Source organism: Microchirus variegatus, assembly GCF_963457635.1.
Source record: "Microchirus variegatus genome assembly, chromosome: 13".
NCBI lineage: Eukaryota > Metazoa > Chordata > Actinopteri > Pleuronectiformes > Soleidae > Microchirus > Microchirus variegatus.
In genome coordinates this window covers 25,390,023-25,462,111 of record NC_139814.1, presented here as the reverse complement: position 1 = coordinate 25,462,111, position 72,089 = coordinate 25,390,023, and the positions used below count along the sequence as shown (strand labels likewise).

Sequence of the window (72,089 nt, the reverse complement as noted above, 5' to 3'; positions counted from 1 at the left end):
CTGCAGCTCAATCCTAACTCTTGTACATATTTTAAAACTAACTGTTATTCTGCCACTAGTATCTGTACCCTCTCCATTAAAATGCATTATGCTACATGTGTAAGCTTGCCTAAATAGGTTACTAAATCTGTCCAAAAGATGTTTTGCAGCAGTTTGTCAATAAAGCTTAGTTTGTTTTTTATGAAACTTAACTTGCTTTATTTGTTTCCTGTCCTAGTAAAATTCTGAAATGGCCTTTTTTAAACAACCTTCGGCAGTCAGATGTAGGTGTTTTCCTTTTTGTTTCCCTCATTCAAAACGCATTTTAAATCTTAAATGAATGTATTGACGTCTGAAGACTTTAACCCTACTAAATGATGTCTTGATTGATTATCAAAAGAGCACAACTTATTCTCTCTCTCTCTTTCTATACTTTTTAAAAAGGACCCAGAGGTAAGACCTCTAAAATAACCTGGATAGCTTCCTAATGTGTATAGAGTTCTAAAGCATTGAATGCCTGGGTATGTATAAGACTTTTTCAATCCTCTTACCTGTGGTCGTAACCGTTAATGAGAGTTTGCTTTTATAGCATCTGAAAATTAACTTGAGTTCAAACCACCATTCAGGTCTAGGCTTCATTGTCATGAATGACGCTGGCGCGGCGGCTACTTTAGTGCAGAGTAATGGCAGAGCAATGGAGAGGATGGTTATAACCTAGACAACTCCACTGTAAAGGTAACCTAACCCTAAATGTTTAATTTCCTATAGTGTGTTTATATCCATTGACATAAACTTGCTGGTAAATGCGTAGTTTCTTAAAAGTATCACCACCACCACCACCACCAGTCATGTGCGACAACAAAAAAAGACTCAAAAGTAAGAAAAACGTAACTTCCAATATCACACGCTAGTGGATTTCATGTATCAAAATAACTGTTCTGTGTACTAACAAAATATAGTGTTAACGCAACTCTTGCTAAAATGAACCAAATCTATGTCAATATCGTGTGTAAAGTTGAGCTGCTGTTACTTTTTTCATTTGCCGTGTACTGTAATATTTCAAAAGGTTGTGCCTGTACAAAAAAAAAAGAAAAAAGACGACAACAAAAAGCTTGAGTTGCATGAGCATTATCTTTCTCTTCTGTAGACATTGCATGATACCTGTGTCAAGTTTCTCTTCAGTGTTGTTTAGACACGATATTGATTTGGGGTTTGTCCTTCCTTCAGGCACAGCTATCGGTCACTGAGTGCCCAGAGACTGACAGTCTGCTGAAGTGAGGCCGTACAAAACGCACCTCAGGTTGGTTCTATCACTCCGCCGCACCTTCATTTGACACTATACACACTCCATGTTCTCCCCGTCCCATTATCACCGTCACCGCACAAGCTTTTTAGATTGATTTCCACCTCCCAGGCAGCCATTAGTGTCCATTCATGTTTGTCTGAAAAAAGAAAATCCACTCTCGTAACGCGGGGGAAACTTTGGACGAAAAGTGTAGAATCAATCAATCCAAGTGCTTTGTATTTGTTAAAAGCTTCATTGCTTTTGTAGCAGCAGAGATTGTTATTTTAACCGAATCACAAACGGTGCATTCATGAACACTTGTACATAGGTGGGGACTCTAGGTTGACGCACGCCGCGTTTCCATGACGACTGACCCGGAAAAAGACACGCGTGGCGCCATGTTTACGTGCCGCGACACCGGAGTCCAGCCACCGTTTACCAGTTAGCTGCATTAGCTCCTTTAGCGCCGTTAGCGTGCCTTCAGTGGAACTGGAGCGGTCTGTTTATTTAAGGCGCCATATGTAAGAATGTGGCCAAAAACGGTTATTACATCCAAATTCAAAAACACCGAGGTCTTTTAGGTTCTGTTTTCTGACGTAACTGGCAACCCGTGGTTGCTCGGCAGCTGAGACTCTACTGACTGCAATGATTGGTAGATGGCGGTAGGTTGTCCATGGCATTTACTGCAGAATATGGTTTAGACCCGAGTTCGCGTTCTCACCAGAGGGAGCGCACCAGAGTCTGACATTTGGTGCGGAGTCAAGCGGACCGAGACCACCCCTTTTTGGCGGTCTCGGTCCGCTTGATTTGGTGCGGACCCGAGTGCGATTGATGCTTTCACACCAACGAAAACGAAACGAACTGGAGTTTTTGGTTCGAACGAATCGTTTGGTGCGCACCAACTGCTGTTGGTGTGAAAGCGCCCTTAGACTTATTTTTGTCCAAGTTAAATTAAGGAAGATGTAGATGAAGGATTTGCATATATGAGCGCCTTTTTTCTGAGCGGCTGGAAGTAATCAAACGATCGCAGTGATCTCGTTGATGGAAGGATGGAACGTGACAAATCGGTTATAAAGTCTGTCCACACGACTACAGTCCATGTCGATATTATGGCCCGATGGTGCCGTTGATTGATGTTCAGCCTTTAGCGCTGTGTAGAGAGGTAGATGTGTGTGTGTGTGTTGGTCTTTCCAACAACACCAGACGAGAACAGCTGTTGGAAGTTAGCTTATTTCACCAGTCATCCTCTGCTCTGACTCGTCAGGAAAGCGAGAAGAGTGCGTTCCTCAAAATGTCAAACGATCCGTTTAATCCTCCGTTTTAAATCTTTCGATAACCTTTCGTGCATTTGTTGTCCAATCTCTCCTGTAACGCGAGTGCCTTCGCAGCTGAATTCAGGAAAGTTTTCGGTCTCTCTTTCGGAGACGAGTTCCTCTCCGTCATGAATTAACCATGCAAACACAGTGTCTACATAATGGCCTCCATCAGACAAAACCAGCAGCATTTTTCCACTCTGTAAGTCTGAGTATGCAGCAGCAGGTTGGTTGATCCTGACGATTGGCCAGCTCCTGTTTAAGTCGCTTTGCTTCTGACGGTGTCTGTGAATCTGTGTGTGTGTGTGTGTGTGTGTTCTTGTACTTGTGGCATACTGAGGACCAGTGAGGGTTTTTAACCATCAAAGTGAGGTCATTTTTACGGAGTGAGGACGTGTTGGCCGGTCCTCACTTTGTTTTCATTGAAATCACTTCCTTTGGTTGCTATAACATGCTCAATTTGTAAAAAAAAAAAAAAAAAACATTTGTACGATATAGTATAGTATAACGTTTTTGTCAAATTTTGGACCAGAAATTTTTGGTTAAAATTTTTTTTTTTAATTTTGGACGACAGAAATAACGAAGTTTTTTTTTTTTTTTTGGAACAAAAATTATGGGTACATTTAAAAAAAAAAAAAAAATTTGGACGACCTAGTATAGTAGGACGTTTTTGTCAAATTTTGGACCAAAAACTTTTGGTTAAACATTTTTTTTTTTTAATTTGGTCGACATAGTATAGTAAGACGTTGTTTTGTTTTGTTTTTATTTTGGAACAAAAATTTTGGGTTAAAATTTTGGACGACATAGTATAGTATGACGTTTTTTGTGAAATTTTGACAAGTTTTCCAGCTCTTTTTGCTCTGGGGCTCCACCTGCAAACATTTTATGGTACTGCAACCAGTAGTTCTTTATAGATGTCATTCATTAAGTAGATATTTGTAATTGTGTTGATTTATAAAGTGGAAATGCTGGTCCTCAGTATGCAGCAAGTACAAGAATGTGTGTGTGTGTGGTCACCCCATAGCCTTCAGCACTTCTGAGCGAGGGAGAAAGCATCGCCCCGGTGTCACAGAGAAAGTGACTAATGAGGATCTGTAGGCTCAATGCTCAGTTGCTCTCAGACGGGAAGAAAACGGCAGCGAGGAGCGAGGACGACTCTGGAGATTCCCAGAATGGTGTCGGAGGGATTTCTCCCGATGTCCTGATATCTGTGTCTGCGAGGCATTAAAACGTTAATTGAAGGCTCGGAAAGTAGCGCTGGACGGCGAGAACCATGTAGGGGACGTTCTTTTGACGTGTCCTCTGACAGAAAGGTCGCTCGGTCGTGTCTGGAGATTGTGTTCCAACGCAGCTGGAAAAAAACACACAAAATCCTGGTTTTCTTTGTGAGTTTTTGGCTGGTTTGCATTCATACTGAACGTAAATAATGAAAGACAGACGCTGCATCACTTCCACAGATGTTCAGGGAAACCTTAAATTCTAAATGAGACGAGTGTCTGGGTCTTTGTTGTCGTGTTCCCACCGCAGGGCGAAAAATGGATTTCTTTCTCATTTCGACCAGACTTCTTCTGCACTTTCTGAGTTACGAGTGGATTTTGTGATTCCGAGACGTAACCGAGCACATGTGCATGTAACGACGGTGGCGTAACCACGTGTGATCATCGCGGTCTCTTAAAGCGGACCTAGATCGGAAGTCCCAATTAACGCTGTTGTTTTTTTAGTGTGTATCTGAGTCATTACCTTGTTTAAGAAGCCCTGAAGGTTCTAAACAAACAGTTCAGCCACTGCTGAGAACACTGTGTTTTATTGTAATCTCGGGCTCAGCGAGATCTCTGAAAAAACCCGGTCCGGTTACGTAAACATCGGTTCTCCGGAACAGCAGCATCCTCCTGCTCCGGGCACTAGTCCGGGCACATCCGGTTGCGTACATTGAACCGCAGAAGAAGAATAACGTCCGTTGTGGAGGTGTTTCACGAGCGACAGTGTCTTCTGACTCTGGGTCTGACTCCGGGTCAAAGGTCGTCAAAGGGACTGCGGCGGGGAGTCGTGAAGAAGCTATTTTTAAACACTGTTAAAACAATGTTTTGATAATGAGTAGCAGTGCATCCACCGTTCCAGAGGGGGGAGCTGCGCTTCTGAGAGCGGGTGTGTGTGAATATGTCACTTCGGGGTTATGAGATTTGAGTCTCAAGTCTTGCGGCTGGGGAACAGCGTCAGAAAAGAGGATTTCTATCGGCTCGTTTACAGCAACTAGGAGGTTTTTGAGCATAAAAACAAGTTAATGTATGTAAGTAGACCTCCATAACTCACATATATGTGCGACAGGACCACTCTGTGTGAGCTTTAACAATCGGCCCCGAAAGTAAATCGGGCCAAAAGCTCAGCGACAGAGGAGACTGGTGTTGGATATCACAGCGTTTCTGTGTAAAGAGTTTCTGAATTCATTGTCTTGTTTATTAGCTGTAGAGTCTCTGAGTCTGCTGCTGCTGCTGCTGCTGCAAAATCCACTCAGATTGAGACTCCTGACCACATCAGCTGCTGATTGAAAAATTAACACACTAACCCACAATCATCCGTCTTGCCGGTAATGAAGTTGTTGCTTAGCTACAGTTTTGAAGAACTGCTGCTGCTGCTGCTGCTGCTTGGCAGGAAAATGACCTTTTAATTATTGCAGTCGCTGCTTACAAATCAGATTAGAAAAGAGAAAATGATAGTGGGCTCTTTGTTTTTGCTAAGCACTCCCTCTATTAGTCGGATAAGTTCAAGTTCTATGGTCCACAGCTCTCTACGGAAGTGGATTAGGGAGACAGGAAAAAAATATTTGAGTTCTGGCTTTAAACTCAGAACTCTGGGCACCCGTAGTTCTCAGTTTAAAGTCAGAATTCTCAGTTTAAAGTCAGAATTCTGAGAATTAAGTCAGAATTCTGTGTTAAAATCAGAATTCTCAGTTTAAAGTCAGAATTTTGCATTTTAAATTCATAATTCTCATTTTAAAGTCAGAATTCTGAGAATAAAGTCAGAATAGAATGTTTAAATTCAGAATTCTGTGTTTTAAAGTTAGAATTTTCAGTTTAAATTCAGAATTCTGTGTTAAGAGACAGAAATTCTCAGAACAAAGTAAGTCAGAATTCTCAGTTTAAAGTCAGAAATCTGAGAATTAAGTCAGAATTCTGTGATAAAATCAGAATTCTCATTTTAAAGTCAGAATTCTGAGAATAATGTCAGAATAGCATGTTTAAAGTGAGAATTTTGACTTTAAAACAGAAATCTGACGAACCTCAGAACTACACGTGTCCAGAATTGAGAATAAAGTCAGAATAAAATGTTTAAAGTCAGAATTCTGAGTTTAAAGCCAGAACCCAAATATTTTTTTCCTGTGTGGCCCTAATCCTCTTCCGTAGCTCTCTCTTATGTGAGAGTAAGCTGAAAAAAAACTCCGCTGATTCGTCATTAAATGTCAGTAAAGCTCAGGAGGATTTAGTGACTTTAGTGAGAACCCAGCGTTCACCGCTCACCGTCAATGTCTCTCTCTCTCTCTCTCTCTCCTGCAGTGAGGACAAGAACGGGAACAGCTCACAGAGATGAAGGTGCTCGGAACGACTCTCTCGGGGCACTCTCTCCAAAAAGTAGTGGCCCGATGCCCATTTTCTGTGCTCGGCAGTGGGGCGATGGCTGCGGGGGGAAGGGGAGGGCAGGGGGTTGTGGTGGCCGGCTGCCAGTTGACCCACAGAGGGCGACAGGAGGAGGAAGAGGAGGAGGAGGAGGAAGAGGAAGTGGACATGACTGAGGCTGCAGCTGCTCAGCGAAGACATCAGAACAACCACAGACTGAAAAAACACCTCTGCTTTTTTTTTTTTTTTTTTTTTTTTTTTTAATCACGACGACGACATATCACGTTGATATTGAATTACTGTGCGTTATCGTTGTGTAATTATTTTTCTAACACGTCCGTCGCACACAATTTTCTCACAGATCGTCGTCTCCCTCCTCATCCTACAAATGCAATTGTCGCAGCCTTAACTCGCCATAAAATGAGCGCACTCCTGTTATAGTGAGCTGTGAAATTGTGTTTAATTTTCCAGTAACCCTGTTGAAACGGAACTATTAAAGGAGATGTTTTATGCAAAATCAACTTCTTTTTTAATCATTTTAATACTTATATTTGGGAGTCTGGAGGCCCTATGAGTCTGCGCAGTTTGGGGAATGGTGACTCGCGTCATGTTTTTGTGGTCCGCCTCAGTCTAAGTACAGGAGATAAAACATGCGATGTTGACTTCCGCACTCTGCACTTTGTGCAGCACAGAGTTCTCCACAAACCTCCAGCCTCAGAGGATTTACATGTTATATATGACGACAATGTGCCTGCAAATGATCACTTTTCCAAATGCTAACTGCTGTTAGCTCCCGGTAGCCTCTGTGGCTGCTGTCATTTCCTGTCCCTTAAGTTTCATTTAACTTTTTTTTTAAGGTGGACCTAAAGAGATACCATTAACAGAGCGGTCTGAACAGGGCTATTTTGTCAGGGTGATTGAACTGCTGTGGCGCTTCATCCTTAAGGTTCCATATTATGCAAAATCGACTTTTTATTCATTTAAAGATGTTTTTGTGGTCCTCCTCAGTCTAAGTACAGTAGATGGAACACGCGATGTTGACTTCCGCGCTCATTGCAACGTCACAATGCGATAAATTCCTGGAATTGTCGCCTCGCGGAGCTCTGCTTTGTCCGTAAAGTATGCAAAAGTACTAACGAGGGCAACGGCATCCGAAAACTGGAACTCCTTGAAAAGTTCTATTCTTGTGTCCACAGTGCAGCACAGAGTTCTACACAAACTTCCAGCCTCAGAGGATTTATCTGTCCAGTGGATACATATTATATATGACGGCAATGTGCCTGCAAATGATCGCTTTTCCAAATGCTAATTGCTGTTAGCTGCCAGTAGCCTCTGTGGCTGATGTCATTTCCTGTCCCTTAAGTTTCGTTTTGCCTTTTTTTTTAAGGTGGACCTAAAGAGATACTACTAAACAGAGCGTTCTGAACAGGGCTGATTTGGCAGGGTGATTGAACTGCTACGGCGCTTCATCCTTGAAGGTCCCATTTTATGCAAAATCAACTTTTTAATAATTTTAATCCTTATATTTGGGACTCTGGAGGCCCTATCAGTCGCTAAAATGTGAATAAAGAGGACTCATGTTTTTGTGGTCCTCCTCAGTCTAAATACAGTAGATGGAACACACGGCGTTGACTTCCACGTTCATTGCGACGTCACAATGTGCTAAATTCCTGGAATTGTCGTCTCTTGGCTCCACAGTGCAGCACAGAGTTCTACACAAACCTCCAGCCTCAGAGGATTTATCTGTCCAGTGGATAAATGTTATAATATGACGGCAATGTGTCTGTGCTAGAGCCTGCAAATGATCACTTTTTCCAAATGCTAACTGCTGTTAGCGCCCAGTAGCCTCTGTGGCTGACCCTTAAGTTTCGTTTTACTTTTTTTTTAAGGTGGACTTTTAAGGTGGACCTAAAGAGATACTACTAAACCGAGCGCTCTGAACAGGGCTGTTTTGTCAGGGTGATTGAACTGCTGTGATGCAGTTTGTGATTTTTTTTTCCTGCGTTCAGGAGGAAGTATTCAGTCGTCGGTGCTTTATTGCCGCGTTGAGATCCTAGTCTACGACGCCCCGCAGAGCGTGGATCACTATCTGGCACGCGGCAGGCCGAGTTCGCCGCCGCCATATCTTGGCATCTTGCCGCGGATATCAAATGCTAATGCACCGACGGCACACATTTGCATGTACTCGCATGTTCTCGTCCTCCTCCTCACACAACACTTTCACAACCCGACGCTCGCCTGTTCTGTTCTGTTCCGTTCTGTTCTTGCCTCGATAATTCATGTGAGAAAAGGGACAGAGGGTGAAGACGAGACATGACCATCTATCCATCCATCCCATCATGCCTCTGTTGATTCGATTCCGCCGCCTGTGCTGCACAGTTACATTTAGAGGTCGAAACTCCACTTTTTTTTTTTTATGTGCGGAGAACAAATGTCTCTCTGCTCAGAGGCAGCATTAGCCCAGACAGAGGCTTCATTTAGCTTTATTGAAAAAGCTGGCAGCTTCACAGGATGGAACATTACATATTAGGGAATTGGCCATAACCAAAACAATTCATTTTCGTTCCCCCTTCCTGTGTCTGGAAAAATAATGATTTCTTTGTCTCTGGTAATTTAATGAAAGATAAATGACGGTGTGGGAATATCGCGTCCCCTTTGTTTTCCGATTGATGGAACTGTCGAGAGCGCACGAGAGGTGGAAAAGAAGGAAAATGTTCGGCCCTGCAATGATCAATAAAAGCAAAAGCGTTGAATCCGATGAGCAGAGTACATATCCGCGTATCATCTGTCATCTGTGATGTTTTCCTGTCGGGGCCGCGGCTGCCTCTGCCCACCTCCGCGCGGTCGACAGGAACGACGGTGGCATAACGTGGGAGATTAGACGGCGAGAGACGGGAGGAGGCCAGGCCATCTCGTCTTTATGAGACGTGGGGGTTAGAGATGCTGCGGAGGAGGAGGAGGAGGAGGAGGTGGTGGAGGAGGACGTGTTAAAAATGATAATGTGGGCCCACAGATACGGCTGCGAAAGCTGGACGGCATCTTTCGCACCATCGGAGGAACATCGCACGCTGTCGACTGTGAAGACGGCGACAATCGGCCTCAACCGCAGCTGCTGCTGCTGCAGCATCGAGACCGACAATAATCCGAGCGACTTAAAGGGAAGAGGAGTGAGCTGTGACCCCCGTGTGTGTCCTTGATCTCCTGAGGGGGAATCGCTAAAGGGACAGTGAAGGGATGTCTGCTATAATCAGAGGTCTGTGCACTCTGGAGGTTACACGGCAGAGATGGAAAACTGCAACTCAAATGACACAAGAACGAATGTCAATGAGTTTAAGCCTTTTTTGGAATTCTAACGGAAGCAATTTATTAACAAAACATAAGTCGATAGTTGTTCAGTATTGACCAAAAACAGCAAGTAAAACAAATTATTAATCCATGAAATTAGGTGATTTTTACCTGAGGATCCGTAAAAATGTGCAATATGTCTTAATTTTTATCAAAACCTATGAAAATCTTATGTAACTACATACTGTAGAGCAAGAGAAAACTGTTTTAGTAGATCCACCCTGACCCAGGTTATGGTTTTTTGTCACGGTTGCCAGTTTGTCTGAGCAGCACACTTTCAAAAAGTGAAAGACGTACTTTCTGCGACATAATGGCTGAGGGCTGAGCATCATTTGGGTAAAATGATAGATATAGTATATCGCAAGGGAAATTTGAGTTGCAATACAAAACCTGTACAAAACTTCACAGACTTTTTAAATTGCCATAAGAGCATAGAATCTAAAATAGTCAGCTTAGACTGCAGCTTTTGCAATTGCTCATTGCGTTGTTTCAAAACAAACTTTGCAAGACACAAAAAACAACTACTACTAACTACTACAACTACAACAACAGCCAACAACATATTACTGCAAAAATACACAAATCATTTCAGAGATGCAAAATGAGAAAAAAGACCAAATAACTACGAAGAAGCAAAAAACTACGGCTGTTCTATGTATGTACATGTTATTTTTGATACCGTGACGATTTCTGCGGGCCATTGGTCCTATTTTTCCCTTTTTGTTAACCATTGCATTTACATATAAATGCACCGTTTTATAAAAATGTAGTTTTCATTGTCACCATTACCATTTTTAAATGGAAATGTAACCAAATCAAAATGGAAAAAATGGATTGAAAACATGAAAAGAAAAATTGCCTGGAGTCAAATGACATAATACGAGATGAGTGACAAACCCAAGACTCTGGTTTCAAAGCTTCTTACCGGCTGAGATAATGACAATAAATAATACATTATAAAACCTAAACTGCGTGGTTTGGATAGCCTTGATGTAGAGATTGAAAACAAGAGAAAAACTAACTGACTCCAAACTCCAAATTAGCTACGACGAGACAGACGAGGCCACGTCTTTTACAGTTTGGCCATCTTTGAGCCAAAGAGCTGCAGAGACTTTTATATCTTTATATCCAGGGGTCACATTTTCCCTTCAGAATTCAGATTCCCATGCACAATTCTCTTCTTCTTATTAATAAAGCATCCGTTCTTTACAGGTGTTGCTATTTTAAGAGTCTGTATTAAAATGTCAGCTCTCTCTCTCTCTCTCTCTCTTGTATGTAGGTCTTCTCCAGGCTTCTCCAGGTAGAACACCAAACTCTCTCAGACTCACAGCGTTGGTGCCATGCAGTCAGACTCAGCACTAGGGCCCAGCCATCACCATGGATGGCAGTGTGTGTGTGTGCTCTGTGGGGGCTGAGGGAGACCACAAACTAGGCCAGCTATATTAAGTGGATGAATCTTACTTTTGGATTGGTTGCCATGGAAGACTCGACTAGATGTTGCAGTGCAATGTGGGAATATATATATATATATATATATATATATATAAAAAACAACCTAGTGTCTGCAGATGTGCCAGCCAGGCAGAGTCTGGAAGCACAGCGCTGGTTATTTATTAATGAAATGTGTAACAAAAGGAGCAAAGCAAGGGCTGATTCAGTGTGAGAGACAGGAAATGTTGGGAGGAAATGTCACACCTGTCAGTGCCTCCTGCTTAACATTTATCAAAATTGCGAGATCACGTTTCAAAAGAGCAAACACGGCTCGGTCTTTCAGTCGGCGAGCTTCAGAATCTGGAAACTCCAGAATCGTCAGACCTTTCAGACGACGGGGAATCTACACCTGCACGTTCACGTGTCGGATTCTCAGGCACGCAGAGATCAACGAGATTGATCAGATTGGTAAATATCTCAAAACGCCGCCCTCGTGTTTCCCGCGTAGACAGAGAATACGGTACTTTAGGAAAAACGATGAGGTCACATTCCCAGGCGCTCATTCATTTGTCTTTGTATTCGTTGACTAACTAACTACTGTCAATGAAAAGTAACTAAAGTCAGCCCCGAAAAAGACGCTAGCTAACGCGAGAACACGTCCTGTCTTTTAGAGATTTCGTAAAAAGAAAGAGAGGAGAAACCAAAACTTGTATTTTTACTTAAAGGAACAAAACAGATCAGTGAGTGTTCCACACACAGTCGATTGTTCCACGCAAAGTATTTAGGTTTATGAGAGAAAGTCCTCATGCTTATTGTACGTGGCTGATTTTACATCAAAAGTAATTAAGAGCGCTCCCACATTGGGAAAAATCTCAAAACGCCGGCCTCGCATTTCCGTGTAGACAGAGAATACGGTACTTTAGGAAATCGATGATGTCGCCACATTCCCAGCTCTCATTCATTTGTCTTTGTGTTTGGAGATTGTTCGACCAAAGAGTTCTGAGAACGCGTCCTGTCTTTTAGAGATTTCGTAAAAAGAAAGAGAGGAGAAACCAAAACTTGTATTTTTACTTGAAGGAACAGGTCGGCTGCACTGAACAACCACAGCTCATTGTTGTGCATTTCCTTCTCGTAAAGTATTTCGGTTTATGACGGAAAGTCGGTAGTTTTGTCGCTATTCGCTTTCTTAAAAAAGACAAAAGTTGCCGGGGGTCTACAAAAAAATTCAAAAATTTTAGGGCGACATAGTAGAGTATGTCGTTTTCTTGGCAAATTTTGGACCCAAAAAAATATTTCAAATTTTTTTGGACGACATTGTATGGTATGTCGTTTTTGTCAAATTTTGAACGACATAGTATAGTATGTTGTTTTTGTCATGTTCTGGACTTAAACAATGTTTTCAAAAAAATTGTCAGATTTTGGACATAATAGTATAGTATGAATTTTTTTTCAAATTTTGGACCCAAATTTTTTTTTCAAAAAAATTTGTCAGATTTAGGACAAAATAGTATAGTATGACGTTTTGGACTAAACATTTTTTTTCCGCTAAATATGCACACTTAAATGTAGATAAACCCCTGACTCTACCCTGGTTCGTCAAACGTCTTCTCCTCTGTTTTTGGTGTAAGCGTTACAGCGCCACTCACAGTCCTGGCATATGTACTACAGCGTTTCCAGAGATGTTTCCCGAAACGACGCAGAACCTTTTGAAAAAGATCGTTTTCCGTCTGGACGCGGCCTCACTTTACAACCTTTAAATGAAGCTGAAGTATTAATCCTGAGATGCAGCCATTGTTTGGATCGGCGGGTGTCGTATCACGCCGTGTTTGGACAGAAACCTGCTCGCTTCCCTCTTTGATCTCCTCTGAAGACTGTGGGATTCGTTTCTTTCGCCCACTTCAGGCAGCTCTTTAAAAATAGACTGAAACATGACGCTAAAATCCCGGCAAAGAGCAAGCTAATGCATCCATCCATCACCGGGCAGGTTTGACACAATGACAGGCTGCTCTATTTTCATCAACACCTGACATGGCTGCTGCTGCTGCTGCTGCTGCTGCTGCTGCTGCTGATGTTGACAGGTTTCTGGGAAAACGATGTTGGTTTACAGCAGGGGTTCCCGGTTCCAAGCAGTGGGTTGGGCTAAACCCATTTTTATCCGGGAAATGTCAAACTTAAAAGTCATAGTTATTTTAAAGTATTAATCCAAAAAAAAAAACCCCAACAACAGCGAAATAGATGTGAAAAACTGTGTCTTTTGTTTCCGTCTAAAGAAAACAGACACTTTGACGGTGACTAAAGAAGTCTGAATGGTTACAGTTATTTCTCTACAGTAAGAAAAGTTGCATGTGAAGCATTTGTTGATGCTTTGATTGAACGTAATTCTCTTCAATTGCATCCATTTGAGTTTATCACAATTTTGACCTCCCATATTCAGGTTTCTTAACAAGGTAGGCAGTCGTAGCTGATGCTCTTTACTCTGCAGAACAACCAATCGGAGCGCCGTCTCTTTCCGAACTGTCCTGTGATTGGTCAAAGTCTCACCGATTACTGAAAAGCCAAAAAATGGAGGTCTATTTCAGAGTTTCAGCATGCTACGATGTTATTATGGAACTATTTATCAATAATGCTAAAACAGAGGTGTCCAGGTTTGAAAATGTGAAGATTCCCGGGGGTCCAATGGTCGAAAGGAGTGAACGAATGACACAATTCTGCCTTCTTTTCACATCTGGAATCAGAGAAAAATCATAATCCTTAGCCAACTTTAATTACTCACATATTCGTATAACCAGGCTCATCACCGACTCCACAGGTAACATAATAGGAAATGGATGCATGTATTAGCATCTGTCACAGCTGGGTTTACGAACCCCGGATTCTGGTGTCAAAGAGCAATTCCTTACCAGCTGAAGATGACATGTGACTTCATCCCTGGCTTAAATAATCCTTGATAAAACTGGGGGGGGGGGGGGGGCGCTGTTGCGAGATTCTACCGTTGACGCCGGGAAAGCGTCAATAATACGTCAATCTTCGTCTCGTTCTGAAATGTCTTCGTTTCTCCGCTTCGATGACGTTATTGCTGATGACTTTGAACGCACTGAAGCGGGATTTATGGATATGTTTGAAGACGAGGACGATAACAACGATGAGTTTGAAGGTTTTGAAAGTGACTTGAAGACGGAGAATTACCACCGTAATCGACGCAGTGTTTTCAACCGCGCACCATGGCTGAAAGTGGATTTACCTGCAGGTGCCACAGCGCTGTAAGCACCATCGCCGTCACATGTGAAGCAGACTGTAAAGGCCACATTATACTTCTCTGTGTGTGTTAAGCTATGACGTATTTATAGTTTGGCAGCGACGTTGTCGGCGGTTGATCAGCTCCGCCTCTGTGGACGCTCTGCGCAACCTACGCATAGCACTTTACGCAGGAGTATAAATTGGGCTTTACAGTCATTACATGCTGTTCATCAGGTTCCCAGTTCCAGGCCTTGATGGGTTAATGCATACAGGTCTAAAAAGATCTTTACATCAGAACGTTTACGTCAGGACAGGAAGTTAAATTCCACAAATGAGTGCAGTTTTTCGCACACGCGCAGAAGCTCACACACAAACTCCTGCTCTGCATAAGCAATTACCGAACACTCTCACTGGATATTACGGCACAAACTTCCACTTCCACTTGGGCGAAATATGAACGGACAGTTCTTTCCGCCTGAATGGAATATTATGCTAACCCACAGACTGTAATTCCACACACACACACACACAGGGACTCACTTTTCGCACCCGTTCATTTCTTTATTTATTTTCCCTCGTCTCTGGAGCTGGAGTCGCGCGGAAAATGATAACGTTTTTTTTTTTTCCGACCGTCTCATTTCTCTGCAATTCCACTACCTCCCCCCATTCCTTTTTTCTCCCCCCCCCCGCACCACCACCATCACCTCCACCACCTCGTTGTTCTCTCTCTCTGCTTTCCTTGTTAGCATCACCCGGGTCTCTCACCTCTCATTAGCTTCCCCCTCTGCTGACTGGAGGCACCTGTCCTCGGGTCCCAACTGTGGATATCTCAGGCCTCTGTTTAAATCAATTTCCATGTTAAATAGCTGCTGCAGGGTGTGGGGTGGGAGACAGGGTGGCTCCGGATGGATGGATGGATGGAGTGGTGGTGGTGGTGGTGGTGGTGGTGGAGGACGAGAGAGGAGGTTGAGACATGACAATGAAGCACAACTCTCACACTGCTGACCCTCGAGGCTGATCCACAGCCGTGTGTCTTGTTCTCTCGCTCTCTCTTCCCTCTGCTGCTTTGGCTTTTTATCACTCCGTGTTCTCCCCTTTGGCTTCTCTCTCTCTCTCTCTCTATCTTTTATTTTATTTTATTTCCCTCTCTCTCTCTCTGTCTCTCTGTCTCTCTGTCCCTCTTCTTCTTTCTTTGACTTCCATTCTCCCAGCACAGCCCAGGGCATGTTCTCGTTTCAGATGAGAGCTTAAAACAGTTGTGACAAGGTGGTGTTTGTGTGTTTGTTTGTTTATGTGTGTGTGTGTTTTTGTGTTTATGTGTCTTTGTGAGGTCCAAACAAACATGTACAAACCCATCTTTGTGGTGGACACAAGGGAGCGAGTTAAATTATTAGAACCTGAGGATAAATGGTTGAAAAGTGCAGTATTGATCCAACTTTGTCATTCCCACTCCTGATACTGGAGAAATTAGGAAAATAGGTTTCCTCGTTTGTTAAATAAAACTTATTTTGGCCATTTTATCACACAAATCTGACCCTGAACTCCTCAGAAATGAGGTTCTGCCTCATTAGGACCAGGTTTTGGTCCTCAAGACAACTAATATGTCTTAAAGATGTAATAAAGGACTGTTTCCCCACAACTTTAAGGGGCTTTTTCAGGATTAAGACCTGGTTTTAAGGCTTGGGTTAGAATTGAGTCTAGGCTAGGGTTAGAGGAAGAGGCTAAGGACTATATTAGGTCAATGGCGTGTCCTCACTTACATATAAAAACAAGTTCATGTGTGTGTACACGTCTTAAATAAGCTGTGATGACCAACAAACATATCTTTGTGAGGACATTTTGGCAGGTCCACAGAAATTGAACAGGTTTTTCGAGGATTAAGTACTGGTTTTAGGGTTAGAATTAGGGTTTGGTTAGGGTTAGGGGCTCATATTAGGGTTAGGGTTAACGACGTGTCCTAAGATATAACAACAAGCTTAAATAAGCTGTTCTGACCAACCGACCTATCTTTGTGAGGACATTTTGGCAGGTCCACAGAACTTTAACAGGCTTTTTGAGGATTTAGTACCGGTTTTAGGGTTAGAATTAGGGTTAGGTTAGAGTGAGGCATTTGGTTGTCATGGTTACGGTTAGGATATGCGGCTAGGGAATGCATTATGTCTATGAGTGTCCATGTAAAAAATGCAAAACCAGCATGTGTGTGTGTACACGTCACATATTAATCTCCATGCAAAACCCAACAGTGACAAATAGGCTTACACACACACATATAAAACTATATATATATATATTTTTTAAAGCATGACAAATAGGTTGCTGCACATCACGGACATGATCCGCTTCAGTCCTCCATTAAATTCATTCACCACAGATCCAGACTGATCTCGTCCGGCAACTCACTGCCGATGCAAACCTCAGATTACCTCGCAGAGACTCGCTCTCGTCGACTCGCTTCTTTAACTCAAAGGTCACCGTCGCTGCTGCGTTATATAGATTTGGTATTCTACCTCAAAGCCGCTCCAATCGGCATGGAAAAACGTGAAAACCCTGATTACAAACACAGTGATGGTGAGTGCTGGGGGTTCTATACTGTACGAGCACTCAGCAGCAGCGCTTTTGGGATTAACATTTCAGTCTCATTACTTTTAAAAGGGTGGGTGGCACAGTGATGGTGGTGGTGGTGATGGTGGTGGTGCACACTCACTGCTGCAGAAACAAAGGCTCCCGGCTCTATCCTCACCCGCTATGACTTTTCTAAGCTTTTCCAGTAACCGTGGTGACAAAAATCCCCAAAAAACAATAATTTCCACATACACATACATGGGAAACGATTGAAAGTCTCAGAAAAAAACAAGCCAAATTCGCAGCCTCACTGTGTCGTCATACTTCAACGTAGAGACCCGAAACTTGATATGTGAGATCAGAGACCCGTCCTGAACATGTCTTCAAAAGATGACCTCACTACAGGAAGCGCCCGAAACAGGAAGTTAAATGTAACTTTGCCATACACTGACAAATCTGCACGAAACACGATATGTGAGACAAGGGACCTTCCCTGGACATGTTTAGGGACAACAGGAAGTCGGCCATTTTAAACAGGAAGTGCCCACTAACTCTGCTGCACAACTTTACCAGCAAAGGTCCTGCACACGACGACATATGCCGGGAAAGCAGCAGGCACCATCGAAATTACGCCGGCGGAATTTTCTAATTAAACATTTGATTAACACACGCACTTTTCTAATCTTGACGGCCACTCAAAGCTGCTTCACACCACAGATCACACACACACACACACACACACACACACACGACACACACTCTGACCACAGTCTTTTTTAACACGGACACGCTGACATGTAGCCGGGAATCGAACCCTACACTTGACCACTAATCCACCATTGCCATATAAACCAACTTGTAGGATCTGAATTGTTTGGATTTTTCCAGATAAGGGAGAAAAACGCATTCATACAAACACAAACTATATTGTAAAACATAGTTTATATTAACAACAGTTTAATATGGTGTTGAAAAGCCACTGAAGTCCAGAATTACAGTTAACCGTTTGCAAGAACTTCTAATAAAAACAGTTTTTAGCGCAAGGCTGTGAGCCAGTGTTATTGGCAAAAAATCCCTTAAATTATTTAGTTTTCAATACTGAGACGCATCACAAATTAAACTTCATACTGTATTCGGGTCGACTCAGAATAAATATCAGAATAATAAAGTAAAGAACACCAGAACAAGCAGAATAAGACGATGCAAAACAACAACAACTTTCTTTTATATACTGTTTAATATATTCTTTTTTAATAAAGATGTCACACTCTCTGTTCTGGTGCAGACAGAACTTCAGCACAACTTTATTTACAGCCTGTTAACCTTACGTTTTCTGAAAGCTCAGAATTCATTGTTCTTCAAATTCATTCTTTGTTATGAGGTCACAGATTCCAGATGAACACGGCAAAGTGCTCCGTCGTGGCAGCAGAAAAGTCGCTTAAAGCAATCAGTGGAAGGATTTACTTGGAAAAGAAAGACCTTTTCCTTCACAGTGCACGTGCGTACACGTGCACTGTGTTCACCCTGAAGCTTCAGCCCTCTGTGCTCTCTTTACTTCTGCAGCTAATAACATGAGGATGTTATTAATATAATTCATTTTGTGCGCACATTGCACCTATTTTGTGGCCACGAATCAGACTTTTTTCACGTTTATCCTAAGGTCATGAATGCAAAGTGGGTTTTTCAAGCTTTTACCTCATTATACACCTTTAAAAAACCTGATTCGATATGTTTTTTGTTTTTTTTTAATTCAACATCAAATTATATTTTTATTACAGGCTCTCTGCAGGTTTCAACAAGTCAAATTTAATACTTTTTAAGACTTTTTTTAAGACCATAATGAATACAATTTAAGACCCATTTCAAATCCATACTGGTAAAAAAGTGCAAAAGACAAAATTTGGTATTAGTATGACGTTTTTGTCAAATTTTGGAACAAAACTTTTTTTTCAATTTTTTTTCAAATTTTGGCCGACATAGTATAGAATGACATTTTTGTAAAATTTTGGACCAACAATCTATAAAAAAAAATAAAATAAAAAAAAGTCTAATTTTGGACGACATAGGTTTTTGTAAAATTTTGGACGACATAGTATAGTCTGACGTTTTTGTAAAATTTTGGCCAAAAAAGTAATTATTATTATTATTTATTTTTTTAAATTGTCAAATTTTGGACGAGTGTTGGGGGGGCCCCTATCGGCTCGGGGGCCCCAAGCAGTTGCCCGCCTTGCCTGTTCACAAGCTGCGCCCCTGTACTCGTGTAATGAACAAGTCCAACAAGTTGTTGTTGAGTATAATCACAGCCACGTCCAAGATTAGAGCCATGCACAATGCAAATGACTCACTAATAGCCCAACTGTGTGTGTATATACATGTGTGTGTGTGTGTGTGTTGTTGTTGTTGCATGCAAACGCCTCTGAGCTGAGATTAACGATTATTTACTAACTCTCTAATCCCCATATCAAGGAAATGAGCCCGATTGCAGATAAGATTTTCACCTAAAGCTGCGTGAAAACTCTTCTCACTCCAGAGTCCTTTAACAAACATCGAGACGCCGTTAATGCTTATGCAGAGCGGTGCTGTATTATATCACACACACACACACACACACACACACACACACACACACACACACACACACACACACATTCTTGTACTTGCTGCATACTGAGGACTGGGTTGCTGACAAAGTGAGGACCAGCATTTCCACTTTATAAATCAACACAATTATAAAGAACTATTGGGTGCAGTACCATAAAATGACTGCAGGTAGAGCCCCAGAGCAAAAAGGGCGGGAAAAGTTTTTCGATTTTTTTACATTTTTGGTCCAAAATTTTACAAAAACATCATACCTATACTATGTCGACCAAAATTTTAAAAAAAAATTGGCCAAAAATTTTTGGTCCAAAATTTAAAAAAAAAAAATTGACCCAAAATTTAAAAAAAAAATTGACCCACAATTTGAAAAAAAAAAGTTGACCCAAAATTTTTGGTCCAAAATTTGACAAAAAACGTCATACTATATTATAAAATTTTAAAAGAAAAGTTTGACCAAAAATGTTCGGTCAAATTTTTTTTTTAAATTTTGGACCTTTGATAAAAAAGTCATATTATACTATGTCGTCCAAATGTGATTTTTTTTTTTGACAAATTGAGTATAGCATGTTTTAGCAACCTAAGGAAGTGATTTCAATGAAAACAAAGTGAGGACCGGCCAAAATGTCCTCACTTTGTTGGTTAAAAACCCTCACTGGTCCTCAGTATGCTGCAAGTACAAGAACACACACACACACACACACACACACACACACACACACACACACACACACACACACACACACACATACAGTGTGTGACTGGGATTGATCACGACAGTAAAAAGAGGAGTCCTCCTCCTCTGGGAAATGGCGTCACAATCACTTGATCACCGGCGTATTTGCATGTGCAGGGTGGTTGATTCTCTTCTTCACGCCTCACGGGAGGAATTCATTATAAATCACTCCGGCTCAAACAAACTCGCGGCCTCGCGCCGCAGCTTCCACCGAGCGTCGGATCTGGATCACGCTCGGTGTTTACATTCACACGCTGAGAAGGCATAAACAGCTCTTTTTTTATTTTATTTTTTAATTATAGCGATCGTTTCTGAACGGGAATCGAATCGATTGTCACGCCAAAACGTCATCCGTGAAACTCAGAGACGCAAAAAAATGAGAGAAACGAGACAAAAAACGATCTAATTAATTTTGCAATGAAATGGCTTTGTAGTTGATTTTCAGTCTCGGGGGCGAAAAGCAAAAAACCTAATCCTCCACAGTCGACGATCTTTACCTGGATCTGACTGATACGAGCTGCTGTGAGCCACTGCGTTGACTCTAAAATGAATGAACAATGACAAAAAATTATTATTATTGCATCGTCGCCATCAATTTAAAGGGTATAGAGCTGCGGGTGTGGCAATAATAATAAAGACAGATCTGCGGGAGGATAGTCCCATGTTTCCCCTCCGATAATAAAGCTGCTGCAAAGGAGATAATGAAGCGGCTTATACTGTGCTGGGATGTTTGAGGGGGAAGGAGAGGAAAGGAGGATGCAGTGAAGGAAAGGAGGATGCAGTGAAGGAAAGGAGGAGGTATCTCGTGTCGTAATGAGATGCAGCCTGGCTGAATCTCTGAATGAAGATGTAGCTGCACGTAGTCGTGCAAAGGCAAATCTGTGATCTATTGAATACAAGGTGGATATATATATGTATATATATATATATATATATATATGTATAGGTTCATGTCCCGCCACCCCACCCCCTCATACTAACACACACATACACACACACACACACACACATTGGTTTTCATGACGTCAGAGACACTGCATTGACTTGCATTCATTCCCAGGAGACTTAAAGTACCTTAACCAGTTTTACGACAGGCTATAATCCTAATCCTGACCCTCGCCTTAGCCTAAAAACACACACACACACACACACACACACACACACACAAAGGAATATTGGAGTATCATGATGTTTTTTATATTATTATTATGTTTTCTATTATCATTTTTGAATTGCTTCAGGATTTTATGAGGAAATGTGAGATAACAATATTGAACATTTTATTTTTTTTTGGACATAACTTTATTTAAAAAATAAAAAATTTACTGCAGCATTTATTCATGCCCAAAAATGAAGTGCATCTAAAAAAAATTTTAAACTTATTTTATAGTGCATTTGGGGGATTAGGCAAATTGGACGCTCTCTATATCTGTCCGCAGGGTGTGACCCCCCCCCCCCCCGTGACCCTCATGTGGAGGATAAAGTGTTTAAAGATGAGTGAGTTACATGGTTCCCTGAATGCATTTCATAGCTGCTCAGCACAGCTTTGTTGCTGTAAAGTAAAAACTGTATTTTTACACTGCAAAAATAAAATCTCTCTCTCTCTCTAGGCTCTCGCACTCTTCTTCCAGTTCCACCTGAACATTTCCAGTTATTACTTTTCTAGCCTTCTTTGATGCAAAAACATCAATTACATCATCATACGAAATCTATTGTGCAACCGTATAATTGGTGCTGATGCTGCAAGTCCAGAGAGACGCTCCTGTGACATAGTGGACCTCAAGTACGTCTAAATAAGCTTCAGCTTGGAAAAACTCCTCTGTGCTTCAGCTACTGTCACTGGAAGGGTCAAACCAATTCTGAGTGCAGTCCACAGATTGGAGATTAGATGCCCCCCCCCCCCGTGACCCTCATGTGGGGGATAAAGTGTTTAAAGGTGGATGTCGGCAGTAGGAGCAGGTGTTTGGTTGGTGGAATACATGTAGCTTTTATGTGAGTTACACGGTTCCCTGAATGCATTTCGTAGCTGCTCAGCTCAGCTCTGTTGCTGTAAAGTAAAAAACTGTGTTTTTACACTGCAAAAATAAAATCTCTCTCTTCCTCTGAACAGTTCCAGTTATAATAACACACCAGTTTTGTACATAGATAGAGAAACAGCAGATATTTAACATAATCTGAATTCAGTGTTCAGACTGGAGCAGATTTTTCAACCTGGGTTTTTCTACTGGCATTAACATTAACAACAGGTGTGAAGTGCAAATCTAAAACTTGACTTTTCTAGCCTTCTTTGATGCAAAAACATCAATTACATCATCATACGAAGTCTGTTGTGCAACCGTATATATTTGATGCTGATGCTGCAAGACAACGTAGACCTCAAGTATGTTTTAATAAGCTTCAGCTTGGAAAAACTCCTCTGTGCTTCAGCTACTGTCACTGGAAGGGTCAAACCAATTCTGAGTGCAGTCCACAGATTGGAGATTAGATGCCCCCCCCCCCTCCGTGACCCTCATGTGGGGGATAAAGTGTTTAAAGGTGGAAGGATGGCGGCAGTAGGAGCAGGTGTCTGGTTGGTGGTATACATGTAGCTTTTATGTGAGTTACACGGTTCCCTGAATGCATTTCGTAGCTGCTCAGCTCAGCTCTGTTGCTGTAAAGTTAAAATGTGTATTTTTTACCCTGCAAAAATAAAATCTCTCTCTCTCTCTCTCTCTCTCTCTCTCTCCCTCTCCCTCTCTAGGCTCTCGCTCTCTTCTTCCAGTCAGGAAGAATCTGTCAGCTGAACGAGAGTCACATCTGCTCGTCATATCTCAAGTCAGGGGGGTACAACACACTGTTGGCACGCCGTGGTCAGAGTGTGTGCGTGTGTGCGTGTGTGTGTGTGTGTGTGTGTGTGTGTGTGTCTGACGGTGTTGACGGCCGGCAGTTAACCAGCACTTGTCACAGGGGACATCATTAGGGCTTTGCTGGGCAGAAACAGGGGATAAAGACGGAGGGAGAACGGGGAGAAGGAAATTAGAATGACATTCACCGCTGTCTGATTCTGAAAGAGAAGCTCCTGCTCTCAGCTTGTTTGGTTGTGGCTGTGTGTGTGTGTGTGTGTGTGTGTGTGTGTGTGTGTGTGTGTGTGTGTGTGTGTGTGTGTGTGTGTGCATATGTATCTAGTTTAGCTTTCTTCCCCGCGCGCTCGGTTCTGCTCTCATGACCTCACTTAGAATTTCCTGAGCTGCAGACTGCAAATGTTCTGCTGCTGCCGTCATTGTTTGCTCTCAGTCGTCCTCGTCTGAGAGCAAACAGAGAGAGAGAGAGAGGCTTAGGCAGTGATTAAAGGAAATGAAAGCCAGGCTTAAAGTGAGAAACATTTCTATTATCTACTGTACACCAGGGGTCTCAGACTTGCGGCCCGCGGGCCACATGCGGCCCTCCGGTCGATATCTTGCGGCCCTACACTTATTTAAAAATGATCATGAAAACGTGGCCCAAACTGACCAACGATGAACAATGTTTTTACAATAACATTTATCATAATTGAAATTATCACAATTGTCTACATGTTTGGATTTAACGTTAATTTAGCATTAAACATGTAGGCTTATGCTAGTTACATGGTTCCCTGAATGCATTTCGTAGCTGCTCAGCTCAGCTCATAATAACTCTATTTTTACACTGCAAAATAAAATATCTCTCTAGGGTCTATATTGTTTTAATTAGTTAAAAAACGGATAAATTCGATAACCTAAATATTTGATGATTCATTTAGTAATCCAGCCCTAATCTCATCTCAGAGTCTAGACTCTCAAGGTCCAGCTATTCATTTAAAACGTTCTCAATCTAGAACTTTCCCCCCAAAAAACCTTGGTTATGTATATTAAGCTTTATAAACAGTTTTTTAATTATCTCATCGAGGGCTGCAACTAACGATTATTTCCACAACTGAATAATCTGTCGACTTACTACTTGTTTGGTCCATAAAATGTCAGAACATGTTGCAAAACGTTCAAACCCCCACCCAGGATAAAGCATTAGGGCGATGGATGGCAAAAGCAGCAGCAGGTGTTTGGTTGGTTACATGGTTCCCTGAATGCATTTCGTAGCTGCTCAGCTCAGCTCAGAATAACTCTATTTTTACACTGCAAAATAAAACACCTGCACACTCTGTGTCGTACGCCCGTGCAATTCTTTTGTACCGAGTATGAAAAATCTATTAAAATGTTGAAATGTCCATGGAACAATGACTTATTTGCCTTTGCAAAAATCACCAAATACATAATTTTAAAGCCTTAAACCCCCCACTTCATACCAGCGTGATTTAACAGAAACAAAACACCTCTCTTATAGTGGAATAAGTACGTTTGCTCCTCAACAATGAATTAAGCTCCTCCAGCAGTGACCTGCCTTCCAGCTTTGTGCCGCACAAGAGCGACGACAGAAAAAAGGTTATAAAAATAGAAAGAAAAGAGCTGCAGAAAGAAAGAAAGTCAGTTTGTCCTCCTTTTTTACTTCTTAGCAAAAGCCTGCTGAGCTCTACAAAGCTCTTCTTCTTCTTCTTCTTCTTCTTCTTCTTCTTCTTCTTCTTCTTCTTCTTCCTCCACTTTGAGTTTCCAGGAGGATTCAGACTCGGGGACCGAAGCGAAGGCGTCAGTGTGCTCGCGTTTCATCCCCTCACACACGAGAGGGAAACGAGGCTTTGTATTAAAGCGACGCGGCTCGGGTGAATATTACCCACAAACTCCGAGACGACGCGCGACCGTAAATAAGTAATAGTCCGTCTCAGCATAGGACGAGCGAGCGAGGAAGACACCGAGAAGCTGCGAGGAGGCGACGGGGGGATTCGAGACCAATAGGAAGGAAGAGAGGGGAAATTGTTTGGTGATGACTGAGAGACGGAGCATCACATTAGAGGCCGAGGCCAAAGACTTGTCAGGCTGTTAATGAGAGTCTCCGTCTTCCACTTAACTCGCTCTGTGTGTGTCCTTCTATTAGCTCCTCTTACTCTACAAGCTCCTCCTACTTTGCTTTATTATTATTTTCTCCTTATTTTGCAACTTTTGCTCCTTTAATTCGTTTCCTCCGACCGACCACATCCACGCACCTCTGAGCTCGCTAACTCCTGATTTCCCCGACTGCCGAAAAAACAAACACAGCCACTATTTTATTTAACCGAATAATTGGGGTGGGGATTGTTTTGAATGCTAAATGTTAAAAAAAACAAAAAAAAAACGCTTTTCCACCTTTGAGTTCCGGGAGTTCTGCTAATGTGCTTTGTTTGTTTGGAGGTAATAAGAAAATAGGCAGGAGAAGTATATCCAAGCAGCCAACGCACACAGAAACAGGTCGTATATCAGCAACGTGAAGGTTTACTGCATATAAATGTGTTGGGACAACATGAGAAACATCAATAATTATAATTAGCATTGTCAGATCATTAAATATCACAATTAAAGTCACATTAACACTTTAATGCTAACACTTTTTGGCTAATTTTAACCATAAAATGGCCAGAAAATGTCCTGTGAGTGACCAAAACTTTCAATATCTGGCAGTTATTTATGATTCACTGCATGTTAAAATGGTGAATTAACAATTTAAAATGAAGAAAAACAAAAAGTTTGAACAATTTGAACAATGTAAAACATTTAAAATAATAACTATGTTTGCATTTTTGTCTCGATGTCCAAAAACTACGGTGGCCCAGAGGTGTCAGGCCAAATACAAAAGCCACAACACAAACACAAAAGCCACAACACAAATACAAATAGCCACAACACAAATACAAAAGCCACAACAAATACAAACGCCACAACACAAATACAAAAACCCACAACACAAATACAAAAGCCACAACACAAATACAAAAACCCACAACACAAATACAAAATCCACAACACAAACACAAAAGCCACAACACAAATACACAACCCACAACACAAATACAAAAGCCAAAACACAAACACAAAAGCCACAACACAAATAGAAAAGCCACAACACAAATACTAACTTTGTATTTGTGTTGTGGTGTTTGTATTTGGCCTGACACCAGCGTTTTTCCAAGTCTTTCCTCTCTGGTGACAAAGACGAGTGAAATTACCGTAATAACCACACGCGACTTCTCAGCTTTCAGAAACTGTCGTAATTTTTCTGATAGCACAAACCGCGGCGTAATTACGCAAACCTTTCATCTGCGATACACTTGTCGTTAAAGGTTTAACAGGTGATTGTTTTCTATGTTATTGTATGACAACCTTCTATAATTGACAGATGAAATGACTCAAACCTCGAGAATAAACACCGAGCTTCATGAGCAATTAAAAGAGCCTCACATTTTCCTCAAGATCTGTTAGAGACGGAGCTGAATATTGGACTCTGATAGGTCAGTCGGACAGAAACATGATCCAAAATGCCACTGCTGTTCTGCATTTAGTGGATTTGAAAAGAAAGTTAAACAGCGATCGATTGTTTTAAAGGCGATGGTTGCGTTTGCCAGAGCCGATCGAGACTCGCTGAAAAGTCATGAACCTGAAACTCGCAGTACAAATAACTTCACAACGCCGCCAAGTACCACAGGCGAGCGGGGAATACTGTAAGTGCCTTCCGCTTGGTTTTCTAATTTTCCGAAATACATTTAAATGAGTGAGACGCAGCGGTAGATAATGAACCTGGGACTGAAGCAACACAATAAAAACCAAACGGCCATACCTGCAGGGATATTTGAGCAAACGTGTTTGACTTTAGGCGATGGAACGGCTTCAGGAATTTGAGCCTGATGAATAATCTGCGTATTGTGAGATATTTCATTGACATTTGTGTAAATCGACTCAACAGAGACGAGCGAGCATTGACTAATTCCATGCAGTCACAACTACAGCGTGACTGCATGGAATTTGAGCTTTAAGTAACTTCATAAAGGGCTCTCCTTAAGTCTACGATAGCTTAAGGATATGCTAACTACTTTTTGTTGGTGGAAAAGGTCCATAAATTGTCTGAAAATGTTAAAAAACGTTGATCAGTGTTTGTCAAATCTGAAAATAATGATGTTCTCGAACGTCTTTGTTTTGTCAACAAACCAAAAATGATTCAGTTTTAAAGGTGCATTATGTAATAAATCTAAAGCAACTGGCCATAAAATCCTAAGACTCAGGAATAATGTTCATATAACAAACTGAACTCACCAACAACAACAGTACAGACAAAATATTTGCCTTAAAAAACATATTTTGCAGACTGCAAATCATGTTTATGTTCTGAAATCATGTTTTGGCGTCATGTGGCGCCACCTACCGCCGTCTACCAATCATTGCAGCCATTAGAGTCTCAGCTGCCGTGCAACCACGGGTTTCCAGTTACGTCAGAAAAGAAACCTAAAAGACCTCTGTGTTTTGGCCACATTCTTACATATGGCACCTTTAATGATTTCTTTGTTACGTGGCGCAAAGAAACAAAGAAAATCTTCACATTTAAGAAGCTAAAACAATCAGAAATCTTGTTTTTAATACACTACTTTTAATTGATTATCAGAAAAATAATCAATTAATTGATTAATGTTCCATCTCTAATAGAAACTGTGTGAAAACGACTCTCTCCTTGCACCAAAGTCCATAGAGAAACATGAGCAATTTAGCATCACAGCACCAGAGAGTTGTCGTCATCCACTGCTGCCGACATCACTTACTTCAATTGTGTTATCCTGTGATTTCTGGGTTTAAAGTCCCTTTTTCCAGTTGAACTAAGTGACAAAGTCCTAACAAATGAGGCAGCAGAGGACCAGCGTCGCTAATAATGCTAATTTTCTCGATGCACTTTGGTACTTGGCGCTTTTTGCGAAGCCATTTACAAACGTCAGTTTCCAGCCATTTAACGCTAAGACAAACATATTCACGATCAATCACAGACTTCAGCGAAGCGGTTAAAGTCTTTTTTGCCTCGGCACAGACGGTGTCGACAGTGCACCAAAAAGCCTGAACTATCCCTTTCCAGTGCCTATATCTCATCGGTTAATGGAAAACAGAGAGATAGATGAAGCAGCCGGCGGGAGCTTAAGACCCTGACGCTGAAAAGGCTGCTCGTGCTGCTGCTGCTGTAACGCAATGAATTTCATGCACCAAGTGCTCTGGACTAGACGTGCGCCGTGAATCGATATGTTGTGCAGGTTGGACTTACAGCACTTAAAACCTCTATTGATCAGCGTGTGCCTTTAGGCTTGCATAATTCACGATCCACTGTCTATCAGACCGTACGGTCTGTACAATGAATAAGATTCATACGACAAAAGGTAAACAATCCACACACAGAGAGAGAAGAGAGGAACATTAAAATGGTGTCAAATGGTGCAACAAAAAAAAAAAAACCCATTAGTTCAGGCAACTCAGCCTTTTCTGTTCATCTCAGAGAAAAGTTTTTAGGCTCTTAGCAGCAACAGTGAACCTGATGGTTTGATATAATGATTTTCTACTTGTGCTCAAACACTGTTAATGTGTTTTTATTCTTCTTCCCTTTTACGAGGGGAAACTTATGAGTCATAAACACTGATGAAACCATTACCGTATCACTCTAGTAGACAATCGTTGGCGACCGTGTGTGAATCAAAGATGTTCAGGAGCCTCTTATGAACAGGTCATGATCGGCACAACAAGTAGTTCTAGAACTTGTTTGTGAGCCGAAAGCCGGTGATTGTGAGCCGAAAGCTGGGGATCGTGAGCCGAAAGCTGTGGATCGTGAGCCAAAGGCCGGCGATCGTGATCCGAAAGCTGTGGATCGTGAGCCAAAGGCCGGCGATCGTGATCCGAAAGCTGGGGATCGTGAGCTGAAAGCCAGCGATCGTGAGCCAAATGCTGGGAATCGTGAGCCAAAGGCCGGCGATCGTGAGCAGAAGGCCGGCGATAGTGAGCCGAAAGCTGGAGATCGTGAGCCGAAAGCTGGCAATCCTGAGCTAAATCGGCGATCGCTAGCTGAAAAGCCCGCCGATCGTGAGCCAAAAGCTGGGAATCGTGAGCCAAAGGCGGGCGATCGTGAAACGAAAGCTGGGGATCGTGATCCGAAAGCTGGGGATCGTGAGCCAAAGGCCGGCGATCGTGAGCCAAAGGCCGGCGATCGTGATCCGAAAGCTGGGGATCGTGAGCTGAAAGCCATCGATCGTGAGCCAAATGCTGGGAATCGTGAGCCAAAGGCCGGCGATCGTGAGCAGAAAGCTGGGGATCGTGAGCTGAAAGCCAGCGATCGTGAGCCAAATGCTGGGAATCGTGAGCCAAAGGCCGGCGATCGTGAGCAGAAGGCCGGCGATAGTGAGCCGAAAGCTGGAGATCGTGAGCCGAAAGCTGGCAATCCGAGGCCAAATCGGCGATCGCTAGCTGAAAAGCCCGCCGATCGTGAGCCAAAAGCTGGGAATCGTGAGCCAAAGGCGGGCGATCGTGAAACGAAAGCTGGGGATCGTGATCCGAAAGCTGGGGATCGTGATCCGAAAGCTGGGGATCGTGAGCCAAAGGCCGGCGATCGTGAGCCAAAGGCCGGCGATCGTGAGCCAAATGCTGGGAATCGTGAGCCAAAGGCCAGCGATCTTGAGCCGAGAGCTGGAGATCGTGAGACGAAAGCCGGCGAATCCTGAGCCAAAGCAGCGATTGTGAGCTGAAAAGCCCGGCGATCGTGGGCCTAAGGCCGGCGATCGTGAGCTGAAAGCTGGGGATCGTGACCCGAAAGCCTGTGCTCGTGAGCCAAAGGCAGGCGATCGTGAGCCAAAGGTTGATGATCGTGAGCAGAAAGCCGGTGATCGTGAGCCGAATCACAATCCTAATCTTTTGAATGAACTGATTCTAATGATTCCATACACTGAAAATAAAAGAACTTGACTTTGCAGATGTTTGTATATCGTTACATCATTTGAGGAGAAGGAGTTATGACACGCCTAAAAACTCTTGAACTCAACACTGAAGAGAACCTGTTTTGTGAAATTCTATGTATCGTGATCATGTATTTTGCCCATATCATCCATATATGTTTTTAAACTAAAGCTTTGTACAAGCAGATGAAGAAGAATAATAACATATGACTATATGGATGACTAATATGGCAATATCACCATTATAGGGACATAATTTTACCATAATGTCAGGTATAACAATAGCAATAATATGTTTAATGCTGATGAATGAGGGGTTTCCTTTTTCATAAGGTGCGATAGAATAATTAAAATTTGATTTAGATTTATATAAGGAATATAATGAGGTGAAGGGTCAATGAAATCCTATATTAGATATTTCGTATTAGAGTTAATTGTGAGCGGCGTTTGTCGTCACATTGCACAAACAGCCACATGAAAGTGGACGATTAAAGAGTTAAAATAAGATTTCTCTGATGTTGTGTGACCAATTTTATATAATCAACCGATTTCCACATTATTACTGCGGCTGGTAATTCAATTACCTGTGCCCACGCAGCTGCTGAGCGAGTGTGTATCCTACACCGGCAATTACCGTGCGTCATCCACGCATCACGCTGAGCATCAGTGAGTATCATCGTGTGTGTGTGTGTGTGTGTGTGTGTGTGTATGTGTGTGTGTGTGTGTGACAAGTTCTGCTCTGACAGGAACTCTTTAACTCAACTCCTACTCGAGCATCACGGTCTCAACGGCAGCGCGACGGCGACGACGACGCTGCTGCAGCATCAGCAGCCTTTCAGCGTCATTACACCCGCTAATGGAAGTGGGTGTAACATATCCTCCCTACACACGATAACTCACCCGTCGACCCCTCGCCTTTTTCCTCCGTGTCAGACAAAAACACCCGTGTAGCTCTGTAACACTTCATCCTGACTCGTTTCCGTTCTTTACCTCCGCGTTTATCACTTCGACATCAGACGTCAGAGCGGTGGTGACAAAGGGCCTGAGGGGAAACCGTAAGTTTCGTTCAAACATCAACGACAAAATAAAAAAAGAGTAGCTCCACTATCGTACGACGACCTCATACAGACTCTCAGGTCGTTTCAAACACAGGTGGAAAGTAAGAGCCCTGAAATACTCCAGTCAAGTAAAAGTACCACTATTCTGGTGGAAAAATGTACTCAAGTTAAAGTAAAAGAAAAAGTAGCTAGTTTAAAATGAACTTAAGGTTACTTAGTTACTTTTTTAATTAATGCCAATTCACCTGTCCTTATTCACCTATCATTCATTCACCTGTCTTCATCATTCGTTCACCTGTCTTCATCATTCGTTCACCTGTCTTCATCATTCATTCACTTGTCCTCCTCATTCACCTGTCCTCATTCACCTGTCCTCCTAGTTCAACCTGTCCTCCTCATTCATTCAACTGTCCTCATCATTCACCTGTCCTCCTTATCCACCTGTCCTCATCATTTACCTGTCCTCATTCATTCACCTGTCCTCCTTATTCACCTGTCTTCGTCACTCATTCACCTGTCCTCCTTATTCACCTGTCCTCCTTATTCACCTGTCCTCATCATTCACCTGTCCTCATTCATTCACCTGTCCTCCTTATTCACCTGTCTTCGTCATTCATTCACCTGTCTTGATCATTCATTCACCTGTCATCATCATTCACCTGTCCCCGTCATTCATTCACCTGTCATCATTCATTCACCTGTCCTCCTCGTTCAACCTGTCCTCCTCATTCATTCACCTGTCCTCATCATTCACCTGTCTTCATCATTCATTCACCTGTCCTCCTTATTCACCTGTCTTCATCATTCATTCACCTGTCAGTTTCAAACATCTTTTTTACTCAGTAATGGATGTGATTTAAAATGTACTGAAGTAAAAGTACTTCCAAAAAGATATATACGCAAGCAAAAGTAAAATTACAATTACTTTAAAACTACAAGTACACAACAAAAACTACTACTGAATTCCAGTAACACAATGTAAATGTCAGTGATTACTTTCCAGCTCTGGTTTCAAAGAGGCTATAATGTATAAATACCATTAAATGTCATCAGAGATTAAAGACGTATGATAAATCATTGTAATAGTGAGTGTGTGTGGGCTGTAAACTCGTGTTGAGGTTTTTTTGCTCTGCTTCACTTCCCACACACAATAACACAGATCATAGCACACTTGGACACCGGGCTGTCAGCAGCAAACACAGCGAGCTCAGGAATAACAAACTCTGGTAAAACCTCAACACCAAAAATAACCTCTTGACCAGAGAAGAAAATATAGACAAAGATAGAAGAAGACTTTAAGACAGATGTGATCATTTTCTCCCACGCGAGCAAAGGTAGATAGAGGTAGATTTTCTCTGCCACTCACTCATTTAACATGTTTTTCCAGTTTTTAAATCTTAAATCTTCACAATAGCACGTCACTGTTGTCTCTGAAGAAGTAAATTTAGCAGCTTGAGCTTCGAGGGAACAACATAAAACCTCTTGTCTTGTAAACACAAATAATGACTGAAGCTCTTGGCAGAAAACAAACCTCCCTGGCAACAAACCAACGACCAGTGGTGGAGAGTATCGACACACGGCTTAGTATACAGTGTATACTTTGCACGTTTCAATGTGTTTTACATTTAAAAGAAAACTACTATTCAGACAACCAGGTCATCGGTTCATAGAAAACCTTCTTCTTTACTTTGGGTGAATTCCAATTCCTTGCTTAACCCTCAATCTCAAAAATGTTGTCCTGATTCTCAGAAAAATCAAGTTGAGGGCCAAGTTTAAGGGCTGCATCGCCCTCAATATTGAGATTTTCCGAGACCATCCTTGGGAGCAAGGGCTACCCAGAATGCATTGCGTGTTTTCACATAACACAAAGTACGCTACAAATGAAGTATTTTCTTTGTTAACAGAGATATAAAAACGATGAAAACCATTGTATTATCTTAGTTTAGGCCCATATTATGGATTACTGACGTCATTGTTGCATAACATTTATTTTTATTTTACGATCTTTTGTCAATAGCGATGGTTTACTTTTCAATAAGTCGTGGTGTGTGGTAACTGTCAGCTGAATATTTGTATGAGTATCATCTTATAACTAACTGACAACCTAATAACTTGACTGACAAACGGATCGTAATAAATAATCCTGACGTAAATGTGTTCTTCTTCTTCTTCTTCTTTTTTTGGAATCGACAGACTGGACGCAGCGTTCGCGTTATTCTGCCCCCTACAGTCTGAAGACGTATCTGCATTTAAGGGGTGTCCCATTTCTTAGTGACAAAATAACACCTCAACACTTGGTTTTGAGGGCCAGTTAAGATTGAGGGTTAAGATAAGATAGGAATTGGCCCAAAGTCTGGGACACATGAGGAAAGTCAGAGTCTCATCCCAAAGTCACCACAGCTCGTCTGCAGACTTCAGGTCAGACTGAAAGGTGAACTGTGTTCCCAAGTCTCAGGTCAGATGTGAGGTTCTCTTCAATAATCTATCATCTCTGCCACACTGGAGATTATAGAAGAAAGTTTGCTGGTACCTAAAACTACCGTTCAAAAGTTTGGGCTCACTTAGAAATGTCCTTATTTTTGAAGGAAAAGCACCTTTTTCTTTTTCGTTGATGTGTTAAACGACTATTCCAGCTGCAAACGTCTGGTTTTTAATGGAATATGTACATATTGAGGTGTATAGAGGCCCATTTCCAGTGTTCTAATGGTACATTGTGTTTGCTAATGGCGTTAGAAGGCTATTGGATGATTAGAAAACCCTTGTGCAATGATGTTAGCACAGCTGAAAACAGTTTTATTTGGAATAAAAATCATTATTTCTAATCTCGTCAATGTCTTGACTATATTTTCTGTTCATTTTGCAACTCTTTTGATGAATAAAAGTCTGACTTTAAATGGAAAACACAACACAAATTGTATCGTGACGCCACATTTTTGAACGGTAGTGTACATAAGTAGAACTCAGAGCTTCAGAAAATTAAAACTTGATGTCCTGATGAGAACGTAACACGACTAAAATGGAACATGTGGATCACTGGACCAGGAGTCTGCAAGCTTTGAATTGAAGTCTTTTAATATTTTGTCCATCACATCCAATGTCGACGTCAAACTTGATATTGAAGACCAATCCAAATCTGTTATATTGTCTTAATTTTCTGGGTCAAATGGGTTTTTGCGGCATATTTGCGTGGAAAGGGGACAAAAACGTCTCTTTCTCATTTGCAAACACTGGTTTAAGTATGTGAAGGCACGTACGCACATGTGGAAAAGCAAAGTGGTTCTTCTTGAGCATGAAACGAGACAAGTATAACCATGCAGGGGCGCAGCTTGTGAACAGGGCAGGGCAGGCAACTGCTTGGGGCCCCCGAGCCGATAGGGGGCCCCCCGACACTCGGAGCCTGAGGGCTGTTTTTACTGAAATGTGCAGTGACCAGCCGCCTCCCCGTCCCCCTTAAAAAAACAAGGGGCGTTGGACAAGTTGGAAAATGAAGAGGATTATTTACAGTGTAATGCATATCTTTTTTACTAAGTTTATATGTTTTTTTTTCAGTTATTTACAGTATTTTATTGTTCTATATATTTATATTGTTTTATAATGTGGGTTCTTTACAGTGTCATGTATTTTTTACTAAGTTTATATAGTTTTTTTAAAAGCTATGTACAGTATTTTATTGTTCTTTACATTTATATTTTCACATAAGGAAGGTTTTTCCACGTTATTTCATTAATTACGGAAAAAAAAAAATATTTTGAACTCGTACATTTTTCGTTGGTGTCAGATTATTTGTAACATAATGGTGATGAACACTGGTTGGAAGGAAGGGCCCCCTGGGAATTTTTGCTTAGGGCCCCTACAGACTCTAGAATCGCCCCTGTAACCCAGTCCTATAGACCCTGCACCACCGAAATCCATTAAAATGGCAACTAAATCAGGTCAGGAGACCCAATACCAGCAAAGTTTGTCCACGACACTATAAAACACTGATTTAACTACATATATATATGTGGTGAGTACAGTGGAAAATAAAAGTAAATGTATTTTTCCTGAAGAAATTGGGTCAGGATTCTCATTATTTTCTTCAGCTCTCTCAGAGACAACCGTGTTTACCCTTGACATCATTCTGTCAAACAACACAAAGGCACGGAGCAAAATTGCACTTGAGCATTTTTCTTTTTTAGCCACGAGGCTAAAAGCAGCTTACTGTAAGTGACAAGGTCTGGACGAGCTCAGGCGCATTTCGGTGAGGTCACGGATATTCACCTCTAATCCACCGCGCTGGCGGCGGCGGCGGCGGGCGCTCACCGTCATTCCCCGCCGCAGCGTTCTTCACGTCAGCCGAGTTAATAGCAAAACACAGTTTCCGACACAATCTGGAGACGCAACTTGCAGACGTGTCGGCGTTTAAAAGCTTTGATTTCAATCTGTAGCTGTCGCGTATCCGCAGATTGATGACAACAACAACAACAACAACACGCCGCCCGATCGCCGCGATGAGACGATTCCCCCCGCGAAGTCAATAAGCACTTGAGGTTGAAACCAAGACGAGGGGAAGCAGCTGTGCAGCTGGAAACCTGAGATTTAAATGCTATCAAACACATTTAAAATTAAAACACACACACACACACACAAGCGCTTCCTGGATTTCACAGATGAACTGGAGCCACGTTGATGATTCTTTGTGTTTTTTTACCCTCCTGAAACATTAGCGTTACATTCAAACTGCCGCTTCACGTCGAGCTCCATCTGGGTCAGTGAAGCCACGCTCGCTCGCTCCTGTCACCTCCCTCGTTTTGTCTCCTCGAGACTGAGGCAGAATCTGCCAATGACCCGTATCTGAATGAAAAATCTCAAAGTCTGACCCTCAGGGGCTTCTCATTTAGTTCAGGAACCAGCTGTGCGCATGAAACGATGAAATAAAGTCTTATAAAGTACATCTTCTGTTCCATACTAGGCCTCATAGTAGAGAAGATTATTGCATTTTTTTTTTACAGGAAGTGGAAAAACACACAGAAATTTGACTGAATTTACCTCTTGGGTCATTATTTTTGAAAAATCGCATTGGCCACGTACATTTCAAAATGTCAATTTCCAAATGTCTAATACGTCAGAATTTCTTTTACTGGGCCCATTCATATATATACATACATGCATATATATATACATATATATATGCATGTATGTATATATATATACACATATGTATACATACATGCATATATATATACACATATATATACATACATGCATAAATATACATTTATATATACATACATGCATACATACATAGATACATATGCATACATATATACATATATACACATATACATACATATATACACATATACATATATATACATATATACATACATATATATATACACATATATACATATACATACACATATAAACATATATATACACACATATATACATATAAATATATACATATATATTCATACAAATATAAATATATACATATACATATATATTCATACATATATAAATATATACATATATACATATACATATATATACTTACATATACATATATACATATACATATACATACATATACACATACATACATATACATATACACATACATACATATATATATATACACATATGTATGTATATATATATACACACACACACACACACACACACACACACACACACACACACACACACACATATTATGTGCATATATGAACACATAAATACATATATATATACACACACACACACACACACACATACATATATTATGTGCATATATGAACACATAAATACATATATATATACATATCTTTCTCTTTTCAAAATATGCACAAACACATTATTATGTTATAACCAATTATAACCTGAACATCAGCATCAAGTACATTTTTCACATTCACGTCTGTAACGCGAATAAACCTCGTCTGTTATTTTAGAAAATATTTTGAGTAAATGGCAAAAAAAGATTTTTACCCATAATTTGACACCAAAATCACTGAAATCGGTGGAAAAGATGGTTGGAAATGGAGCCAAATTTCAAATTTGGTCAAATTTTGGTGCTTCTTTGCAGTTGTGAATGATTTTTTTTGTTCATCTGCTCCACTACGAGACATGTGCAAACATAGACGTATACGTGGAGCTGCGCGATGCACATGTGTAGGAGTTGGACTTTGTTTGCACCCTGGGGACAAGGTGCTATAATGGAGTATTGATGTCACAGAGTAATGGGTGGGAAGAGGGCGATAATTAGATTTTGTGCTCACTCTCTCTGCTGCTGCTCAGATACCAAGTGTTTCTAATGAGGGGAGCACAGCTCTTGCCAATAATTACTTCTGTATTTTCCCCCCAAAAAAAGCCTTCTCAGCGGCAGCAAAATGGTGCAACAGCGGTGACCCTGACCTCCGGAGGAACCCCGCACACCCCCCCAGAACACATAATTAGGTGTCATTACGTGATCAAACGTGTTAGATTGTAGGCATTAGCTTAATAAACTCGGTAAACAGCCGGAACCATCCATTACGTTCACAGCTGCTGAGAGACGAGCCAGACTTCATGTTCTTCCTGGCAACACCCTCCTTTTTCTGCTCGCTGGGGTTAGCATGGGAGGAGACACATGCTAATGGACACTCTTATGAATGACTTGACATTTTCCATAAAAATTGACGGCATCGCCCTGAACAAGGATGCGTTGAAAATATTTGCAAACGTCTTGAGGAATAATTTTAATAATTTTTTGAAATTCAAGAAATGATCCATTTTCCCTGATGCACTTTGACAGTGAGCTGACTTTAGTCTAATAAAAAAAAGGATCTCAGAATGACTTGAAATTTACCATCATAATAGTCGACATCGCCCTGAACAAGGATGCGTTGAAAATATTTGCAAACGTCTTGAGGAATAATTGTAATACTCTTTTGAAAATCAGGAAATGATCCATTTGCCCTGATGCACTTTGACAGTGAGCTGAGTTTCTTCTCAAAAACAAAAAGTATCTCGGAATGACTTGAAATTTACCATCATAATAGTCGGCATCGCCCTGAACAAGGATCAGTTGAAAATATTTGCAAAGCTCTTAAGGAATAATTTTAATGAATTTTTGAAAATCAGGAAATTTTCCATTTTCCCTGATACATTGACAGTGAGCTGACTCTTTTTTATTACCAATTTCCTATGACTTTAAGTAAAAATAAAACTTTTTACTTGTGTCTGGTCAAACCTGGGCCTCAACAAGCAGCTTTTTTGCAGATTGGATTTTTCTTGCTCCTGAATTTGTCTTACAGAGAAAAACACTTCCAGGTTTTCATTTCCTTTTTCAGGCCAAACAACGCACACAAAAAAGTGGAGCAGATTACAGCACTAATCCGTTCTTTGTTACAGTATTAATAGTGGGACAAATGGTGCACATATTCCAGTGTATGTATGTGTGCACCACCACACACACAAACACACACACAATCTACCACAAAAACCACAAACCTGGCAACCCTTTTTTTTCCTCCATTACCTATCGTTGGAGATACATATACATACATATATATATATATTTAAATCTCCAAATCCACTGCTTCAAATACAGCATGGACATACAATAGATCGTAGTCTGAAATAAATTGATCTATTTTCATTCATTTATGTCACTTTGCCGCCATTATAGAGGAAGTGGAAGTCTTCAAAGTGTCTCCTGCACCTTTACTCTTCATTACCTCATAAATCTGAACATGCTTCTTAAGCTCAAACTGCTGCAGCCCGTGTTCGTTTGATAGAGCGACTAAAACAGATTAATTTACCGGTTTATGGGATTACAAACTCGCGTTCGACCCAAATTCCATCACCAAATCCCCCCAAAAATGTGGCTTGCAGAGCATCCGTGTGTGTGTGGTAGTTTTTATACGAGTGGGTATGCGACAGCGTGCGCCTCAGGCTCTGTCGTGCCACCGCGTCGTGTTTGATCGCAGTAAATACGAGTTCCACCTCGTTTTTTTGTCACCGTGAACTCGAGCGATCATTGATTTCTGTGAATCTGTGTCACCTCTGGAGGAAAAACGTGGGATTACCGAGTTAAGTTTCATCGGCTTTCACGCGCAGAAGTTGGTAAATATTGCGTATCGCTCGACTTCTGGACTATTCTGGAAGACGAACAGTTGCAGCACTCTGTTGCTTTTATTTCTTTCTTCTAATATAAAGACATGTTTTCTCTCATGCAGGACGAGGTTGGATATAAAGAGCAGGACAATAATGGTTCGGCGCTCGCTCTCTCGCTCTTTCTTTCTTCGAGTCATCTCGATGAACGATGAGCGCGCGGCAAACGCCGGCTCGCGCGGAACGACCGAGATTTGCTTTTGGAAATGTGCCGTGGCAAACTCTCCACAGAGACATCGAGGTCTTTTACGTTAAGATACAAACAGAGAGAGAGAGAGATAACGGTTGTGAAGTTAGAAATGTTTGTGTGAGAGAAAGATAGAGAACAGTCTGGTGTTTATGTGCTAAACGATGGACGTGAATTAACTTCCTGCTCTGTAATTAAAGGCGCCATATGTAAGAATGTGGCCAAATTCAAATTCAAAATACAGAGATACAGAAACTTTTAGGTTTCGTTTTCTGGCGTAACTGGCAACCCGTGGTTGCTCGGCAGCTGAGACTCTACTGATTTCAGTATTCCTGAGTCTCTGTGACATATTAACCTCGGGATTGTTTTTTTTTAATAATTTGGTACCTACGAAATCTCAAATGGCACAGATGGTGCCAAACTGTGCCAAAAGTGAGAACGCCCAGACATCTCTTTACTAAAACCTCTGTAATTTCACTCTGCTTCACTTCAGCAGCATCAGACTTTGCACAGCTCATGTCCACATGTTGTTACATGACCTCCATGTGTTTTTAAGCTCCTGCTGCATATTTTAAAGGTGATATTTGCTTTAAAATGCAATATTTTTTTCGGCGAGAGAAAAAAAATCCTTCAGTTATGCTGTGTTCCATGTACATTTACTCTGACACGGTGGAATCTACAGTGAAACTTACACCTCTGGTGGAATCTCACAAGTGTTATCTTTATTTTGATACCAAGATAATCCACATATCTTGGTATCTCTTGGCAGAGGTTTACTCTGTTTAGTTTGGGCATGTCATTTTCGAGCAGGGACTCCAAAAAGAGAGTCAGGGAAGAAGAGGTTAAGAGGATTTTATGGCCAGTTGCTTTAGATTTATTACATAAATCACCTTTAAATGTTTGGATAAACTGAAAAACGCATATTCATGAGGGATGTTCAAGCAGAATAAATGTATTATTACTTAATAATATAAGAGGTAGCAGTGGCAGCAGCTCAGTTTCTGAACAATAGAGACGTTTCTGCTTTACATCCACACGACTCTCTCTCTCTCTGTGGTTTCTCAGAACAGCCGTGTTTAGATCACGCCTCGCACCAGAAGTAATTTGTTTTATGTCAAAGTCAGACACAAAAACACAAAAGAAGTCCCTGGGAAAAGACTGTGAATTCTACATGCTGGTGAAAACCTGGTCATTCAGCAGTTTGTCGCCGCCTGTCCCATCTCTGCTACGATATATAAACAAAGACACAGGATAATATCGTCAACAACAACAACAACGACATCAGAAAATCACTAAAAGTGATGTACTTAGTTATAAGCAAAGGAAGAGGCTGCAGCTCTACTGTGGGCCAGTGAGATCTGGAAGAGAATTCTACTGTTTTGGCTGTTTTCCACTTGCAGATGTTGCATTACAATGATGATGATGATGATGATGATGAAGACGATGCTGAACAGCAGTACAAAAATATACTTTATGTTTACGCTCTAATTCCATGTGGAGAGGGGTCATAAGGTCAGCCGGCCAAACTTCTTCAGCTTCATGCATTGATTTCTAAGTTTTAATTATTACTTTTATTTGTTAAATACAGTCAAATTACTGGTAAACCTCTGGTTTTCAGGGTCAAACACACGCACGCACGCCCTCACGCACACACTTTACAGCCTACGGTGTTTTAGCAACTTTTTCCAACAGTGGTTTAATTATGATTTCTTCTAACGTGTGATAAGTTCTTGCTCCTCAGGTTCCTACGCTCTTAAAAATAAGGTTTTCCAAAAGGGTTCTTCTACAAGGGCTGAGGTTCTACCCGGAACCATTTGCTTCTGAAAAAGCCTTTCCCTGAAGAAAGGGTTTTTCAAGGGTTCTTGGTAACACCAATGGTTCCAGTAAGAACCATTTTGATCCAGAGAACCCTTTAAAACCCCTTTCCTGAATAAAGGGTTTTAAAAGGGTTCTTGGTGGAACCTTTATAAAAAAGGTTCTACCTGGAGCCAAATAGGGTTCTCCTATGAGGACAAGCCAAAGAACCTTATATGGTTCTACTTAGCACTTTTATTTCTAAGAGTGTATAAAGGCCCATTTCCAGTGTTCTAATGGTACATTGTGTTTGCTAATGGTGTTAGAAGGCTATTGGATGATTAGAAAACCCTTGTGCAATGATGTTAGCACAGCTGAAAACAGCTTTATTTGGAATAAAACTCATTGCTTCTAATCTTGTCAATGTCTTGACCATATTTTCCATTCATTTTGCAACTCTTTTGATGAATAAAAGTGACTTTTAATGGAATACACCAAAAAATAAATGTATAGGTGAGCCCAAACTTTTGAACGGTAGTGTAAGTAAATCTGACTTCTGTTCCTTTTGAGTCCGATCTCTTCTTTGTAAGTGAATCAATAACAAATGTCAAACATGGTGCTGATTACAGACACATGGAAACATGGACGTCTATGGTGACGAAGGCAGCTTTAACATACAGATTAAAAACTCAACAGTTGTAACGACTGTATACGCAGACGTGTGCATCAGTGTTTCTAAAGCTTCTGACTCACATGTTCTCTGTTGCATTTGAGACACCGCGAGTCTGTTGTTGTGCGTTTTACGGCTGAGATATCACGTAACACACTCCTGTTATTGTTACGTTTAATACGACGACAGCACTTTGCTCAACCGCTGCGAGAAAAATGACTGCGAGAGGAGACTCGTCGTGTTGCGTCTGCCTGTATCTGTGCCGTTCTGTGCCTCATCTATCCCTGCACCTGTGTCTGAGTAACTCTGTTTGTGCACACACACACACACACACACACACACACACACAGAAACACCACAGAGGATGTGCAGAGTGCACAACTCTAATCTGGTCCTAATCCCTGCCACAGGCGTCCAGGCATCTGGGAACTGAAGTTTCCTCTGAAGGAAACAGCAGCTGCAAAGGGAGGCTGCTTTAAATCACACACGCACGCACGCACGCACGCACGCACGCACGCACGCACGCACGCACGCACGCACGCACGCACGCACGCACGCACGCACGCACGCACGCACGCACGCACGCACGCACGCACGCACGCACGCACGCACGCACGCACGCACGCACACACACACACACACACACACACACACACACACACACACACACACACACACACACACACACACACATTCACCCAAAATATTTCGGCTAAAATTTGACCCAAAATTGTTCGTCAAAAATTTGACCCAACATTTTTTGTCAAATATATGACCCAAAATTTTTTGTCAAAAATTTGACCCACAATTTTTTGTCAAAAATTTGACCCAAAATGTTTTGTCAAAAATTTGACCCAAAATGTTTTGTCAAAAATTTGACCCACAATTTTTTGTCAAAAATTTGACCCACAATTTTTTGTCAAAAATTTGACCCAAAATGTTTTGTCAAAAATTTGACCCAAAATGTTTTGTCAAAAATTTGACCCAAAATGTTTTGTCAAAAATTTGACCCAAAATGTTTTGTCAAAAATTTGACCCAAAATGTTTTGTCAAAAATTTGACCCAAAATTTTTGGTCCAAAATTTGACCCACAATTTTTCATCCAAAATTTGACAAAAACGGCATACTATACTATGTCGTCCAAAATGGAAAAAAAATTTTTTTACCCAAAATATTTCGTCCAAAAATTATACCCAAAAATTTTCGGCCAAAATTTGACCCAAACATTTTCGGCCAAAATTTGACCCAAAAATTTTCGGCCAAAGTTGACCCAAAAATTTTCGGCCAAAATTTGACCCAAACATTTTCGGCCCAAATTTGACAAAAACGTCATACTAAGCTATGTTGTCCAAAATTTGAAAAAAAAAATTACCCAAAATTTTTGGTCCAAAATTTGACCAAAAAATTTTCGTCCAAAATTTGACAAAAACGTCAGACTATACTATGTCGTCCAAAATGTTCTTACAAATTGAGTATAGCATGTTATAGCAACCTAGGGAAGTGATTTCAAAGTGAGGACCGGCCTAAATGTCCTCACTCTGTAAAAATGACCTCACTTTGTTGGTTAAAAACCCTCACTGGTCCTCAGTATGCTGCAAGTACAAAAACACACACACACACACACACACACACACACACACACACACACGCGCACACACACACACACACAGAAACCTTGACCTCTGACCTTTAAATAAACGGGTTTATGTGAGGTCAGGTGTGTGTTTATGACTCGTGCTCATTCAAATAAAAGCAGCTGTGAGTCACACACACGCACGCACGCACACACACACACACACGCACGCACAGATAAACATGATTTAAAATATAGCCGCGTGACAATTTGCATGATGAGTGAGATAAAAACGCAGCGGATAATTAATAAATCAGATCGCGACGATGGAACACTGCGAAGGTGTCGTTACATTAATCGCCGTCCGCGTCCGTTTTTTTGCCAGTATCTTCCATCTCAGCGTCTTCCTAATTAAATTGTACTTTCTGTCATTTGTGCTCATTACTCAGAGGGGGAAAAAAAAGAGAAAAAAAACAAAACAATCAGCGTTCTGCAGCCGGGTCTGGAAGCGCAGATAAACGGCGAGGTAAATGTTTGGTTGAAGATCATTACGCATCACCTCGACGTGGACAGACAACACAGCGGTGATTTGTTTCCGGGTACAAAATTCAGTCCTTTTGTTTTAGTAAAGCCAATGATAACAGGATAACAGGGCAATATAACAAGAGGTCAAACACTGACTGTCCCTTTAAACACACTGTATGTATGTGTTCGATCTTCCATGAGGTGGAGGATGTACGATGGAAGTAGTAGTTTGTCTTGTACTGGCGATGGGAAGTCCGGCTCTTTTCAAAGATTCGGTTCTTTTGGCTCGGCTCCCTGAGAAGAACCAGCTCTTCACTTAGTTTCGCTCAGAACCTTCTATTTTAGCCTAATTTAGCAAAGAATGAATGGTTTCTGTGTTGTTCAGCATTTTTTTAGGGTGTTGTTTTCATAAAAGCCTTAATTTTATGCATTTTTCCCCTCATTACAAATATAACTGCACACAAACTTGCATCTAACCTGACCTAAGCTAACCTAACCTAGCCTAACCTAACTTAACCTAAGCTAACCTAACTTAGCCTAAGCTAACCTAACCTAGCCTAACCTAACTTAACCTAAGCTAACCTAACAACCTAACCTAGCCTAACCTAACTTAACCTAAGCTAACCTAGCCTAACTTAACCTAAGCTAACCTAACTTAACCTAAGCTAACCTAACTTAACCTAAGCTAACAACCTAACCTAACCTAACTTAACCTAAGCTAACCTAGCCTAACCTAACTTAACCTAAGCTAACCTAACTTAACCTAAGCTAACCTAGCCTAACCTAACTTAACCTAAGCTAACCTAACTTAACCTAAGCTAACCTAACTTCTTAACCTAAGCTAACCTAAGCTAACCTAACTTAACCTAAGCTAACCTAACAACCTAACCTAGCCTAACCTAACCTAAGCTAACCTAGCCTAACCTAACTTAACCTAAGCTAACCTAACAACCTAACCTAGCCTAACCTAACCTAACTTAACCTAAGCTAACCTAACAACCTAACCTAGCCTAACCTAACTTAACCTAAGCTAACCTAACCTCGTTCTCCACCGACACATCACTACATTGCACATAACGAGAACTTTGTTTAAAAAAATTTGCTTACTTTTCACTTCACTTTTCCTTCATTCAACACCTTCCTCGCTAGGACTCAACACAGTGTTTTCCTAAAGAGTTAATGGTCTCATTGCCTATATTTCGAGTCCTCAGAGGATAAAGGACAGCACATAATGAGTGGACACCATGTGTCATCCAACAGATGCCTGGTTGCAGGTGAATCTTTTCACCTTTCAAAAACAGTCACTGGTCAAATCCGAGGTGGACGTGGAGAAAGGACCTGCACACAAAAAAGAAAGCTCAGTGTGCTTCTTTCTCTTGAAAGCTCAGAGGTCTGTGCACTGGTTCTGGCTTCACCAGTTCTCCAACACCTCAGGTCATGCACAAAGCTCCTGGTGGGAGGTGGAGGTGAACGTGTGAAGACAGGACGAGGTCGGTTCTGCCGTTAAAACGCCGGCTATTTGTAGTTGAAATGAGGGCCACAGCGGGGCGGCTGTTTCTGCTCCAACTCACGTTTGATAAGGATCCAAACGTCTAAACCGTCAGGGGGAGAAACTCTGTGGAGTCGTGAAAGTGATCCGAGCTTTGTCGTCTTTCACCTTGAAACTACAAAGCAGAGAATATCTTTGTCTGAAGTTAGACATCGGCATCGCAACAAGATGGGAAACTGAAGCTCAGGAGCTACGCATTTAGCGCTCAGTTAGCTTTAAATTCACGGCACATTAAATTCCGTGTGTTTTAGCTTAAATTTTAAGCTAAAACACACGGAATACAAGGTGGAAATGGCTGCTCTGGTCCCACAGTGGTTTTTCAACCGTGTACGGGAAGAAAATACCGATAGAAACTCAACGTATCTTTGTTATTACGATAAAATGTGGTAGCTTCTTCCTCCACAAAGTACATCACTTTTCCCGCCAAAACACGCCGTCACTGCAGCAGCAGCAGCAGCTACAGACGTCAGACGCTACTACGCTAACAACGGCTGACTTCACAGAGCTGCGGCCGAGTTTATCGCAGAAGATTCACTACACTGGAGTCCGCTGGTGTAAACGCGGAATTAAATCTTATTAATGATCAATTAGAGCGTTGATAAATACTGTTTTTGACGCTTTGTTTGTGCGATTATTGACCGAAACTGCTCAACGAAGAGAGTTTGACCTGCTAACTCTGCTCTCTGCACTCAGAAATGTTCACGTTTTCATGCACGTGCCTCTTTTTTATGGAAATAATGTTAAAAAGGACAACTTTTAACCCCCCAAAAATCCACCTTTAAGAGCATTGTAAATGTCGCCAGCCTTTGCATCTGTCCAGGAAACCTCAGGAGAGAGCAGGGACGCTTTCAAGCAGCGCCATCTGCCTCGGCTCCTGCTTCTCTGAGCGTCCTCGCTGGGGCAGTTTGGGGTGAAATGTCTTGTGGAAAGAACACATGGATGATGGGGGTGGGTGCACACACACACACACATATACACACACACACACACACACACAGGAAGTGTCTCTGGCAGCCTCTTGCGCGCACACACATGCAAAAAAAAAAAAAAAAAAGATGGAAAAGTGGGATCTCAGCAGCTCTCAGAGACGGACAGGAAGACAAGTGATGCAATGGTTTGCCCATCACACTTCTAGCTTGCTGGCGTGTGTGTGTGAGTGTGTGTGAGAGTGTGTGTGTGTGTGTGTGTGTGTGTGTGTGTGTGTGGGTTAGGTGGTGGGCGGGTTTGCAAGTGACAGGGTAGCAGAGATAAATAGTCACACTGAGGGAAGCGATAATGGACTTTTCTTGTCTGCGCCGTGTCGGCGTCTGCAGCAGCAGCAGCAGCCGAGGCCAGAGTGATGACAGACATGCTGATGTGTTTAACTGCTCACACACGCACACACGCACACGCGCACGCACACACGCACACAGACACACACACAGGGTAAAAGATGCTGACGCTCTTTAAGTCCCTTCCACATCATCGCCATGGGCAACAAGACCTCCGTCAGCGCTCTGACAGATGCACGGTAATGAATCCAGCTTTAGGTGAAATCCGTCGCCACCTTTTTCTTTCGCATATTCACAATCTGTCCCTCTCTCTCTCTCTCTTTTGGTCTCACTTTCCCCCTCCCTTTGTCTGTCTGTCACACATGCACACGCACTCACGCGCACACACACACACACACAGGAAATGAGCAGATACTTTTCCATAAAGGAGGTAAAGTCGTGATATTTCTGCACAGCTGTTTACGCCTCGGTTTCTTTCAACTCATTTGTCTTTTAACTGATGTTTGACAACTAACATCTACTCATGATGTGCAACGTTCTGACGGAGTAACTTCAGAAAATCAACAATTATTGGGAAAAAACAGCTCTTTTGATGTTGCTCGGTTGTATCCAGGTGTATAAACACACACATTTAGCATTAGAAATATTTTCTTATTTCTCTTATTTGATGCTCTAATGAAATAAATGAATAAAAAACACTTTCTAAACTACGATAAATAATGATTATAAATCTGGAAACTGAGTCATAATATACATGGTCCACACATAAGTGGTCAAATATAGGCCTGAATGATTTTGGATACATATCAAATTGCGATATCATAGAGGTTAACGGTCATTTTTACATCTTACATTCTCATTTTCATACCAAAAAACACATTTAAAATTGTGATGTTTTTGCTTGATCTGTGAGAAACGACGATGTTCTCTTCAGTTTGTGGACGAAAACGTGAACAGATCGAGACGATAATGAACCTAAATGGATATTTCGACTCTCCTGCGATAATAAAATATCAGTATTTTTCCGTGTCACCACCGTTTCTCAGTAGCCATGCAACGTTGTGAGTAAAAAATGTCTCCGCCTCAGCAGAACAGTGACGTCCACGGTGGCTGCTCTAAGTTAAGATACGTCTGTAAAAAGTAAAGGAAGATGAGCTCACTGCGTCACTAATGGGTCCTAAAAGTTACCCCTACTTCCTGTATCTTGACAAATCTGAATTTTGCATAATATGTGTTGGGTTTTTTGTGAATATTTTCAGAGTAAACTCAAACTAAAGGTGTGAACCTCGGCTGCAGGAGACGACAGTGAGCAAAGGGAGTCGTCTCAGTCTCAGTCTCAGTCTCAGTCTGATCTATTGGTCGCTTCATCTTCTATCTGGTTTTCTCCTGCAGTGCACTTCGTTTGTCACTGACAACACGGGCTCATGTCTCACTTCCTATGAGTGTGTGTGTGTGTGTGTGCAGACAGAGACAAATGGTACAGCTCCCCATCGGTTACACGCTCACCATCGTAAAAGCTCAGACCCAGAGGTCTGGACCTTCTGCCACCGAGGCGGACTCTCCCTCTCTTAAAGTGAGGAGTTAACAGCCTCAGACGCTGTAGTTTTTCACGTCTTCTTTAATAGAACATGACGGCCTTTGGAGGCCAAGGCATCAGGGATCACAAACCTGGCTGGCTATACTAGGGGCTAATGGTACATTGTGTTTACTAATGGCGGAGAAAAGGAAACCTAAAATGCCTCATGCATTTTGAATTTGAGTGCAGTAACCATTTTTGGTCACATTCTTACATACGGCGCAATTTAAGTTAAGGAAAAGCACACGACGTGCAGCTACAATAGAAAGAATTGGACACATAATGTGTGAGACACACTCCTGACACTCCCCACTTTGTATCGGGCGTACGATAGAACCCAATGTCAAATTTTTTAAAGCGGACCTAGACTGGAAGTTCCAATTAACGCTGTTTTTTAGTGTGTATCTGCGTCATTACCTCGTTTAAGAACCCCTGAAGGTTCTAAACAAACAGTTCAGCCACTGCTGAGAACGCTGTGTTTTATTGTAATCTCGAGCTCAGCGAGATCTCTGAAAAAAACCCGGTCCGGTTACGTAAACAGCGGTTCTCCTGAACAGCAGATCGTCCTGCTGCGGGCGGTAGTCCGGGCACATCCGGTTACGTACATTGAACCGCAGAAGAAGAATAACGTCCGTTGTGGAGGTGTTTCACGAGCGACAGTGTCTTCTGACTCTGGGTCTGACTCCGGGTCAAAGGTCGTCAAAGGGACTGCGGCGGGGAGTCGTGAAGAAGCTATTTTTAAACACTGTTTAAACAATGTTTTGATAATGAGGAGCAGTGCATCCACCGTTCCAGAGGGGGGAGCTGTGCTTCTGAGAGCGGATGTGCTGAATAGTACTGGCCAATCACAAGACTCTGTCTTCTGGGTGAGAGAGTTGAGTCTCAAATCTCGCGGCTGGGAAACAGCGTCAGAAAAGAGGATTTCTATCGGCTCGTTTACAGCAACTAGGAGGTTTTTGACCATAAAAACAAGTTAATGTATGTAAGTAGACCTCCATAACTAACATATATGTGCAACAGGACCACTCTGTGTGAGCTTTAAACATTTTTTCCTCCCATGTAAAGGATAATAGACGATTGAACAATAGCTCACTTAGTGTAAAAGTCCAACATATGCGTTTGTGGAAGAAATGAGACAATACTTGTGTCACACACACACACACACATGGAGCTTGTAATGAATTAATAAAATTAATAAATTCTGTTTCCTTGCAAGCCTTTGCATCAGCTCACACAGCGGAGGTGGTTCACTGGTGTTAGAATCAGGCGCTAAGAGAAAAACACAACGCGCAGCTTCGTGTTCGACACTCGTCATCAGCTCCACTTTATCATCTTCCACGAGTCGAAACGGAAGAAAAGCCTCATTGTGTGACGGTGAAGTTGTAAACACTTAGTTCAGCTCCGCGTGAGGTGAGGTGAGATTAGTGATGGAGCAAAAACAAAACACAACATTTCCATTGTTGTGTGTGTGGGGGGAAGAGGAAAGTAAAGTATATGCAGAGGTAGGGAGTTTCTCTAACCTGCTCTAAACAAATGATGTTTTCACTGCACGGACAGATGGTTATCACGGGCGACGTCTGAGTAAACAGGAAACAAAGACCAGTCGCTGTTTGCCACAGTGCAAACAAGCAGGTGGGCAATGGATTTAATCATTTCTGCAGGACTGTCTCTGACTCTGTGTGTGTGTGTGTGTGTGTAAAGCAGTCTGTGTGTTTTTTCGAATCTGTCAATTAAGCGCGAAAGCCGCTCGAAATCCGCGGAAGGGAGAGCAGCGGCAACAGAGGCAAACATGGGTAAAAGGTGGTTTCCATGGCAACCGCCAACTAAAAGCCCTTCTCTCCTCCTCCTCCTCCTCCTCCTCCTGCGGTACCCATTTCACCTTGTGCCTGTGGTGACGGTTTCCAGGCTACACGGGGAAAAAAAAAAAGAGGCCTATACCGAAAAAAAAGATTTCCCCGACTAAGTGATAACAAAGAACTGCAGGGAAGGAACAAGCTCACATGTGAAGGAGGGAGCTGCACACACGACAACGACAAAGACGACGACAAAGACGAGCCCTGATCCAGGATGAAGGATTTCACCAGGTGAGGGGAAATAAGAGAGTGTGAAGCTGCAGTAACATCGTGAAAAACACTCATCTCGACCACTCTGGTATATTATATATTATATATTATATAAGAGAAAACAAAAATACACAAATTGCAAATTATATAATTCAAAAATATTGTCTTTTATTCGTTTGAAAATACATCCTTTTGTTTGCTCAGACCGTTTTGTTGTTTTTGCGATTCCGTCCAGGGGGCGGGGCCTTAGGACGCTACCTGCTGATTGGCTACTGAGTTTTGAGTGACAGCTCAACGAACCAGAAGTTCCTCCCCACAGTTTTCCCCACCGACATTCGACAAGGCACTTATTTAAAGTATTTAATGATTTGTCAGATTATTTTTTAGATAGACTACCGTTCAATAGTTTGGGCTCACTTAGAAATGTCCTTATTTTTTAAGGAAAATCACTTTTTTTTTCAATGAATATAACATTAAATGAGTGATAAATACACTCTATACATTGTTAATGTGGTAAACGACTATTCCAGCTGCAAACGTCTGGTTTTTAATGGAATATGTAGATATTGAGGTGTATAGAGGCCCATTTCCAGTGTTCTAATGCTACATTGTGTTTGCTAATGGCGTTAGAAGGCTACTGGATGATTAGAAAACCCTTGTGCAATGATGTTAGCACAGAGGAAAACAGTTTTATTTGGAATAAAAATCATTATTCCTAATCTCGTCAGTGTTTTGACTGTATTTTCCGTTCATTTTGCAACTCTTTTGATGAATAAAAGTCTGACTTTGAATGGAAAACACAACAAAAATTGTATAGGTGAGCCCAAACTTTTGAACAGTAGTGTACAACGAACAGAGTTCCAGAGGGAAAGATACTCCAAGCCCAGCGTCTGCTTCCGCTCCATTGAGCGTTTTGCGCCAAACCTCAGTAGCCAATCAGCAGGCGGCTTCCATAAGACTCCGCCCATGGACAGAAACACAAACAAACAAAAACCAGGGAGCAAAGAAAGAAGTGAGGGAGCGCAAACGCAAAAGAGTTTCAGAGCTTCGGCAAATGAAACTGTGATCATTGCAAACAAAAATTGGACTTTCAAACACATAAAAATAATCATGTTGAATGATTAAATCCATATTTTATACGCAATATCTGTATCTTTATGTGAAAAAAAATCTAATGTTTCATAAACTCTAAATGTCCTCCATGGGTTTAAAACGGCTGCAATAAAGGACTGTACCATCACTTTCTAGACCTGTGTGTAATTTTTGAAAGTTTGTTCAGTTGTGAGAGCGGGTGCAGTTCGTGCGTATGTGTGTGTGTGTTTGTGTGTGTGCGTGTGCAGATGGCGCTCCAGCCAATTAGAGGCGGCGAGTGAAGAGGGAGCCATTAGAGCACAATTAGCTGTGATTGCTTCAACATTGTTTTGTTGGGGCTGCAGCGCTCTGTGAAATGACCAAATGCTGCGTCCCGACCCGGGGCCTCATGTGCACCGGCCGACTGTGAACAGACGCGAGACTGTGAATATATTTACAGCTGTCACAGAGCTTCTCTCCCCCCCCACATCCACCTCCTCCACCTCCTCCGCTCACTGCTTCCTCGCTGCCTTTACTCTGCATCTGTCGTTTCTCCTGCTCAGTATTTGCCTGATTTAATATCACCGTCTCTTTGTTTTAGCGTCTCTCTGCAGTTTCCCTTAACTCGACTTCAAAAAAAGTCTATTTTCTTCCTTTTCTCTGGATTTCAATTACCGATTACCTCTGACACCAGACCTTCATCTGTGTCACCAACGCTGCTTTCTTTTCAGCTTCTCACGACGTGATGATGCCGTTCGTGGTACGACTGTTGAATGTTGAATGTTTGGAGATAAACTTGGTGCAAAACAGCAGCTGTTTTCAACATCAACAACAAAAAGTGGCACAAACAAAATATACGCGTTACCAATGTCTTAAAGTAAAGATCCACTCATTTTGGACTCCAGTGGATGAATGGAGCCGTTGCCCTGCTATTGTTCGAGTGTGAGAAAACGCCTACTCTTATTTTAATACTGAATACTGGATGTATTTTCTCGTTGTTTTATATAAGTAAATATGGTGATTATAGGATTGCTGAAACATCTGTAACTCAGCGGTGCAAAAACACACGAGGACAGAGTCATATTTTAGTCCCTGGAGTTTTACTCTGAACCATAATTACTACTGACCAAACCTTAACCTTAACCTAACCCTACGTGACTTCCTATGGGGACAAAAACCAAGTCCCCCTGAACGTAAATTATTACATTTTAAGATGAAGAGTCCCCATAACGTTGTTTTTTTCTATCTTAGTGAGGACACGTCGTAGACATATTACATTCTCTAACCCCTGACCCTAACCATAACCATCACAACTAAGTGATTATTTCCTCAATTAACTGAGGGATCATTTGGTCCATGAAATGAAAGAAATGCTTGTTTTTAAAACATGTTAAAGCTGGAAATGATGATGTTCTCAAAAATTATTCAGCTGGAGAATCTGAAAACTTCTCAAAAACCCCCTCAAACTGAACATATTGACGACTAATTTACTTGTTTCTAGCCCTTGTATATATATATACTGTATAAACATACTGTAAAGGCTGCACTTGACAATTATTTTCTCTATTACTGATTAGAGATGATACAGAATTCTCTGTAAATTCTCTGCGAGTCCAACGTCCCAGGACAAAAGGTAACACCTCAGGCTGTGAGTAAATATCATTACGTACTGAAGTTTGGACGAACGGTGTCAGGTTTCACACCATCAACGATCTCAAAGCCTCAAAATGCATTCAAGAAACCCAACAAATATCCACATTTAACCCGCTGCAATTAAAGAAACGACACTAAAAAAACAATGACTCGATAATCAAAACAGTGTGAGAGGCACGATATTAACACATGCCAACACTTCTTATTTTTATTTAGCACAATGTCAAAACGCGCTTCCTCATTTTCAAACCTGTCGTTCCACTTTCTTTCTCTTTTTTTTTTATCTTTTAACTCCGAGCAGCAGCAGCAGCAGAGAGAGAGTTCAGCAAAGTTTGTTTAGCAGAAATATGTAGAACATGAAACTTCACTCTCAATTATCGATCCTTGCTTCTTCTTCTTCTTCTTCTTCTTTATTTATTTTTTTTAGCGTTCGCGTTAGTTTTGAATCTCCGGGCCCTGAACACGTCTCTGAAACATCAGTATCCCGACTGTGCCGCCTGCTGATAAATCTGAGGCGCTGTCCGTGGTGCTGAAGCAGCAGACCAATTTGTTATTGAGCCTTTTTTCTCTCTCTCTCTCTCTCTCTCTCTCTCTCTCTCTGTCTAAACTAACATAAATTATTCTTTTCTTCTTCATCCGCCCCATAACTACAGTACACATTGTTGCTCAACAGTCTCCCGGCCGCAGGTTCACGGTTCACGTCCAGATGCGATGACACCAAAAACGACTGAAACTCAAACCTTCGTTATAAAGTATTAGAAATTGCGACGGGTGCGCTCGACGCCGTCGTACGCCGTGAATGCTGCATGACTTTTACACCAGGCACTGTAAAAAAAAAAAAAAAAAGCCCACTGGATAAAAGATTGCATTTATCACTGCAAAGGCTGGGATCAATAACGCTCCTGTGAAGAGGGAGAGGGGTTAGAGAGGAGAGGGGAGCGAGGGCACAGTGTGATAAATTGGAGAAATATATGGAAGTACAGAAGCCATTACTGGACAAAAAAGATACATATACATACACACACACACACACAGGGGTGTAATTTTATTCTCCTGTATTCGAAGGTATCATTTTTTTTTTTTTTATTATTATTTATTTTTTAAAACGAGAGCAATTTCAGGGCCAGAGATTTCATGGTTACATTTATATTTCAATCTAATCATAGCTCAGGAAGCTGCAGAGATATAAAAGATTTTTACTGTACCCTGCAGTGTGTGCGTGTGTGTGTGTGTGTGAGGGCTCGGCAGAGATCTTTTGACAAGCCAGAGCAAGAGTCGAAAGACGACGGGGAGCCTCGGCGCTGGGGTAAATTTAGGATGCTCGACAAGAAGCTGCCTGCTTTGTCTCACTCTCTGCCTCTATTTCTGTGTCTCCTCCTCCTCCTCTTCTTCTTCTTCTTCCCTCTCTTTCTCTCTTTCACGCTCACCATATCTCCATCACACCAGGTCTCCCCTCCACCTCCCCTCCCACCCTCCCCCCTCTCTCTGTCTCCTTCAGAGTCAGTTGCTTCTTGGCGGGGTGGGAGTAAAGTGTTGATTGGCGTCGTGCCGGGCGACGGCGGGGGATCGGCGGAGGCCTGCTGCGGCTCGCCCGCGTTGATCCCGTCGCCCTCTTCGGGGCCGAGGGGTTCGGCGGGGAAAACAAAAGAGACGAAAGCGACGGTTGTTGCTCTCGCCGACCAGAGCGAGGAGTGAGAAGCACTTTCTTTTCATCTTTATCGATGAGTCGTACAACCGTGTTTTTTTTTTTTTTCTTTTTCTTTTACTGCACTCGTCAGGTCCTTCTGCAGCCTGTTAGTCTGAGCCTCGCTGAACGCAATTAAATCGGTTTCTAATCGGTGCATAAGGAGCTGCTTTAAAGATGGTTTTGATATCTAAGGGTTTTATTGACTGAACTGGACATGAATCAAGGGAAATACGTTCAGGACACTTGCAGCCCAGATTTTGCAAGGGCGTGCAAAGAGTGCATTGGGTGCGCGTGGACACCTGTAGGTGGAGTATTAAAGGCGCCATATGTAAGAATGTGGCCAAAAACGGTTACTACATTCAAATTCAAAATACAGAGATTTCGTTTTCTGACGTAACTGGTTCAACCAGTGGTTTGCTCGGCAGCTGAGACTCTACTGACTGCAGTGATTGGTAGACGGCGGTAGGTGGCAAATATGCAAATAATGCAAATATTTTGTCTGTACTGTTGTTGTTGGCGAGTTCAGTTTGTTAATATGAACATTATTCCTGAGTCTCTGTGACACATTAGGAGGATTTTTACGGCCAGTTGCTTCAGATTTATTACACAATGCACCTTTAAGCCCTGCTCACCAAGCAGAAAAAAAACATTTTTAGACAACAACAGAAGAACGTACAGAAGCAAAGGTGGGATGACAAATCCGTAAAAGAGTAAGCAGAACATCTGTGGCACGGAACGATCTCGCTTTTCATCGAGGCTAACGTGCTAACTGATCAGAGCGTCCACGCTGCCCTCTCAAACTATTCTTCTATTTAAGTTAGCTGTGTGAAAGAAACTAAAGAAAATAAACTCCTTTAGTTTTCAACTTCAGGACCTATATTTGTCACATGTCGTCTTGGTTTTTATTTGAAAAACACAGCCATTTAACTCGTTGCGCACAACGCACAACGACGCGTAAAAGGGAACCGTCGCCACCTGGTGGGACGTTAGTTTGCGTTCACATAAAAAAAAATATCGACTGAAATGACGTCACAATCTCGAGCTTCGAAAGCAAAGGTGGTCGTAGCCGCTGTAGCACGACAACACGTTATCACATCGCCCAAACTCGAACCTTGAAAAGAAACACATGGTTTTTACGTCGCCTACGTCACAAGGACGTAGACGTTAGTATGAAAACAACTCGCAAGCAAATCTTTCGTCCTCATTTGGAGCAAAACTGCAAACCTCAAAATTCAACTGCAGCATCTGACTTGTGAGCTTATCCCCCTGGGATTATGATCAGACATTATATCAGTCATGATGACACTCGATGCAGACAATCGAAATGAGTTATCGTGAAACTAGACGAGTCTAAAAACATGGCAGACTCGGCTGCGCTAAAAGATTGCGAATCAAATCGAATCGTGACGTTAAAATGGAAAATCAAATCGAATCGGGGATTTGGAGAATCGTGACACACCTGGTCACCTGGACATACCTATTTTTAAACACTGTTAAAACAATATTTTGATAATGAGTAATGAGTTGGCTGAATATTTCACTTCCGGGTACTGACCAATCACAATACAGTCTGTCTTCTGGGTGTGAGAGTTGAGTCTGAAATCTCGCGGCTGGGAAACATCGTCAGAAAAGAGGATTTCTATCGGCTCGTTTACAGCAACTAGGAGGTTTTTGAGCATAAAAACAAGTTAATGTATGTAAGTAGACCTCCATAACTAACATATATGTGCAACAGGACCACTCTGTGTGACCTTTAATCAACGAGTCACGTCCGATCTCCAAACCTCAAAATGCATTCAAGAAACCCAACAAATATCCACATTTAACCCGCTGCAATTAAAGAAACGACACTAAAAAACAATGACTCGATAATCAAAACAGTGTCAGAGGCACGATATTAACACATGCCAACACTTCTTATTTTTATTTAGCACAATGTCAAAAAGTGCTTCCTCATTTTCAAACCTGTCGTTCCACTTTCTTTCTCTTTTTTTTTAAAGTCTAAAAACATGGCAGACTCAGCTGCGCTAAAAGATTGCGAATCAAATCGAATCGTGACGTTAAAATGGAAAATCAAATCGAATCGGGGATTTGGAGAATCGTGACACACCCGGTTCAAATCCAATAAGGAATCATGGTTTTCTGGAAAGACTGATCTCTGATTGCTGATGAAGTTTGTAGAAGAGGAAAAACTGAACCTGTTCAAACGTTCAAGCGTTCTCACTCCGAGAACCGAGAAAACAAAGAGATCTTTGTGAAACCTGGTCATCCATCTCTAATAATAAATACATGGAAAATAATTGGACCTCACTCAAATAAAGAAAAAAGCGCAGCACTTTCACACGGGTGAAGCTGCGAAACCGTCCCTCTCAACAAGTCCTGCGTCCAATTCCTGTGTTTGTTCTCTCTCTCTCTCTCTCTGCTGAGATAAGTGATTTGAACCAACGAGGTGTGAAAAGGCTTTAAACGACGCCACGGTCGTAAAATGTGCCAAAACGCCACCAACGCCGCCGCCGCCGCCGCCGCCACATCTACACACCAGGAAAACACAAAGCCAGCGGCAGAAACAGCAGGATTTATAAATGTCAGCGACTGAGAGGAGCACAAAAAAAAAGCCTCTGGTGTTTCTGCAGAGGATGAAGACATGCGAGCTCTTCTTTACACATTCTTTGCCAGTTTTTTTCCCACTCTCGTTCCCTCATTGAGGGAAGATTAGCCGACGCGCCGCTGAGGTCACAACGGTGCGCGGTCCTTTTCTGGCAGAGTCAGCTGTGGGATTGAATTGGGCCGCTCTTCAAAAAGGGAAGGGATTACCATCGAGCCAGTGGCTGCTAAAAGTAACCCGGGGGCTCACGGCCCCCCCCACGGTTCAAAGCCAAATGACAAATTATAGCTGGTCTGGTTAGGGTCTGTGGGCCAGGAGAAAGTGTGTGTGTGTGTGTGTGTGTGTGTGTGCGTGTGTGTGCTGTAGCAGACAGATGAAGGCTCTTAGAAGCTGGCTGAGCTCTCACTCCATTATACAGACGAGTGCCTCTATTCTCTCTCCGTCTTCCACTTCACACGCCGTGGGCACACAATCACACGCACACACACAGAGTCCACATGACTTCGCTGCCCTCTGCCTCCCGGACAAAGACATCAACACACACACACGCACACACACACACTCTTGTACTTGCTGCATACTGAGGACTGGGTTGCTGACAAAGTGAGGACCAGCATTTTTCACTTTATAAATCAACACAATTACAAATATCTACTTCATGAATGACGTCTACAAAGAACTACTGGTTGCAGTACCATAAAATGTCTGCAGGTGGAGCCCCAGAGCAAAAAGGTCTGGAAAACTTTTTTTTTTTTTTATTTTTGGTCCAAAATTTTACAAAAACATCACACTTATACTATTTCGACCAAAATTTTTTTTTTAAATTGACCAAAAATGTCATACTTATACTATGTCGTCCAAAAATTCGGAATTTTTTTTTTACCCAAAATTTGACAAAAATGTCATACTATACTCAAAAACGTCCAAAATTTGAAAAATCTTTGACAAAAAAAATTTGGTCCAAAATTTGACAAAAAAAGTCATACTATACTATGTTGTCCAAAATTTGAATTTTTTTTTTTTTTTGACAAATTGAGTATAGCGTGATATAGCCAACATAAGGAAGTGATTTAAATGATAACAAAGTGAGGACCGGCCAAAATGTCCTCACTCTGTAAAAACGAGCTCACTTTGTTGGTTAAAAACCCTCACTGGTCCTCAGTATGCTGCAAGTACAAGAACACACACACACGCACACTCACACACACGCACGTCTAATCTCTGACTTGCAAGCAGGCAAAGTCAAAGGAAGTGGAGCAGATGAGACAAAGACGGACACACACTTAAGAGCAGCCACAGGAGACGCTGAGGTAACTCAGCTCTGTCCCTGTCACCGTTCAGCAGCGACGCGGCTCTTCACCTTGGCGTCGGATATCTATATCACACACAAAGTCACGCGGCTCTACGCGACAGTACAGTGAATACAAACGTACGGCGTTTCGCAGGAGACTCGACAAAGTGAAGGGTCTATATCTTTTGGCAGGAAGAACCTGTCCTGTAAAAAGGTAACCGCGGGGCTAATCCGTCTCGGCACTAAAACCGTGTCCGTTTGCCTGTCGCCTTGTTCTCCGGCTCATTGACCACTTGCTTGTTTCGGTCGAGTACGCGCGCGAGTGCGTCTTCGTTCCCTCGTCGGCGCCTGCCTCGGGCCTGCAGGTCCTCGGGGTTACGCAGCGTCTGCTCAGGAGACGCCGCGGGACAACGAAAAGCAGCTGTGATTCCTGACTTTGTGGATTTAAAGCGCTGCTCTGTTGTTGTTGTTATTATTCCACCTCTGTTTGGTTTTCAGGATCAGTGACTTATCCAATACCAGAGTTCACTCAAAGCTGCACACAGGAAGTGATTCGGTTAAAGGAAGCGGTAAGATCGCACTAGTAAACAAAGAGGCACCAATGAAAAGTTCCCGGAAGTGAATTAACCGTGTCGTTTAGCAGCTCGACTGGATAAATGCTGCAGCTGTATACACAGAAAAGACTCCCTCAGTCAGATATCATAGCATTGTAGCTATTGTCATTTTCTTTATCACGATGTATACTGTTCTTATATCGTACCAAATTGATATATAGCACGATTTCTGTCACATTAATACTTGAAGTTTCCCCCTTTACTCTGAAGTGAAGTCTCAAGTTAGGAAAAAGTTTATTTTAGTTAAAATATTGTTTATTTATGGACAACAAATATCAGCGTTTGTGTCGTAGCCGATCACGTGACGTGGCTGCAGCTATTCCAGCAACATGATTGGTTCAAAACACTGTTTTGCTCATTGTCATTGGCTGTTTGGCTTGTCTGTCAAAACATGGCAGGACTACGGCGTAAAAAACTGTGTGTGCAGAGCAAAAAGTGTGTGAAACACCAGGACTTCACGAATGACATCAATAAAGAACTACTGGGTGCAGTACCATACAATGTCTGCAGGTAGAGCCCCAGAGCAAAAAGTGTGTGACATAACCAGGGGCTGGAAAACTGGTTTTTGTACCAAATTGAGGACCTCTGTTGAAAACAGAGTACATCATGTTTTCAACCTAAGGAAGTGATTTCAATGAAAACAAAGCGAGGACCGGGCAAAATGTCCTCACTTCGTAAAAATGACCCCATTTTGTTGGTTAAAAACCCTTACTGGTCCTCAGTATGCTGCAAGTACAAGAACTACAAACACACACACTCTTGTACTTGCTTTATACTGAGGACTGGCAAAGTGAGGACCAGCATTTCCACTTTAAAAATCAACACAATTACATATATCTACTCCACGAATTACATCGATAAAGAACTACTGGGTGCAGTACCATAAGATGTCTGCAGGTGGAGCCCCAGAGCAAAAAGTGTGTGAAACACCAGGGGCTGGAAAACGGGTTTTTGTACCAAATTGAGGACCTCTGTTAAAAAGTATCAGAGTATAGCATGTTTACAACCTAAGGAAGTGATTTCAATGAACACAAAGCGAGGACCGGGCAAAATGTCCTCACTTCGTTAAAAACGACCCCATTCTGTTGGTTAAAAACAATCACACACGTCCGCATTTGCATGTGTTCCTTCGACACGTCGTCGCTGCAGCATCAGTGATTAAAGAGCTCCTCACACAGGCGTCATCTCCTGCTCACAAATCTACACGCCACCTTTTTCTTTTTAACTAAGTCTTGGTGATGGAGGGGGGGGGGGGGGGGGGGGGGGGGTATGAGGGGCAGTGATGGAAGGGTGGGTAAATATTGATGCACATTCTGTTCCCTTCCAGCATCAGTCCATCTGGATCCTCAGCCGCCTCTGGAGAGCAAACAACCTGGAACACAAATTCTCATCACTCCTTTGCTCGACCGTGCTCACTCGCTGCACGTTTGCCTCCCCTCTCTTTGTCTTTCACTCCCTCTCTCTCTCTCTCTTACCTCGTTAACTTTCTAACCATATCGCCATCACGACGCTGCGCGAGATGCTTTGCTCACATTTCATGTATGTGTTTCCAGGCACAACAGATGAATTATAGATGAAGCGCAGAACACCAGCGATCGCGCTCTCACACAAATGTGCAGCGAAAGCACGGCCCTGAGCGGCGGAAACTGACGAGATTGGGTCATTTAAGAGAGCACGAGAGAATGTGTGGATTTGGTTTTTTTTAGTCCAGACCTCTAGGGGGCGCTTGTTTTGGATTTGAGGAGCGAGCAGCTGAGTTTTTTTCCGACTTCGCGTTGCATCGTCTGTGCTCAGCTTTCGTCCATATGTAGGGCACAGAAACAGAGATGTTTTATTCCCTGTTATCATCTGTTGGAGAATAAATATAGTATAGTATGACGTTTTGGTAACATTTTGGGCAAAAAAAAAAAAAAAAAAAATCCGATTTTGGACGACAAAGTATAGTATGACGTTTTGGTTACATTTTGAGCGAAACAAAAAAATTCAAAAAAATTGTCCAGTTTTGGACGACATAGTATAGTATGACGTTTTTTGTCAAATTTTGGACCGACATTTTTTTTTTTTTTTAAATACCAGATTTTGGACGAAATAGTGTAGTATGACATTGAGGTCAACGACATAGTATAGTATGATGTTTTGTCACATTTTGAGCGAAAAAAATTTTTTCAAAAAAATTGTAAAGTTTTGGACGACATGGTATATAGTATGACGTTTTTGTCAAGTTTTGGACCAATTTTTTTTTTCAAAATTTTTTCCAGATTTTGGACAAAATAGTGTAGTATGACATTGTCAATGACATTGTATAGTATGACGTTTTGTCACATTTTGAGCAAACATTTTTTTTCACAAAAATTTCGGATTTTGGACGACAGTATGTTATGACGTTTTTGTCAAATTTTGGACCAACATTTTTTTTTACAAAAAAATTGTCCGATTTTGGACGAAATAGTGTAGTATGATATTTAGGTCGACGACGTAGTATAGTATGAGTTTTTTTCTAGTCCAGACCTCTAGGGGGCGCTTGTTTTGGATTTGAGGAGCGAGCAGCTGAGTTTTTCCGATGCATCGTCTGTGCTCAGCTTTCGTCCATATGTAGGGCACAGAAACAGAGATGTCTTATTCCCTGTTATCATCTGTTGGAGAATAAATATCCGAGCTCGTCCAAAGCTTTTAGAAAAATCTGTTTGCGCACAAAAAAAAAACCAACTCCCCGTCTGTGAAAGTGAATCTTAAAACGCAACTTTCTTTCTTCCCTTCTCGAATCTTGCGCTTCTTCTTCTTCTTCTTCTTCTTCCATCTGCTTTATTAAACAGAATCACTTTTTCATGTCAGAGTCCTCCATCACTTTTTAATAACCCTCCTCACTTTAATGAGTTCTGTTATGTACACAGGGGGCAGCGACAAGGGGCCAATTTGTGATTTCACATCAGATCAGATCAGAGAAAAGCGAGGGGGAAAATAAGTGGGGAAAACACACACACACACACACCATCACCTCCTCATCTCGGCTGCGCTCACAGAAGACGTCCCTGCATCTCATTTTGGGGGCAGTCTGGGGAATAGTGGAGCTCCCCGAGCCGCCATTTTGGAAGCATCCTCTGGAACGGTGAGTCGCCAAAGAGAGCTCCTCACAGGGTGAAGAGGAGCGAGGGAGGAGAGAGGGAGATAAAGAAGAATGCTGATGTGCACCCGCATGTGGTTAGTTAACTTTACGCTCGCAGACAGAGGCCTAATGAAGCTCTCGCGCTGGGTTTTTGGAGCCGGAACAGTTGTGAGGGGGACGTGAGGGATTTGGTAATCAGGAGCTCCCAAAGTTCTCAACTTCAACACCTGGAATTAGTTTCTCTCTGAAGAGTGTGTTGCCTCTAACACACGCGCGCACGCGCGCACGCACGCACGCACACACACACACACACACACACACACACACACACACACACACACACACACACACACACACTGTTGTACTTGCTGACAAAGTGAGGACCAGCATTTCCACTTTATAAATCAACATCTACAAAGAACTACTGGGTGCAGTACCATAAAATGTCTGCAGGTAGAGCCCCAGAGCAAAAAGGGCCGGAAAACTTTTTCGATATTTTTTATTTTTTTAAATATTTTTTTTTATTTTTGGTCCAAAAACATCATACTTATCTATGTCGATCAAAATTTAAAAAAAAAACATTTGACCAAAAATGTCATAATATACTATGTCGTCCAAATTTTTTTTTTTTTTGACAAATTGAGAATAGCATGTTAAAGCAACCTAAGGAAGTGATTTCAATGAAAACAAAGTGAGGACCGGCCAAAATGTCGTCACTCTGTAAAAATGACCTCACTTTGTTGGTTAAAAACCAACGCACACGCACACGCAGTCACACACACACACACAAACACACAAACACACACACACCTGTCTTTATATCTTAGTGAGGACACCTTAACCCTAACCATCACAACTAAGTTTCCAACTCTTCAGGCCACATTATACTTCTTTAACTACACGATGCGTTCTCCAACGGAACACACAATTCCACAAACCACAAGTCAAATGTAAGCCCTAAAGCTTCCCGATAACGAGGTTCTGCCACAGAAGGACTAGAACACTCATGCAAACACACACAGGTTTGCACAGCTATTCTTCTCAGGACACTGCATTTACTTCCATTCATTCTTAAAAAACCCTAAACAAACAAAGCATTATTCCATAAAAAACATAACCAAAGTTATGTCTAAGCGTAAATCTGAGCGCCAGTTAAGTCAGAAATAATGTTCCGTCTTAACTAGGACAAGGTGTTGGTCTTCATGAGGTCATAAAGGGTCATAATCCTGCAGACATTTGGTTCACAGGGAGCTCCTGCATGTGAGGTTTGCTCGGTTTTTCTAGATTAGACAGAAAAAAACGAGATTCCCAACGCAGGGAAAGAAACTTTAACAACCTCCAAGTTAAGTGAAGTTAAGATCTTCCAACCTAAATGGTAAAAGCCTCATCTTTATCAGCAAACACCTATATATAGATGTATATATATGGGCTGCTGGCCACAAAGCACACTGCAGTCCTAAAACCTAAAGGTTATTACCAGCTCATCAATATTGGACAGTTGGACAGAATCCTCAAAGTTAAGTTCAAAGACATTTCAGTTTTATCCAATAATAAAAAAAAAAAGAAAGGGATGATGTCTGGACATGGACGTTCACTAAAGCGTGAGCACCTTAATCCAAAAAAAACTCCAAATATGTGGGATTAGCATGAGTGGAGAGCAAAAGAATCAAGATTAAAAAAAAAAAAAAAATTAAGAAATGATGTTTGATTGTTGTTTGTCATAAACGCAGCGATTTACAGTTAAGAGGCAATTTTCACAGTGAGCTGATTAAAAACAAGCTCATCTCTTCTCACCGGGGGAAGCACGCACGCACGCACGCACGCACGCACGCACGCACGCACGCACGCACGCACGCACGCACGCACGCACGCACGCACGCACGCACGCACGCACGCACACACTTGAAATACTAGGACATCACTCAACATGGGAATAAAATGACAGCAGGAACAGCGAGTCCACGGACTAACGGTTGCAGCTGTAACTATTATGCATTCTTGGCACAGAATTTAAAGACTGCAAAAGAGGGAAAAATAACAACGTCTACATTAAAATAAAGGATGAAAAAAAAAAAAATCATGCAAATTCAGTTAATTAATGTCTGGTAAAGTTTGTGTTTATTCTAAATAAGTCTGTGATGCTTTGTTCCTTCATAAAACGTCAGACGTGATTCTAAGTGTGGCAAAAAAACATGGTTTTTAGATGTGTCATAATTCAGTTTGGATAAAATAAATATATTACAACTTTCTCCCATTGGGAGGAATACACCATTTCCAGTGTTTCCTTGGCTTTAAATCATAAATCCTGACCAAAAATGCCATGTTTTTCCTCACGTAAATTGCTAAATAACAAAGTTTAAACACAACAGGGCCTCAGACTCCGTCGATGCAGAACAATACAACAGAAAATAGGATGATTAATTATCTTTTTCACCACAGCAGAGTCCATGTAAATGCAACAAAAGCAGATCCAGAGATTTGCCGACACGAGCTTAACAAGCACAAATTAATGCGGGCGGGCGCCCGACGCCAAAGACTCTTTTCCAAACAGCACAGAGCTGCAGAAATATTGTGTTGGGGATCAATGTGGTGTAATAACTGCTGGTTGATTTAAGAACTCTGGGTTTATTTGCAGTGCTTTGTCATCGTTTTTTTTCCCCCCTCTTTTTAAAGCCGATTTTGTTGCATTTCCTCGCCGTTAGATGATTTACAACGCGACTCGTATAATCACCAAATTTCCTTTTCTCTCTCTGTGGGTCAGGGTCAGACGCCGAACAGCAGCCGCCGGCGCTCGCGCAGATTCACTGTCTTGTCAAGGACACTTGAGCGGGCGAGTGTTTCGCCGTCTAATGTGTTTGAACTCGAGCCATCAAATTAAAGGACAGCACGCACACACACACACACACACACACTCCACAATTATGAGAGGCTCGAGAGGTGGTTTTGTGAGCTCCGTGTGCACAGACGGGGGAAATGTCACCACGGTTTAAGTGCAAAAAAAAAAAACACTCCAAACACATGACTCGTTTCCACTTATCCCTGATAACACATTTCCCTCCAAAAGTGAAACTTGGTGCTTAAAAATAAAATAACTACACGCAAATTGCAGTGAATTGCTCCATTTATCGTTTCATTCCCATTAGTTAGAGCAGATTATTGCTTTTTTTTTTTTTTTCCAGGAAAGCCGTTCACAAGTGGAAAGAAGCACCAAAATTTGAGTGAATTGGGTCATTCTTTTGAAAAATCCTACTTTCAAAATTTCAAAACAGATGTAGTAGATGTAGATGTCCAGGTTTTGAAATTCTTCCCGTTTGAGCCATGCAGTAGAGCAGAGAGTAAAAAAATAATAATTTACAAGTGGAAAGAAGCAGCAAAATATGACTGAATGTGGTCGTTGTTTTGAAAAATCCCAATGGCGCCATTTTCCAACCATCTTTTACATAAGAATTTCATTTCCTGGGCCCATTTCCGTGACTTTGGTGTCAAATTATAAGTAAAAATTCTAATTTCTATATCTTCTTATATCTCTTTCTGTACAACATATGCACAAACATATCATTATTCCAGCAAAACGTTTCTTACAAATGTAAAAAAGTGGTCAACGTTAAAACCAATTAGAACCTGATCATCAGAATCAATGTAGATTTGTCACATTCACATCTGTAATGTGAATAAACCCTAAAGTAATAATAACCTGCCTCACTTGAGTGAGTAACTGTCAGAAAGAGATTTAAAAAGGATTTCTGATTGATTCATTTTAATTTTTTTTACCAATTATTTGACACCAAAATCACTGAAATGGGCCCAGGAAATGAAATTCTGATGGAAAAGACGGTTGGAAATGGCGCCATTGGGATTTTTCAAAAGAAGGACCACATTCAGTCACATTTTGCAGCTTCTTTTTTTGGCTAATCTGCTCAAATGGGAAAAAATTTCAAAACCTGCACATCCCTCTGGCTGTTATATCTGTTATATCCTCTGTATCTGTGGCAAAGAGGATTTAAAAAAAAAAAAAATCTCGTTGACCAAATTGTTTCATTTTATTTTGGAGAGGTGAGAATAATAATCATAACATAATGCTCTCGTTGATCCCGGGGGAAATTCTCTTCCCTTTAGAGGTCACTCATGTTATATAGAAGCATCCAGAGCAGCTTTTCATTGCTCAAGGACGCTAGATTATTCCCCTTTTTTCCCCAACAGGTTGGGGCTGTAGTGACAGCAATACTGCAAACAAAGATATAAAAGAGAGAAACTACAGCCACGCCATGACTGCACATTACAAAGAGGCAGTTTATTTCTTAATCTCCTCTGGAACGACAGAAAAGAACGTCTGAGGATCATTTCCCTGCTGAGATACGGCAGCTTGGCATTAGCATATCATGCTAAATAAATTACCTAAAGTATTAGCGGCGCAAAGTGGCCGATGGCGATTCACGCCGCTGTGTATGTGACATTGTTTTACAGATTAGTAGGGAACATAATCTGCTGTATTTTACATAAGAATGAAACTAAATGGAAAGGAATAGAACTTTCAAACAACTCACAAACGATTTATGCCATTTAAAGGCACAGTAGACTGTGGATGTTTTGGCGAAACTGACCCACAATTTGGACTTTTCAGTGATCTGAAAGCACGACGACACGTCTCCATTTAACACAAGCATCAAACCAAACCATGCAGAACTGTGGATCAACTAAAAAGACTTAGGACCAATTCCAATTCCAATCTTAACCCTCAATCTCAACCCTTAATCTTAACTGGCCCCTAAAACCAAGTGTTGAGGGTTATTTTGTCACTTAGAAATGGGACACCCCTTAAATGCAGATACGTCTTCAGACTGTAGGGGGCAGAATAACGCGAAAGCTGCGTCCAGTCTGTCAACTCCAAAAAAGAAGAAGAAGAAGAAGAACACATTTACGTCACAATAGTGAGTTATAAGATGATACTCATACAAATATTCAGCGGACAGATACCACACACCACTGCTTATTGAAAAGTAAACCATCGCTTGTCCGCACCGGCCGAATTTTGGCAAAAGATCGTAAAAAATAAAAATAAATGTTACGCAACAATGACGTCAGTAATCCATAATATGGGCCTAAACTAAGATAATACAATGGTTTTCATCATTTTTATATCTCTATTAACAAAGAAAATACTTCATTTGTAGCGTACTCGTTTCGCTGCTTTCGGCGCCATCTTTGCTATGGCAAAACACGCAATGCATTCTGGGTAGCCCTTGCTCCCAAGGGTGGTGCCCTTAAACTTGGCCCTCAACTTAATTTTTCTAAGAATCGGGACAGCACTTGCACTAGAGGGAGCGCATTTTTGAGATTGAGGGTTAAGATTGAGGAATTGGAATTCACCCTTAGAAATCCTGAAAATGGCCGTTAATCTTCGACATTTAGCAAAGGAAATGGTTGAAATCCTCAATATTTAATCCAAACAAACAAACAAACAAAAAAGTTTTGGTTAAGTTCCTGTTCCGGATTTCCTATTTTTTTCTGTGCAATTATCTGTAACTTACGTGTTTCTATATTTACATTTATTGTATTTCAACTAAGAATTAGCTCATCCACTGATCGCTCACGTTTCTCTCTGCCGGCCGACCTCTGCTCTCTTTCCTGGATACTTCACGGCTTCATGGTTTCTTACCTTTCAAAACTTCTGCTTATTTGGGTTCACAGTTCTGTCTTTTTTTTTTAAATCACACATGAGAAGTGAAATAACCACCACCATGTGAATTTGATGTGTGAGACGGTGGCGAAAAGCTGAATAACAGAAATGAGTGAGTCCAAAAAAGAAGTTTACAAAACAGAAGGCAAGTTTTAGAGAGCAGCAGAGCGATAAGTTTCCATTGCTTCTGTCTGAACACGTTTGAATACAAACTGGTTTCTGCCTCCAAACGAGTTGGACCATTGTTCCGACTGGCCGCCGTCGTCGTCGTCATCATCATCATCATCGTGAACCGCTTACGTTCGCACTTTCGCGCTCTTGCTTCAGACTTGCAAGCGAGCACTTTTTTCACGTCTGTGCAGCTTTTACAGTCATAACGTTGATGCTTAAAGTCTCAGGTAACCGCGGTGCCTTCGACGTGACAGTAATTTGGCCAAAAGCTTGTGCCTGAGCCCGTCTGCCTGAACAGACTGTTCTCAAAACTGACTGAGAAACAGAATATGGAAGAAGGAGTTGATGGAGAGACAGTCTGCTCTGACCTAATGGTGCCATCTGTTGTGCAGAGATTGCCGTGGTGGTGGTGGTGGTGGTGGTGGTGGTGGTGGTGCAGTCCTGGGCTGCTCGCCTTGTTGCATTGATGTGGTTTGGACTCTGCAGGGGGGCTCCAGACTGTAGTTGTTTGCTAACATTAGACGGCAGCTTGGCCGAAGTGCCGAGGAACCGGTTCTAGTTTTTAACTGAGTAAGTTGGTCATTACGGAGGAGTTTGGACGCCTGAACAAAAGCCTCGGGGAGCAGCAGCATTCACAGCAGATCATTCTTAATCCAAATATTGCGGTTCGTTTTTTAAACCAAAGAAGCGAATTCTGGTCTGCCTTAAAAGTAGGTTTAGGGAGCTTTCACACCTACAGCATTAGGTGCGCACCAAACGTGTTTGGTCCATTGTTTCGGTTCCTTTGCGTAGGTGTGAATGTTAGTTAGTTAGTTTATTTGTCCTTAAAGGGACACTATGTAGTATTTATGGGTTTATATAACCCAAAATCCACTTTTTTATACATATTATGTGCTCCTGCATTGTCTAGTCGCTGTATAATAGTTTTTGTTTCAGTTTCGTAGTGTTTCAAAAAGTCATGTAAAATAACAATGTCGCGGGCCGCGGTTGCATAGCCACTGTTAGCAGCGAGACGCCATGTTTCTACCGGAGCCTGTAAGGACAAACGCGAGAGAACAAATCAAGTGTCTCTTTACTTGTAGCGGAAGCCCCGCCTCCTCTCTCTCCGCTTCGTCTGCTACGGCCGCGGTAGCTCCGCCCTCTCCCTCGCCTCACGAACCTCATCTGCTGACACGGAGAAAGACGACGAGGACGACATTTGACCGGCTGAGGACACCTTAGCGCTCAGGGAAGGGAGGGGGTGAGCAGAGGAGCAGTTCTTTGTTGTAAATTTCAGCCTCTCCTCTAGATGGCACTATAAACTACTTACTTCACCTTTAAATAGGAAATTTCACTGACCATACAAGCCTCAAAAACATGAAATACATAGATACACACAGTAATGTAATGTAATCTCTGTACTTTGGTGCGCACCAAAACAACCGGTCCGAGACCTGCCTGAAGGGGTGGTCTCGGACCGCTTCATCCGCCCCACTTTGGTACCTGGTTCCTCTGGTGTGAAAACAACCAAACCAAATGGGACGAAACGTTATAGTTTAATGCATCATCTGTGTGAGATGAGATACAGGATTACCCCGAAATTTCCACGGGGGCGCGTCAGCGGGCGAGGAATGTCAGCGGCGTGTTTTTGCGCCGTCTCTGCCCAGCGTCAATCCCCACCGGGCGCTCATGGCAGCGTTGTTTTGCGATCCAGCCATATACGGCAAGCCAGCGGTCAGCTCCGGTGACCGTGGCGCTTACGTTCCGCGGCGGTGAAAATCAGGGGTTAGACTGGTTCCGGTGCTTCGCCGTCTATTTTGGTTCGTTTAGAAATGTGCATATGTGAAAGCAAACCGTACCCGCGTCTGTTTGCTACATTGTAACATTTTTCTGACTGGTGCGGACCAAAGCAATCGAACTAATGGTGTGAAAGCGCCCTTAGTTTCGCTTCAAGTGAACCAAATGCAGGAAGTGGACTACAACGCAGGGCAATAAACCGAGTTCCCAATCGTACAGAGTCTTGCAGAGACTATTTCGGTGTGAAAATGACCTGAAAGTCATCATGTCATGGCTCTGGAGCCCTGGTAGCTCCTGCATATCCAAGTATTTTTTAGAATAAAACAAGTTGTGAAGGACTCTGGTATAGTCTTTTTTTAAAATAGTTTTTTATAGTTTCTATTGCTTTTATCAGACTGTTTATGCTGTAAGTCATTGGTTCTCAAAGTGCGGCCCGGGGGGGCAATGGCGGCCCGCAGAAACATTTCTGGCGGCCCCCACAATGAATTACAGTTGATAGTTTTAATCCAGGAGCTACTAAGCTTGTTAAATGTGTATTGGACATAACTGGATACAGACCAATAAGTGTAAACAAAAAAAGAGTATTTACCTGGTTTCTATATGGTGAATTTTAGTGTATTATTGGGTTATAAGCTGGTAATAAGCAGGTAGCTACAGCCCCCAATTACTAGCTATTTACCCAGTAAATATATGGTAACAAATGTGTTACTTGGTATTAACCTGTAATTAGAAGGTTGTAATTAGAAAGAACAATGGCCAAAATACTGGGTAATTACCCAGTAAATATTAAAGTGTTATTATATTAACGCTTATATTACTTAACGCTAAACCGTAGAACTGCAATCTGGTCATTAAAATGATTACAAATGGGATTTCTTTCTGTTTTTTTTCTTTTGGTGGCCCTCAGTCCAATGTTGGGTTCCTAAATTTGCCGTCAGGTATCAAAACTTTGAGAACCCATGCTGTAAGTTTATGATTTCTCAAGCTACTTGATCTTGAATTTCCCCTTGGGGATCAATACAGTATCTATCTATCTATCTATCTATCTATCTATCTATCTATCTATCTATCTATCTATCTATCTATCTATCTATCTATCTATCTATCTATCTATCTATCTATCTATAGTCTTTAAGCTATGACACAGCTTTATGAACATGGCTGAACTTGGAAAACATCCCAGTTAAACCAAATAGAAAGCAGAGAGGGGTGTTTTTAAAGGAAGAGGACAATGTTGATGAACCAGTATGTGAAACTCCTGCTCAAACCCACAAGAGAGTTCATGCATCTCAGTGGTACGTCAGGTTGGTGCGTGTCAGGGTGTTGAAAGAATCACTCGGCTCTTTACTATGATGCTGCAGCTCAGTTCTCCTGAGGAAAAGATGAGTCGGCAAAAATCTCCAAAATCTCAAAAGCGGGATTCAAGGGCAGAGCGACCTCTAAAACTCACTCATTTTAGACTTTTAGGCTAAGTATTGGAAGAAAAAGCTCTACGAGTGTGTGTGTGTGTGTGTGTGTGTGTGCAGGTGACATTTCAAGCAACATGTATGCAATTAAAGCACCAAAATTTTGATTTTGATGATGATTCAGTGACAATTGGAGTACAGTTAATTAATGATTTGACTTTTTATAGCAATAGCTGTAGTGTGGTTTGATGTCGGGCGGTCGTACAAAATCATGTGCTCACTTTTGGACAAGAAAACATTATTTTCAACTTACCAAACTAATAAAATATCAATGTTTCCTTCATCAGACTTCAGTTAAAACAGGGATTAAGTTAAACTCTGCCATGTAATGGGTTGACATTGCTTCATGCATTTCACTAAAACAAGTGAATCGAGTGATTAAGTCTATTTATTCTCCATCTTCAGCTGAGGCAGATGAGGCCGGAGCTGCTGGTTGGAATTTAAAGCTCCAGCGGTCTATTGGCGATTCGCGGCACACGTTTGGACGCCGCCGCTGCCGCCGCCGCTGTGGAGCCAAGTCTGGATTTAGAGATAGTGGAGTTAATCGCGGAGGAGATGATGATGTAGTGACTCCTCTGTCGCCAATATGAAGGATGGAGGAAGTTATAAGAGAGCAAGAGAGAGAGAGAGAGAGAGAGATGACACAT

At 41.8% G+C, this 72,089-nt stretch overlaps 1 protein-coding gene across 2 annotated transcripts in view; it reads left to right on the top strand.

The window, feature by feature from the left end:
• The window catches only part of khdrbs1b (KH domain containing, RNA binding, signal transduction associated 1b), an 11,783-nt gene extending 10,510 nt beyond the window's left edge, over positions 1-1,273 (top strand). Inside the window, exon 10 of one of the 2 annotated variants that reach the window (XR_014592988.1) lies at positions 1,207-1,273. The gene's annotated coding sequence lies outside the window, so the exon portion shown is untranslated. Of the gene's footprint in view, positions 63-1,206 lie in introns of those variants that run through there. The other variant, XM_083899417.1, reaches the window with a different exon arrangement.
• Positions 1,274-72,089: the final 70,816 nt, after the last annotated feature.